Source organism: Haliotis asinina, chromosome 12 (genome assembly GCF_037392515.1).
Source record: "Haliotis asinina isolate JCU_RB_2024 chromosome 12, JCU_Hal_asi_v2, whole genome shotgun sequence".
In the NCBI taxonomy this organism is placed as follows: Eukaryota; Metazoa; Mollusca; class Gastropoda; order Lepetellida; family Haliotidae; genus Haliotis; species Haliotis asinina.
This window is the reverse complement of record NC_090291.1, coordinates 14,172,852-14,244,940: the sequence shown is the minus strand read 5'-3', so window position 1 is coordinate 14,244,940 and position 72,089 is coordinate 14,172,852. Positions and strand designations below refer to the sequence as shown.

Sequence of the window (72,089 nt, the reverse complement as noted above, 5' to 3'; positions counted from 1 at the left end):
TATTTTCATATTATATATAGTACGTCACGAGTGAAAGTAAGATATTCTCTACAAATCTGGATTAATTCACGTATATCACTTCATGGTGCAATTCCTTTTTGTGATTTGTAAATGAAGCGTTTTCCTAATGCTTATCATCACATGTGATTTCCATTGTACTCAATCAGTTGCATGAAGCCCAGTGGCCCATATACAAAATATATATGTATAGTATGTACAACATATACAACATATGACACATGTTACAGTGAATCTCTTCTCAATATGAGCGCGTGGTGAATAAATAGAGCTGTCTCATGTTGTAATATGGATGCTTTACTTGAAAGTATTGAACAAAGTTTCGTAGCATTCTTGTGTGAGATCGTAGCCATGGTGGGAAATAAATCTGCCTTAAATCATTATAAACACGACAAATAAATGAAAAGTGAAATTCATTCTCAACAGTGAACCGGTCCTGCTCGTATGAGGCAACTAAAGGGGCTGCGGCTTTATACCCATAATTGATAGAGAGACATTCTTATTGCATGTGTGGACATTACAGAAAAAGAAGGTAGTAACTATGGACAAAGAGGTCATTTGAAGAGTGCAAGGGATTTAAACGAACTGGCTTGTGGTTAAGGAACATTGGGTAAGCGAACGACAACATGACTGTCAGTCGGAACGAAACTATCTTCTAATGGCTTCAACAACAACGCTATTTTAACACTCCGCATTCTCAAAGCGCATGTTTTATTGTCACAGTCCATATGGAAAAAATGTAACAATTTAATTTCTACAAACTACCTTTCTAATTACCCATCACTAGATAAATTTATATCCCCTATGTCGTGTACGCATTAAGCACTTAAAGTAAGTAACTGTGTGATAACCGGTCTCAGTGCTCCCAAAAAACAAACCTGTACATTTGCTTCTTTCGCCATGTTACCAGTGTGATGTTCATGAGAAAAAACATACATTCATTCAACAATGATTGTCCAGAAGTATATCGGCAGTGGTCACTATAGCGTGCGTTCGACGAATGAGCTTCAGTTTGCCACGTGTAGTTTGCTGAAAGCGCAATCAACTGACCAGTGTCCTGCGCTATAACAAATTAACTCCACGACGCTGCGCTCCCTGCAGGACAGGTCTTCCGCTCTCAGTTGTTTCCATGCTTAACATATATATATTCTGCCTTATCTTTATGTCTCTATAATGATACGATTCCTCGACTATTTTGATAACGTTTCACACACGACAAAACAGATGGGTTAGAAGTTCAAGGACACAGTTTACGCTTGCACATAAGATTCACTTGAAACCTAATCGTGATACTTTTGCTTTATCTAGAAACACGTATACCTTTTATATTAAATATAGTGCAGGAATTATTCTTAACAATCGGCAGTACTGAAACATCAATATTGAAGCAATTTACATACATGGCGCTGTGTTTTAGAAAAGGTACCTTTCTGTTGTTAAAATACTAGGGAATGCTAAGATCCAACGGTCTGAAATCTGACACGTCATTTGGTCTTGAAATGACAGCATTCACGTGACAGGACCGGACAAAAAGTGTTCTTTGACAAAATAGTAATACTAATGGCGCTTGGAGATTCTAAGTAAGGCTTGAAATGCATCTTCCTCCTTGTAAGTACCAAATTTACCCCTTGATGTGGCTCTTGTCTCTTAGTCCCAGATATGTGTTTGTTTGTTTTTCCTTTTTTTTTTCCTTTCTGGTTGTCTGGGTATATACACGATTGTTTACAGTCCGTTGCCATTCAGATGGAATATTCCTGTCCCTCATGATGGATTCTAAATACATGCTTTTCATTGTATTGACCATCCTGAGCGAACTTCTTCATTTGCTCGTCTGTAATGAGACGCTAGTAACTGCAAGGCTTTGGAATCTAGTCCGATCAGAAGGCGGATATTCCTACGGGTCCTTAAAGCTCATTGTTTTCCAGTTTGAGCTTTTTTTCTCGACAAAGAAGGGAGTTACCGCGCCAGACCTCACCAGCACTGATCCCGAACACTGCTTACCTATCTCCTTTACATTAATGACTGCCACATTAATGACTGCCCTGACATGTTATGACGTCTTGAGTGAGTGAGTGAGTTTAGTGTTACGCCGCACTCACCAATATTCCAACCATATGGCGGCCGTCTGTAAATAATCGAGTCTGGACCAGACAATCCAGTGATCAACAACATGAGCATCGATCTGCGAGTCTGACCACCCGATCCCGTTTGTCGCCTCTTACGACAAGCATAGTCGCCTTTTATGGCAAGCATGGGTTGCTGAAGGCCTATTCTACCCCCGGGACCTTCACGGGTCTATGACGTCATGAACTTGATGACGTCACAATGCTATGGCATCGTTGCTCTGCAGATCTAATGCCAGTGCTGTGTTCAGAGATGTACATTTTCCAATGCAAATTAATAAAGACTGATTTTGGATGAAAAATGGAACACTCGTGTTTACTGATTTTACTGATATAAATTATATCAACACTCGTTGATAAACGTAAAAATGTCCTCGGCAAGCCTCTGATATTTGTTTCGTTGTCAACCTGTGTTGATATATTTAATATCAGTAGACACTTGGGTGAGATTCTCTACATACTAGTGGTTTTACTGTTCTTCGTCAACAGTGATTTAGTTTTGTTTTTGTGGGTTTTTTTATGCTTTTTTGTTTTAACTTCTTGACATACAATATATTTATTATTGTTCTCGCCACGATTTCTGCAATATTGCCGTTGTGACGATAAATAGCTACCCATTCACTACGTGGATGACAGTGAGCTCCTGAAAGAGATACCTATTTGAAAGAGCAGATTTTTCATAAAGATTCCCTAATGATATTGGCATGACATTTGGACCAGACAAGTGCCTTCGCCCATCTTGAAATGCAAATTCCAGACTCGCTCCAAAATGTCCTGATTCAAGACAAACTTCGAGCCAATTATAAACGTCGATTAAAAAACCTCTGGACCTCCAAGCAATTTCAAAGCCACTAATACATTCTCTTTGTCAGCCCTTTCCTATCCCTTTGAGTAGTTACATGTAATTGGGCAAAACACGAGTCTCGATTGTGTGAGCAGAAGGATAATTTCTGTTAACAGAGCCCGCCATTTTTGTTCCTTTCTATATTCTTTAGGTCGAATTCTTTTCAATTCTTTAGGTCGGGGTTTGATTCACATGGAGGATCTTCATGATAGGATTTTAGTGTGTACCTTTGCACATATTTATTCATCGGATGATGTTCTGGAGATCAATGTCAAGGCACATGATGAAAGCAGGAAATTTCATATCTATTTTAAGCATTCCAATGTTGTTGGACACAATCTAATATTGAGGTTGCTTTTCTAGATGGTGACATACAGGAATGGGAGTAAATCAGGTGGAGTTATTCACCAAGTCTACCAAAAATCGGTCATTTCTGGACAAAACTCTTGAGAAATGATTCCAGCGTGTGTACAAGCAATGTATGGAGCTGAACAATAACCCAACCGACTCCTTCACTTAGATGAAGTCAGCTGGTCTCAAATGGGAACCTGAGGGCTATCCTTATGGCTTTCAGCACCAATCACTTCCCACTCGCAATTGCCAGAAAGTGATTCTTAATCAAAATGTTACCAAAAGTCACTACGCACTGGCAATCAATCAAATGTGCTTCTTGACTATAATGTCTTCGTCAACTCTGCAAAGTATTTACTGGAACTGTGCAACACCATGTCAGTGGATGCCCTTCCATGGTACACACTGCATATCACATGGCACAAACAATATAATGGCACATATTTTTAAGTCCCTGTTATGATGATCTACCTTCGGTGGTATGGTGTATACACAGTCTATTTTTGTACTGTTGTGTCCTCATTTGAATCCAATTTTAAAGACAAATGCCGGTTTTATTTCTGCACATTGTGATATTCTACTTGGCTGTACTGTTCTTCGTTGACAGTTTCTTCATACTTTAATTACGTTTGTTGTGATTTTATAACATTCAATATCACAATATGATTCAAATTTTGCCAAAGTGAATAATTGCACGCAGACATACCGTTGCCTCACGAAAACAACGACGGCAGTAACTTTTGTCTTCCGTCCGTCACCATCCTAACGGCCTCCAAACCGACCTCTTGGACATATATGAGACACTTATCCACCCCGCGCAAAAAGTTAAAGGAAAACAATTAATACAAACATGCCACCAGATATTTATGAAACAATAGGTGCCTTACGCAAACACTTCGGCAAATAAAATGTTATGCTTGACAAAATTCGTTTCTTTGATATGTTAGATATCTCAGCACAGATCCTGTTCATAGACGTCCCATTCTGGGTTTCCATTAGTCAGTCCACTGCTGTTCCCGCTAGACGAGATCTCGCACACTCGGGGTCCTCTTCTAAAATTGAACGCAGGACAGGAACCACGTTCCAGGCAGACTCTTGCACAAGCCATAAATGACCTGGTCTCCATATCTACAGGCAATGTCAGGTCGATCTTCTTTTCATGTGTCTTGTTAAATATGACTCCTGAAAATACAACAGTATTAACTTATCAAGTTGTGCATTAAACAATATATTACATATTTATTCATTCTTCCAAAACTATAATACTTGCTTACCACTTACCATTCTTATATATTCCTATCACAATGTGTTCAGAATTTCAATGTCTTTAGCAATAATTCAATGAAACCAACTCTATCTTCCGTTGGTGGAAGCTTGAAATATATATCCCTTCAGTTAAGTCACGCGGAACCTCCGTTAGCGTCATCTGTTGAGAATGAGTTTGTGCATGTTCATTAATCAATTAAACCTTCCACTTTGCCCCTCTGGGAAGACAATTGATACGTGAACAAGTGTATCATACTTTGTACCTTCAACATTCATTCTAATGTGAAGATAGTAAGTGTTCTAGACAACTTTGCTGAAAATCACCCGTATCCATTTGACATTAGGACAGCTTGTTAGTGAACGTAACTGTACTGTGTTAGATTAAGATGAAAGCGTGAACAATGTACCAATGAAATGAGAGTGAACAACTAAAAACTGAGACAGTCCATTTTTAGAGGGATAGAAAGGTGTATTGTAAACTCTGTTAACAAATGCAAATGTTTAACGCCTTCATTACCCTGTGATTGGTGTTCGTAGTCATATACTTCGATTTCACACAAGTACATTGGGTCCTTCTTGGGTAGAATAGGCCTTCAGCAACGAATGCTTGCCATAAAAGGCCTCTATGCTTGTCGTAAGAGGCGACTAACGGGATCGAGTGGTCAGGCTTGCTGACTAGGTTGGGACATGTCATCGGTTCCCAATTGAGCAGATCGATGTTCATGTTGATCAGTGGATTGTCTGGTCCAGACTCGATTATTTACAGACCGGGGCCATATAGCTGGAATATTGGTGAGTGCGGCGTAAAACTAAACTCACTCACTCACTCACTCACTCACTCACTGACTGACTACGGCAGGAGTGATCCTGACACTCCCTACTCTGACAGTCGTCTGGAGATCCACCTACCACCATCCTGAAATAGAATATGTCTCCACGTATGTACAGACTAAACCATTCGAGATGTCCATGATTGTGAAATAGAGCACAACCATGGCTCTATCGGACCCCATGGGATCAGCGACAAGACTTGCTGTTGCCGGCTTGAGCAGTGCAAGATTTATGGAAGCTGTAATCAAACAATATGTGGTAGATTAGCATCAAGAGGTAGGGTACATACACTGCGAAAAAAACCCAAAAAAACCAACAAAACGTTTGGTCGTTTAAGCCCCAAACATACTCCCAGCCATGCTGATAGTGGATGTATCTGGTTTATCCATGGACTAAATGAGCGTACACTAAATTAGGAATGGGCATTAAGGAAAGCTTCGGATTACTTTTTTTATATTTCACAGGTAAAGGTCATTAGATCAGCACTTCAAATACTCTCGCGTCAAATGCTTTCCCAACAGCAAGGCAATGTTGTCTCATTGACTACATAATACCCGTAAGTCCCCATGGCCATTAGTATGGTGATCTTCATTTGTCCACATATAGTTTTCTATTTTCACAGATACTTGCTTGCTAGTTTTAAATCATTTCTGTGATATTCTGGAACTCTATTTGTCCTTCGTTGACAGATTTTTCCAGATAACCATTAAGTAATGTGTATTCGATAAGTTATTCTCGCACGATATGGCTGAAAAATTGCCGATGTGAAGACAAATTTTAACTCGCTCACAAAAACAAATACTTAAATGACGAACAGTGACGTACACCGCACTCAGTAAATATGGTGGCGGTATCCAATAATCGAGTCGGGACCAATCAAGTGATCAACAGCATGAGCATCGATCTGCGCAATCGGGAACCGATGACATGATTGTGTGAACCAAGTCAGCGAGCCAAATGAACCAACAAAAGACGATGTTATTCTGGGAACTAGCAGGGCTATTATTAGTGCTGTAACGATGCTTCGAACTATCAATAGATAGGACTTTCCCTGTCTCCAGTAGCAATTAATAGGTGGAAGAAAACTAAGGAAAAATATGCATCGATAGTATATGTGACTATGGCTAGTTTTAGAGCTTAGCTTGATAAATGCACAACGCATAATAGATGAAGCAGCAGATTGGTTCAGTTTGAGTTACAGTTTTCTGTCCCCTCTACGTCTTACACAAACTCTATCTGAGTTTCAGATTTCTTATCAGTTGTTAGAACAGACTGAAACTACCTCATTTCCATGGTCCCTAGTATGGTGCTCTCGCTCCAGTTGTTGGCAATACATGTCCTGTTTTTACCTTCTGTTGTCTTCGTCTCTAGTATGGTGATTTACCTTCAGTTGTTGGCAACCTATAGCACATTTTTATATTGTATTGTACAAATAATGATATGAGTTTTAACTTTCCTGGCTAGTTTTAATTCTAATTGTGATATACAAGTAGTTTTACTTTTCTTCGTCAACAGGGTTTAGTTTCTGATAATGTTGGTATGCAATGTAATTTAAAATTTCTCGTGACGATATAGCTCCAATATTGCCGATGTGATGTTAAACATTAACTCACTCACTCACTCTGTTGTCATCTGTAATGAAACTGTTTTAGATGTGATTACTAGTTTTAAATTCGATTGTGTGATAATCCAGTTATTTTACTGTCCTTCGTTGACAGGATGATACAATCTACCATCAGTTACTATACATAAAAGTAATTGTTCTCGTCACGAAGGTAGCAAAGGTACTGTAAGTCCCTAGTCAGGTGATCTGCCTTCTGTTATTGGCGATCTATAGCCTGTTTTTTATATTGTATTGTCTAAATAGTGATATTATTGTTAACTTTCCACGCTAGGTTTAATTCAAATTGTGATATTCCGGTTGTTTTACTGTCCTTGACAGGTTTTTACAATACACATATGGTCCCTTTCAGTGTTAACTGTTGTCGTCTCCATATGGCTGCAATATTGCCGAGGTGACGGTAATTATTAACTCGCTCACTCGCTGACTCTCGTCACGATGAAATACTGCCGATGTGACGATGTGTTCACATAAACTAAAAATGAGACAATTCGAGGAGATTAAAACAACAGTCGGTCGCAATAGGCTATCGCTATTGCAATAGTGTGTTGCAATACACAAACGCTATCACAATAGCATATTGCAGTGGACTATCGCTACTGCAATAGTGTGTTGCAATACACCAACGCTATCGCAATAGCATGTTGCAGTGGACTATCGCTACTACAATAGTGTGTTGCAATACACCAACGCTATCGCAATAGCATGTTGCAATGGACTATCACTATTGCAATAGCTGTTTCCCCCTAAATAGTCATCCCTAATTACAATGTCGTTCAATTAAGTAAAATTGCCGGCTGACAAGAGAGCGCATCTGCTTAAGTGAAATTAAGTTAAATTTATAATGAAATGATGAATAACACATTTCATAGGATGCCAAAATCTCAGAACCTCACAGCAACTGCACACGCACCTGTTGGAAAGGGTTGTACATTCCAATGGCTAAGATGAAGAAATGTACTTCGAGTGAAATGTGTTACATTCCCAGGATCAAGCTTTCACAAAATGCCTGCTAATGGGTCATAGCCATTGTGAAGTTAGCGACTACTTAAACTGTACAGACTGAAGCTCTCAGTTAATAAGTGTCATCATTCTATATGATGGGAAAACATATCTGGATTTTCATGAAGCATTTGCGAGTTGAGGAAAGTGTCACCTTTCCAAGACATGTGGCTATGTGGAATTAAATGTGACTACTAATTATAGTTCTATCTATCCTGACTGTGTTGTATGTCGAAGTTGTTGAGGATTAACTATAGTTCGATATATCCCGACTGTGTTGTATGTCGAAGTGGTTGGGACAAAGCAGGTTGTATGTTGATACGACTGAAACAGGTGTAGTAAATGTTGGAGGGTAACAGTTTTGAGTGAGTGAGAGCGAGTGAAGGAGTGAGTGAGTTAATATTTAACGTCACATCGGCTATTTTGCAGCCATATCGTGACGAGTAACAAAATTGTAACAAAATTAAATTTAATAAACTGAAAACGGAATAACCTGTCATCGAAAGACGGTTAAAACACTAGGCTATCACAGATATGCACACAGAACTAGCACTGAAATCTAAAGAGGAAGAAGAGGACAATACGACAATACTGAAGAGGACAATACGATATATAACACGGGCTATAGACCGTCAACAACTGAAGGTAGATCACCAAACAAGGGACCAGAGGGACTCACAGTACCTTTGCTACCTGCATGGACCCTAGTTGGTTTTACACCAACTTCAGCCCCTGGCGAGTGTAGGAAATGCCAGCCCAAATCAAAATAACCAGGATACTGGTAACAGTTTTCAGACCCATGAAAGTCGATCACCTATTGCATTTAAGTCATCTTCGTAATCTGGGATCCCATGATGTTACTACATAAACGATGAGACGTAATCCCTCTTAGAACGCAAGACATCCCTCAACATGGACACACCCGAGAAGGTCCCGTGATAGAATAAGCCTTCAGCAACCCATGCGTGCCACAAAAAAAATGACTATGTTTGTCGTAAGAGATGACAAACGGGATCGGGTGGTCAGGCTCGCTGACTTGGTTGACACATGTCATCGGTTTCCAATTGCGCAGATCGATGCTCATGTTGTTGATCACTGGATTGTCTGCTCCAGACTCGATTATTTACAGACCGTGGCCATATATGCTGAGTGCGGCGTAAAACCCAACTCGTGACTTGTACATTTATCATCAGCTCTACAATTCGGCACATTGTCTAAACTGGATTATTTATTCAGTCCAATGAGTGCCGGTTTAGACAGCTTCCACTGTACTATGAGCTGAGTATAAGTCTCCATACCTGAGAACGTGTCCATCGATATGAGAAAAAGAAAGATGAAGACCTCAGATATCGCCTGAAATACACGGGGTCTTCTCATTCTGGTACCGCAGGGCAATGCAAGACGGAGTGTCAATAAGTTGTGGCTTTTATGTAGATATAAAATAATTGATTTATTAGCTTAACAAGAAAAGTGTGTGTACAGATCAAGGGCTGGAAATGACAACTGTCCAATGTCTAATGGAGTAAAAGTGTTTGGCGTGTAACCATCACGACATACTCAAAACATGAAATTTCTATGGCCTGATCTTTAAAAAGGCTTTCTCGCACCCATTTCTTCATTAGGCTAACTCATATTAGCGAGTTGCCTTTTACTCCAGTGACACTGGAAACAGATATTTATATGGACTGATGAAATTATTCAAAGCTCAGTTCGATAATAACTAGTGGGTGAGTACGATGGTATGACGGTTTTATCAATAATTCATCAATATCACGGCTTCACACATTGCATATGTGCAGGGACTCGAACTCGGATCCTCGGCGCGAGTGGACACGTTGACCATTAGGTGACCCATCGGCCTCAATCATGCAGTAACAGCTATAGCTAGGTGTGATATTAACACTGCCTACTAAACTCCACTACATGTAACAAGATTCATGGGAAAATGACAAATTCCCCCGCCCCCACCACAGGCTCTCGTGTCATTGCGAAGATTAAAGATTTTGTATACAAAAAAATCAGATGACCCCTGCCCTGAAACTTGGTGTGTATTGTAAAAAGTGATCGATAGGCAATCACCCATGATTATGTATAGATGAAGTTTTAATCGATTGCATGCGATGGTAGCGTAGCGATCGGCAAAGTAGGCGGGTGGAGTACACAGAAGTGTCCGGCCTTGTCTAGATGTGACAGTAACAGCTAAAAGTGGTGTATTCCATTTATAGCACCCTACCTGACTAAGATTTAAGTACTTCTAGTAGCTTTTTGGCCCTGGAGGAGAAAAGAATTATATCGTTCGATATCAATCGTTTGTGTCTTGTTATCAGTGTATGGATTGAAGTCATGTATCCGTAACTGTTAATCACAACTATTTCTTAGTCCTCCACAATTCCACTGAACGATGTTGGAGGGCTCAGTTGGACATCATGATTGACGAACTGACCTCCATCTAAAAAAATTCAAACTGATCTTGATTTTGACATTGGACGACTCAGGAGAAGGCAACTCCAAATGCAGGATCTCCCTGATTCTTCTTTCTGGTTATTTCCTTTCTTTTCCTTTTTTTTGATGCATAAGTCTGACTTTGTGTTCTAATTGTGACACTTTCCAGTTCAAATGATACACTGAAGCTTGTGATGGTACAGCCTATGTCTGAGAGATTTGTTGCAGATACATTGAGATCAGCCATCTCTCACAGTGGGAGATCTCTGTATAGTTTTATTGCTGAAGACTTGTTCACTGACACAAGATAAACAAGGGCCGTTTGACTTGAGTGAGATGAGATGTAACGTCACCATGGTAATATTTCAACCATAGAGTGGTAAGTTGTACATACACAATAGTGAGTGAGTGAGTTAACATTTAGCATCACATCGGCAATATTGCAGCCACATTGTGACGAGAACATTTACACAGTAATTGCATGTTATTTAGTAATATATTGTACATTAAAGTGTTTAAAGTTAAATCGATTTTGAAAGATTTAAGAAGGGATGATGCAAAATCAGCTAGGACCACGAAGCACAATTACCGTAACTCCCCATGGTCCGTAGTGGAGTGGTCCTCATTCAGTTACTGGTGATATCCTGTCAGTATTTATATTATGTTATTCATAATAGAGTTTTAATTGTAATTTTGATTCTCTGTCTGCGATATTTCCGTGTTTTACTGTCTTCACTCGACAGATTGCCCAGCATAACTTTATGTAATATCAGTAAATGAATTGTAATGACGGTATATCTGCGACTATGATTGCAACTCCCTCACTGATCTGATGAACGAATCACAGTCTAGCATGTTCAACTTGACTGTGTTAATTTTAACAAGGGGGTCAGTATTCAAAGTCTTCAAATATGAAGGATCTTTTACTCAGAAGCTAGACGGATGATGTAAATCCAGGCAGGTAGGTAAGGTTTTGTAAGTTCCTTCGCTCCCCAGTAACGTGGTCTCGCTTCAGCTACTGGTCACCTGAAAGCCCGCGTTTATGTTGTATTTCCAAATTTGATTGTATGTGGTACATGTTATGGTTACGTAGTAGTTCATACAACGTCTGTGATAACGATGGATTTTTAATAACATGTCTTTATTATGCAAAATGTTATGATGTGGCTGTAAACTCACGATGCGAGTACAACGCTTTACTCACTCACTCATTGACTTGCAAATCATTTAAATGGGTGGGCTGTTTGCATTTACACAGTCTGAGATGTTTAACTAATTAATATTGTGACTCGTAAGGATCCATGGTTAGAACTAGTCTTCAGCAAGAGACGCTGCTCATACGTACACACTAACGGGATTGCTGAGTTATAACCCAATAAACAATCAAACAAACATTCTTACTAGATGTGTGAACGTTATAGGAAAGGCGAGTGAGTTTAGTTTTACGCTGCACTCAGCAATATTCCAGCTATGTGGCGTCGGTCTGTAAATAATCGAGTCTGGACCAGACAATCCAGTGATCAACAACATGAACATCGATCTGCTCAATTGGGAACCGATGACATGTCCCAACCAAGTCAGCAAGCCTGACCACCCGATCCCGTTAGTTGCCTCTTACGACAAGGATAGTCACCTTTTATGGCAAGCATGGGTTGCTGAAAGCATATTCTACCCCGGGACCTTCACGGGTTTACGGGAAAAGAATCAAATAATATAATAATCACAAATGGTCTACAAATCGTCCGTTGAGGAGTGCACGGAATTCGTACCAACTGACTTGTGATTTAGGGAGATTGGGTAATGATGGGACAGCTAGGTTGCCAGTCTGAACAAAACTGTCTTCAAAACGTATGCCAGTTCGTAACGTGAATTCAACATCGACCTTGTTCCAAATATTGAAATACATCCACAGTGATCAAGCCGAAGGACCTTCAACTTGCCTCGTCGTCTTTTTATTGAAAGCACAAACAACCGACCAGTGTTCCATTCAACGTTTATTGATAACGAATTAACACGATGAACCCACATTTCCCCCTACGACTTGGAGGCCAGGTTGCTTCCACTCTCCATTGTTTCGATGCTTGACAAATATTTATACTGCTTCATCTTTATTGTGTTTCTTTAATAATACATTTCGCCGAATATTATCATAACGTTTCATACATGACAAAACAGATGTGTCAGGAGTTCAGCGACACTGATCACGCTTGCAGATGGCTTTCCCCTGAAGCCTGGTCGTAAAACATTTGCTTTATCTATATGGGCACCCATGCTATATGTTATATGTATTCCACGACTTGCACTTAACACAACAGTCAGCAGTACTGAATCACCAATTCTGAATTAACGTATCCACATGAGACTATCGTTTACCTGGTATACTTTCCTTTGTAAAACTGATATGATTCAAGGGTCTGAAATCTGACTAGTATTTGAAACTTGAATTGATAGCATTATTCTGACAGGAACTATACATTGTTCTATTTAAAAATACTGTTAGCACAAGTGGGGTTTAATTAGGGTTTGAAATGCTCCTCTCTCCTTGTACGACCCATTTCACAACACCGATTGACCCTTAGACATGCCAGTAGTCTTGTAGTACCAGAACGATATTTCCTTTCTGACTGTCACGTCCATACACACATGCTTACAGATTGTTGCCATATAGTTAGACCAACAGTGCCACCAGCGTGAACAAACAAAAAACGTTCATGGTTATTGATTCTGAAAGTTGGAATGACAATCAATCGTCCCCTTATTGACAATAAGAGTTAATATTGATTTCAGCCCCAGGAGTCATTGGTGTGGTCTTTGAAACTGATTTTGGTTCCACGATAAAAACAATAATCATAAACAAGACAATTTTACTGCAATGAGACAATGACAACAATAAATGGGTGTACAATTTATTTATTTCACTGAGAGCGACGTGTAAGTCTAGGCTCAAGTAAGTGATCAACAAAACAAGCGTTGACAAGCATAAATGCATGTGTGAGGAGGTATTTGTACACTACTTAATGGAGATGTCTTGGGGAAGCCAGTTAACATTACAAGGTTTGAGAAGAATAGGACCGTTGACAGCTTAAGCCTGCACTGTTAACATAGGGTTTGTCAAGCCAGGAGTGAGCGACTGATCTATTGTTTTTGGGTTTTTTTTTTGATATTTCACATCACATCGGAAATGGTTCAGGCATAGCGTGACGAAAGCAAATGTGATACCATATTATGAGTATATTGTAAAGCCTGTCGCCAGAGATCTTCAATATAACAACTTGACTATCATAGTTAGAATTGTCCCTAGTATGGTGATCTGCCTTTTGTTGTTGGCGATCTATAGCATGTTTTTTATATTGTATCGTCTGGATAGTGATATGTCTAGATAGTTATATGTTTAGATGTGGCGTTGAATATTAATTAACTCACTCACTCACTCACCCCATAGTTAGAATTATAACTAGCATATAGGTTGAGTGAGTAAGTTAATAGTTAACGTCACATCGGCAATATTTCAGCCATATCGTGACGACAACATGTTTCACACTGAAATGAAATATGTACTACATTAAAAAAACCAGTCGTCAAAGGACAGTAACACAACAAAAATATCACAGTTACAATTAATACTAGAGTGGAAAGTTAAAACTAGTAGCACTATTTGGACCATACAACATAAAATAGGGGCTATACATCAACAACATCTGAAGGTAGATCACCACACTAGGGACCGTGGAATAAAAAGAGTACAAAGGTTAAACTGCTACAGAATCTTAAAAAATATGCCATGTTTTGACAATTTGACAACTATTGCTTCGTTACTGATTTCTAGAAACCTCAAAACATTTGTTTCCTGCAGAGTGGTTGATGGAACAATGTACTGCATGAACATGTACTCTCTGAAGTTGTTAATGCTACAGCCTTCACAGAACCTAGATCAAAGTTCACCAGTCCACATTTTTAGAATTTGCAAAACATATATAAATTTAGGACCCGTCTGATAAATCAAAATGTCGTTAACTGTTATGTCGCCCGTCTTACATTTAATGCTGTTCTTTGTAAATATATACTACCCATAAAAAGTTGAGTCTCAATTAAAGCACTCTCTGATTGTCATGGATATATACATTGTTTATATGTTGTGGGAGCAGACCGCAAACCTCATGTAGATAAACTGCGAGGATAATGCATCAGTGTTAAAAACACATGTGCAAATATCATAAATATTGTTTGGTTTTAAAAATACAGGTTCAACTTCAGGTGTACTCACAAGGGTGGTCGCATCCCACAGAATTTATTCCAGTGGGAAGAGGAATATCCCTGGGTGACCCCTTTAGTCCCTTGTTTTTTACTTGTTTGTCTATAAATCCGTCACGCTTTCTGTTCAATAAAGAGGACGGTTACCATGATCTGTAACACCTTGTGCCTCAGTTTGATGACAACACATTGACTTCTCGGCCCTCATTCAATGATCACAGCGTTGGGTCTGCAAAGAGCCCTGTCGCCCTGGGCAGGGAAAATCAAGGAGTGGATGAACTGGAGGCAGCATTTCATGAGGGGTTTTGCAATCGCCTCGGGGACATATCCTAAGGCTTCCTGGTAAAAGCAGTCACGTGAGATCCGTGCACAAGAAACTGATGTCAAACGATTTGGTAAATTGCATTCCAACATTTAAATGAAAAGGATTTACTGTGAAAGAAAAATGTAAGGAAACCTACATGGCGTAATCCTAACGACAATACTGAACTGAAATCATTCAGCAAGGATTAATTTCTAGTGTCCCGGCTGGCTGTTCATTGTGACTATGTGTTAGTGAATCAATAACATACAGTGGCGGCATGGGATGCCTGATAACGATTGTCAAAAAATGAGTAAGTGAGTGAGTGAATGAATTAAGTCTTAACATCTCATCGGCATTATTTTAGCCTTATCGTGAAGACAACATATTTGACACTGAAATGGAATATGTATATAACAGAAAAACCTGGGGTCAAATGAGAGCAAAAGAACTACAATATCACAATTACAACTAAAATCTTTATGAAAAGTTATCCTAACAGCGATATGTGGACAGTACAATATATAACCTGGCTGTGGATCGCCAACAACTGAAATGAGATCACCATAGTAGGGTTCACGGGGACGTGTCTAAAATAAACTTCTGTCGCATCGACGGTACTCGTTGCACAGATCAACAAAACGGCGTATAAGTAAACTCACTCACTCATTATATATCTATATACAACCTGACAAACCCAAACAGTCTGCTAGCCGGACCAAGATCAGGTGGACGAACTGTCGGCGACATGTCGCCTCGACTACATCTTTCGCCTCAAAAACGACATCAGCAATAATGTTTCCGTCTGCCACCATCCTACCTTAACAAAATCCCCTAAACGAACCATAGGACATACAAAGGAGACATACCTCTTACTGATTAATACCCCAAAGGAAAACTATGGATATGAACATGCCACCATGTAACTGCGGATATCGTCGCACAGGATGTAGACAAATAAAATGTTATGCTTGACAACATCCTTTGTTTGATATGTTAGATATCTAAACACAGATCCTGCTCATAGACATCCCATTCTGGGTTCCCCGTAGTCAGGCCACTGCTGTTCCCGCTAGACGAGATTTCACACACTTGGGATTCTCTTCTAAAATTGAACGCAGGACAGGAACCACGTTCCAGGCAGACTCTTGCACAGTCCTTAAAGGACCTGGTCTCCATCTCTACAGGCACTGTCAGATCGATCTTCTCGTCAGGCGTCTTGTTGAATATCACTCCTGAAAACAGCGATATTATCTTAACATGATATAACACAGTGTGAATCAGAATGTGCAAACGTAATGTAAATCTATCAGAAATCGGCTTCACACATCTTACCCATTCGGGAAGAATTTTGTACAATAATGATTCTGTCATAGTTTGTACGATTAACAACCATTTTGTATGTGAATATAGTCAAAACCCACGGTCATGTCTTGGCATGGTTAACGGAGACAACTCTGCTTCGAATCAACCGTGTTTATTTTGCATTATGACAACTTGTTACTGACCATAATTGTACTGCAACAGATTAAATGTTATTAATGTTCCAATGAAATGAGTTAAGAATGACACAGGAGCTGTAGTGGGCTAGATATGTTACAAATGTAAATGTTTAACCCCATGATTACCTTGTGATTGGTTTTCGAACTCGTAGACTTCGATTTCACATAGAAACAGTGGATCCTTCTGGAACAGGCGAACAAAACGTCCTCTCACTGGCGTCGGGCAGACGACTGTTTTCGCCAAACCCTTTTGGAACGTTCCAATATACTCAACGCAGAGTCGTGGATTTGGAGGACACTTTGGATCGGGGTATACGAGCAGTTGGAAGTCATTTGGTAAACCATCTGTGAAGAGGCTGTTTATGTGATTTTGACGATGAATTGGTTACACCGGTCTATAATAAGACACAGGGAGTTAAGGAGGAATTGCCAATCTTTCATCATGAATCAACGTTTTAGAATTATACTTGAGACAGACCCATTAAAATTACATAGAAATATTGGGTAAATGAGTATGGTTATACGACGTAAGCAATTTGGAATAGTAACCACAGGATGCACCATACATTCATTGTAAACACTGATCCCAATAACTCACGAAAGCTTAAATACATAATATTTGCCAAATGTGAGGAAAGCGGAGTATCGGAGAACCGATGCAGAGACAATCTCATTTGTAGTGATAAATACCAAAAACTGTGTTAGTGTGCCTCACTGTCTGTTTTCAAATCATTCTATTGATGCAACATTTGTACATACATGCATATCCGGCAGGAGTGATCCGGACACTCCCAACTCTGACAGTCGTCTGGAGATCCACCTGCCACCATCCTGAAACTGAATGTGTCTCAACGTAGGTACAGAAAAGACCATTCGAGATATCCATGATTGTGATATTGAGTCCATCCACGGCTTTATCAGGCCCAGTGGGATCAGCGTCATGACTTGCTGTTGCCGGGCGGAGGAGTGCAAGATTTGTGGAACCTAAATTGAAACAATATGTGGTAGATTAGTATCAACAGTGATGCAGGAGATGGAGTTAGGGTACCTGTACAAACCCCCCTTACTCAAGGAAAAAAAGAACACAGCTTCACATGTGCTTCTTTGCCAAAAGATACCATATAGAGCAATATGTGTAGCTGTTCTGCAAAACTGGTTTATGGACGTAACGAGCATACACGTAACAGGGTTAGGCACTAAGATGCGCTTGGGGTCACTTTCATACCAGTGAACACTGCATTAGGCAGGATAGTGCCTATCTCTCTAGGTATGAGGACATATTTAAAACACCCCATACGTGTTAAAGTGAGTTGAGGTCAGGTGATCTCAATGGCCACTCCAATACCTACATTCTTCAGGCCACAAAGCAATATGGAAGTGCATCTTTGCTCAGCGGAGATGTTTGTTTGAGTTACCTTCGTCAGAATCGGACCAGCGAAAATTGGGCAATGCGTAAACGGGTTTGTATGAGCTGGTCAGGTCACATATATGGTCGCAGTTGGATTCGGTGCTCTTGACCTTCATTTCATGGTCACAAAGTGACGTTCAATTTTTACCCTTGTCGGCAAGATATAAACTGTTCCCTGGATTTCTCCATATACAACACAAGGTATGGCGATACTTTGAAGATTTCAGTCTGTTATCTGCATGTTAAGCATGTCTATAATTATTCGCTGCATATTTTTAAATTCAACACCAAGCTTCATCTTGAAAGGGTGCAGGATCAATTCGATTTTGGAGACCATCTCATAGTTTTCGAGGTCAAGGCGACACATTAACAAATTCTTTATGTTTTCCTACATGTTATCTTGTCAGCGAGATATGTCAAGAACCATTCACTGGACGCTCTTGATATTTGACACCAAGCTTCATCTAGAGGAGGTGCAAGGCCAACTTGGTTTTGGTGACAGTCACACAAGTTTCAAGATCATGGCGACACTTTGAAGATTTCAGCATATTAAAACTGCATGTTGAAATTGTGTGCAATTTCATAGAGTTTCTTCATAGAGTTTAAAGACTTTCCTTGAATGTTTTTCAACAAGCTATTTCTTTATTACTATGTTTTGAATATTTCATACGGTAAGACATACGTATTAACTTCAAAGTGAGTCTTGAAATATTTGTGCGTACAGAGCAAGTTATCAAGAGAGGTTGACTGCTAATGTTTTGTTGACATCCAACTTTATTTAACTTAAAGTAAGACTTCATATAACTTTTTCCTTCACTTTCATTACGTTTGGGTGTGCGGCGGTGCATTATGTCACCTTAGAGACAACACTTGTTTTAAATCGTGAAGACAGGTATCTGATAAAATGATGAATTCATGATGACGTAATGAATAACACACAGTTTATAGGGTACCAAAATCTCTTCAGAACTTCTCAACAAGGGCACAAACACACGTGTGGGGAAAGGTTTAGTATTTCACTTCGAGTGAACAGTACCATATTCCCAAGATCATTCTTAAGCCAGTTTTGCATTATCCATACCAATTAGTCACTCCCGATGACATAGTGGCTGCTCAGGCATTGCAAAGATGCCATTGAAACGTTCAGCTGATGTATCATATCTCTATAGTATCTTTGACACGGGAATGTGTGAATGTGTGAGTTAATATTTAACGTCGCATCGGCAATATCGCAGCCATATCTTGACGAAAACAATTTATATGAGAAAAATGAAAACATTTTGAAGAACGAAACCTGTCACGACGGACAGTAAAATACTAGGGTATCACAGACATAGGTATAAAACTGGCACGGAAAAGTAAAACATTCTAGTAATTAAAGCAGACAATACAATATAAAACACGGGCATAGATCGCCAACAACTGAAGGTAGATCACCATACTAGGTACCATGGGGACTTACAGTACCTTTGCTACCTGCATGGACCCCAGTTGGATTTACACTATCCCTTCAGCCACTGGTCTGTGACGAAATGCTACCCAAAATTAAAATAACAACAATACAGGGATTAAAAACCCGGTAGACTTTAATTTACATCGAATGTTTTGGGATCTACGTACTCTCTCAGGAGGAACATAGTTTTACAATACTTCGACCCCTTTTGAGGGTACAGCCACAAACAGTTCTAGTTACTAATCTAACCTAACAATCATTAAAATACATCTATCTACAGAACATAATACTTAAAATTAAAAAATGAAATCAAATTTAAAGAAAATAATTACATAAGAACTAACTGTGTTAAAAAGTCCATGAACTGTTTTTACAGTAAATTATTTATTCCTAATGATAGGGGATTCAACACAGTCAAGCAGGATATGCATAATGTGACTCTCCAATTACAAGGGATACAAGATGCATGCGTTAGTATATCTTGTATAGCTAATACGACATCGCCGCATGATGACCTCTTCAAATCTGGACTGACAGCCAAAGTAGATGTAACCAATAAACCAATAATAAATAAATATTTTATGTTCTATTCATAACAGCTTGGGCGTCCCACTTCTTTTGCATGAGATCACGGATGTAATCTGGAATACGAAGTGGTGTCAGAGATTTGTAGATCTCTTTCTTGTCAGCAAGATCGGCTATTGTATTCCCAGAAGTGCCTACGTGGCTGGGTAACAACAAAAGACGATGTCGCATTGGCAAGTAGCAAGATCATTATACACTTCAATAATTTCAATCAAAAGTTGATGTTTGCAAGAAATATGTTTAACAGCCTGAGGGCAAGAAAGAGAGTCTGAATAGATTATACACTGTATATACTGTATAATGTATAGGGTGTCTTTAAATATATTTAAGAGCCATTAATATGGCGTCAGCTTCAACTGTGAAAATAGAACAGCTATCCGGTCGAGAATCGAGAAGATATTATTCTACAGCCAATGACAGTGGAGTGTGCAGCTTCAGCGTTGCGTTAACTTTGGTCTCAATGACAACAAAATCAATGGCAATAAGTGTTTTTGAACGGTCTGAGGCCGTCAAAAGGATCATTTTCAAGAGGACGTATGCTCTGTTTAGTTGGGGTTTCGTAAGTCATGGTTAGTCACTAGATTTCATCATCGGAGCTCTCCACCAACCACAGAGTATCACAAGGACAATGCTAAAACAAGTGGGTCTCCAACTTGCAGTACCAAGAATCCTCCAGCGGAAGAATTATGTACAATTAATCCACCAGATTGGATCATGAGACCCCGCCTTCTTGACATAAACCTCTAGGCAAAGTTCAAAACATCTTATTTCAAAATCAGAAAACGTTTTGGATATGAAATATAGCCAAGATCGTAATTAAAACAAGTCCAAATTAAATTTGTGCAATGATATATAAATATATATCCATACACAGGGCTTGGCGAAATTGGAACTGGACAATGGCAATACAAATATATCAGCACTAAGCCAAGACAACGAACAAAAATGCACATTATTTCTCAGGGCTTAGGTCCATTCAACCACCCGTTTAGGTAAAGTCAGGGTCAAGGTGGTGTGTTGAGCAAGAGAAGCACAGGCTCCTACTGCAGGCTCCTACTGCCCTCTACAACCAGGATCCCTTCCTCCACCGGCACGGGCCCGCATGGTTGGTGGACGAAATATGCCCCCGGATCCACAACGAGTGAGTGAGTTAACATTTAACGTCACATCGGCAGTATCTCAGCCATATCGTGACGAGAACATTTAATACTGAAATGAAATATATGCCTATTATAAAACTTGTCAACGAAGGACAGTAAAACATATATATATAAAACTAGCTATAGTAACTATACCTAAAACAATTTATCTATAGAGGACAATAGAAGATAAAAATGGGCTATAGATTGCTAACAACTGAAGGTAGATCACCATACTAGGGACCATGGGGACTTACAGTACCTTTGCTACCTGCATGGACCCCAGCTGGATTTACATCATCCCCTCAGGCGTCAGCAATTCGGGAAATCTAGCCATGCAAATAAAACGACACTTATGCTACGATTATAAACGTGAAAGTTTGAATTTACTTTGAATGTTTGTGGACTTACGTACCCTCTCAGGGGGGCAATAGTTTTACAGTACTTCAACCCCCTTTGAGGATACAGCCACTAACAAACACAGTTACCAATTTAGACTTCCAATATAAAATATTTATCTATTTACAATTCTGTCAATAAATCTAATTCTTTTAAAAATGCAATGATTAAATGAGAGCTTGTGTTATTAAAAATATTCTTCATAGTTCGTGAATTAAAATACTGATCCCTTGTGATGGAATACCCAACACAGTCAAGCAGGATATGCTTGACTGTGATTCTTCCATCACAAGGGATACAAAACGGAGGATCCTCACCTTTAAGCAAATATTTATGTGTATATCTTGTGTGGCCAGTACGACATCGTCGCATGATGACCTCCTCAAATCTGGACGGTTTTATTTCATGTACTTTATTGATACTTACTTGAGTGTCCCACTTCTTCTCCATCAGATGACGGATATACGTTCTAATGCACGCTTTGTAATCTGAATATGGAATACGAAGTGGTGTCACAGATTTGTTGAGCGCTGCCTTGGCAGCAAGATCAGCCATCGCATTCCCAGAAATACCTACGTGACTGGGTAACTAACAAAAGACGATGTCGTATTGGCCAGTAGCAAGAGTATTATACAGTTCAATAATTTCAATTAAAAGTGGATGTTTTCAAGAAATATTTTAATAGCCTGAAGGCAAGAAAGAGAGTCGGAATATATTTTATACTGTTTACGTTTCGGGTGTCTTTGAATATATTTGAGAGCTGTTAATATGGCGTTAGCTTCTGCTGTAAAAATAGAACTATTATCTGGTAATCTAGAAGATATTATTCTGGATCCAATGACAGTACCGCAAGCTACTGCACCACCGTCCTTGGACCCATCTGTAAATAAGGATTTGTAATTGTTATATGTATGTTTCAATTGATTACATTCTCGTTTATACTGTAATTCATTCGTTTCTGATTTTTAAATGTAGTTAATGTTAGGTCAGCCTGTGGCCTAACCAACTGCCAAGGGGGGGAAGAAAGAAGACAGAAAGGAGCTATATTGTCCAGCTCAATACCAGCAGCAGCAATAAACGGCTTTACTCTGAGCCCAAAAGGTGGAACAAGAGAAGACTTTTTGCGAAACAAATCCTCATAAAGAGGACTGAAGACACAGTTATGCGCAGGGTTAGATTCGTTAGAGTATAGTTTTGTGATATATTGTAAAGATAGTTTAATACGGAGTTGTGCAAGAGATGGATCATCGGCCTCAACGTAAAGACTGTCAATAGGTGAAGTTCTGAAGGACCCAAGACAAAGTCTTAGACCTAGGTGATGGACAGAATCAAGAAGTTTAAGATTGCTTTTGCAGGCTCCACCATAGACGATGGAGCCATAATCAAGTTTAGAACGAACGAGTGATCGATATAGATGGAGAAGGGTAGCTTGATCCCCTCCCCATTTCGAATTTGAAACCACTTTCCACAAGTCAAGTGCTTTCAGGCATTTAGTTTTAAGAGATTTAATATGTGGTAAAAAAGTTAAATGTGAATAAAATATTAGACCCAAGAATTTGGCTTGCTTCACAACTTTAATGGGCGTCCCATCCAGAGACAGTTGAGGGTCTTTATGGGGTTTGTATTTACGACAAAAATGTATGCAGTTAGTTTTCGATTTGGAAAATTTAAAGCCGTTTTCAAGACACCATTTATCTATTTTGTTTAAACACAACTGCAATTGCCGTTCAATGGTATGCATATTTTTACCACGACAAGAAATATTAAAATCATCCACAAATAACGATCCATCAATTGAATCGTTTAAAACTTTTGATAAACTGTTGATCTTGATGCTACAAAAGAGTGACAGACAAAATACTGCCTTGTGGAACACCCTGATCCTGATTGTAATGATCAGACAGGGTAGAACCCACACGGACCTGGAATTGTCTGTCATTTAAAAAGTTGGCAATAAATTGAGGCAAACGACCTCGCCAACTAAAGTCATGTAAATCTCTCAAAATACCATGTTTCAAGGTTGTGTCATATGCTTTTTCAAGATCAAAAAGGATAGACACAGCATGTTGTTTATTAATTAGTGCGTTTTTAACAAATGATTCCAGTCGCACTAAGTGATCGACAGTACTTCTGTTTTTACGGAAACCGCATTGTATATCTGTGATAAGATTATTTGTTTCCAAGTACCAAACAAGTAGATTATTTATCATGCGTTCCATGGTCTTGCAAACACAGCTAGTTAGTGAAATAGGTCGATAATTGGACGGATCCGTATGATCACGTCCAGGTTTAGGTATTGGTACTACTATGGCGTCACGCCATGAGGAGGGAAAGTTACCCGATGTCCAAATATCATCAAAAATATTTAGGAGAGTTTCCAGACAGGATTCTGGTAAATGTTTCAGGAGTTGATAATGTATATTATCAGCTCCTGTAGCAGTGTCATGAGCTTGATCAAGAGCAGTATGGAGTTCATGAATAGAGAACGTTTCATTATAATTTTCCCCGTTATCAGAATTGATATTAATAGTTTTCTTTTCTTCTTGTTTTTGATATTGCTGGAATGTTGGTACATAATTTGAAGAGAAAGAGGTTTAGCAAGGGTTTCACCTAGTTTATTAGCAATATCTGATTTATCAGTAAGCAATTGATCTCCATGTTTAATATGATGGACAGTAGATTTAGAACCTTTACCTTTGATTTTCTGGACCATATTCCATACCTTGGAGATGGGTGTCCGAGAATTTATTTTGGACACATAATTTTGCCAAGATTGGCGTTTGTTTTGTGTAAACGTACGCCGTGCTTTAGCATTTAAAATTTTAAATTTATTCAAATTATGCACCATAGGATGGCGACGGAAATATTGTTCTGCCTTTTTCCTTGCCTTCCTAGCTTGTTTGCACTCATCGTTGAACCATGGTTTTCTTATGTGTGGAACTACAGAGGAATTTGGTATACACTCATCAGCTATGGAATTCAGTTCATCAGAAAAAGATTTAATAGCATCAGGAACGTCAATAAAACGTTCGGGTGTAAGTTTTGCAGTGTTTCAAATAAAGCCCAGTTAGCCTTTTTAATATTCCGTCCTGATGATGGAGGAACATCAGATGGAGTTACATATTTTAATATAGTAGGAAAATGGTCACTTCCACACAGGTCATCGTGGACTGACCATTCGAATTCATTTAATAGTTCTGAATTTGTCAATGACAAGTCGAGAGCAGAATAGGTCCCTGTACCAGGGTGTAAATATGTATTGGAACCATCATTATAAATACATAAGTCATTGTCAGAACAAAAGTCCTCCAACAATTTACCTCTAGTGTTTGTATTTACACTACCCCAGAGTGGGTTGTGCCCATTCAAATCTCCCATTATAATACAGGGCTTCGGGAGCTGATCATATAGAGCTTGAAGATCGGTTTTGGCAAAAGCCGAAGATGGTGAAATATAAAGAGAGCATAGCGTAAACGCTACATGTAAAGTAATTCTCACTGCAACAGCCTGCATATTAGTATTAAGTGAAACAGGGCTTTGAATAACGTTTTGTTTGACTAGAATGGATGATCCTCCAGTGGCCCTATCACCCGGAGTTGAAAAACAATGATATGCATTAAAATGAGGAAGGTCAAATGTATCTGTTTGCTTTAAATATGTCTCTTGGAGACATATCGCTGAAGGTGTGAATTCATGTAAATTTGTCCTCAATCCTCTGCAGTTCCACTGTACAATATTATTGGAATAAACTATCTTTTGGGGGGATTTATTGGGGATCTACCCCGCACTCTTTTGGAGGGCGACAAGCTATGTGCCCTAGAATGGACGTTTTCAGAAACGTCCATGTCTTCAAGAGACCCATATTTATTGTACAATTGAATTTTATTTTGTGACCCCTTAGGAGCTCTGCTACTGTGTTTGATTTACTGCTTTGATTTACTTTTCACCGTTTGTTGACTATCAGATGTTGATTGAGACTTTGAATGTGACTGAGATGTTGATGATTAGTGATCAGAAGACGACTTGAGGTACTAGAGAGTGATTCCTCAGTCTGTGATGATATAGCAGGGTACAAAAGCTGTGGAGAATCGCAATTTACTCAAGTCAAGCTTAAGGTAGTTTGGCAGCCTGTGGATGATTTTGTTATTTTAGAGCGTGACTCCAATGTTGGTTTTGCTACTGCAGCATAACTTTCTGGAAGATCAGATCTTTTTACTATATTATTGGCCTCAGAAAAAGAGATATTGAAGAGATAGTGAATTTGATTTTATTTATTTCCATTTGTTCTTTCCAAACAGGACATTGTTTCGAAAATGAGGAATGGTCGCCTGAGCAGTTGGTGCATTTTTAAAAATCACTGGTACAATCTTCTGTTGTGTGTGTCTTCTCACCACAGTGGGCACACACAACGGACAATGTACAAGTATTTACACCATGGCCGTACTTCTGACATGTAAAACATCTGAGCGGGTTCGGAATGTACACGTCAACCTTGATGTTGCAGTAACCAGCCTTCAATGATTTTGGAGCTGTCGGAGATGAAAAGAAGAACAGATAAGTATTGGTTGGAACACTTTCATTGTTTTTACGGACTGAAAAGCGTTTGACGTCGAGCACACCTCGATGTTTCATTTCAGTCATGATGTCAAGTTCTGTGATGTCAGAAAACAACCGATCACGGTCTCTGATGATTCCCTTGCTCGTGTTTAACGTCTTATGAGCAGATACAGTAACCGGAATTCCAACAAACGATTCTATGCTCATCAAATTGACTGACTGCTGCCGTTTCCCACACTCAACCTGCAGTGCACCTGAACGTAACCGTTTATTGTTCTTAACTTCCCCGGCAATACCTTGAATACCTTTGGCAACTGCGAACGGGTTCAATTTTAGAGGCTTTTTATCAGCAGATTCGATCACAAGAAAGCGTGGCCAAAACTCAATTGATCTGGACGGTCGAAGGTCATTATCATCAACATCATTTTCAAGAGGACGTTTGGTTTTTTTGTGGGGATTTCATAAGCCATATTTAGGGTTGAGATTTCATCATCCGAACTCCCCACCCACCACGGAGTATCACAAGGACAATGCTAAAAACAAGCGGATCTCCAGCTTGCAGCACCAAGGATACCCGGATGATATACTCCAGCAGAAAAATTAAAAGATTAATAGTTTCACCAGATTGGCCCATGAGCCACCGCCATCTGGCATAGGACTCTAGGCAAATTTCAGAACAACATATGTCAAAATCAATGTTTTAGATAATATAGCCAAGTCCAAAGTTATAACAATTCTAAATGATATGTGTGCATTGAAAAATATAACAATACTCCATGCACAGGGCTTGGCATGACCAGCCGATTGGTCGAACCGGGACCATTCGACCACCCGTCTAGGCGAAGTCAAGGCCAAAGTGGTGTATTGAGCAACAGGAACACGATTGCAGGCCCCTATTGCCCTCAACCACCAGGATCGACTCCTCCGCCGACACAGGGCCGCAACCCACGGCAAACGGGTTGGTGGACCAAATATCCCCCCGGGTCCACTACGGGGGTGTTGGCGAGCTCTTGGCGTTATCCAGCACCCACCACGAGGAGGTGGCTCACCACGGGTGCCCCACAACGAGTGAACGAGTTAAAGTTTACCGTCACATCGTATAACACTAGCATGGAAAAGTAAAACATTCTAGTCACTAAAGCAGAAAGTGCAATATAAAACACGGGTTATTCACCGATAACTGAAGGTAGATCACCTTACTAGGAACCATGGGGACTTATAGTACCTGGACCCTAGTTGGATACATCATCCCTTCAGCCGCTTCAGCGTGTACTGAATGCTACCTAAAAACTATTATTAGTTCTCACATTTAGGTTCTTGAGAGGCATTCTATTAATAGTTTTTGGGTAGCATTCCGCACACGCTGAAGGGTTGATGTAAATCCAACTAGGTTCCATGCAGGTAGCAAAGGTACTGTAAGTCGCCATGGTCCCTAGTATGGTGATCTACCTTCAGTTGTTGGCGATCTATAGCCCGTGTTTTATATTGTATTGTCTGTTTTTTAATTACTAGAATGTTTTACTTTTCCATGCCAGTTTTATACCTATGTCTGTGATACCCTAATATTTTACTGTCGGTCGTGACAGGTTTCGTTCTTCAAAATGTTTTCATTTTTCTCATATAAATTGTTTTCACCACGATATGACTGCGATATTGCCGATGTGACATTTATAGGATATTAAACGAGCTTCCCCTTTCATATCAAGTTTATGTAATATTTTTGGTTTGTCACTCGTCACGAGCTTTAGCGAGTGACAAACCAAAATTATTTCTTGAGGGACATGAACTTGATATGAAAGGGGAGCGAGTTTTGTATCGTATTTATTACCCACGTTCTAAAAAGTGAAAATATCGTTAAAATAAAGCAATATTTTGCTTTCCTATCTAGAACCATGTAACGCGGATTAATACATCATATTGGTGATTGGAATATCAACCGCTTCACTTCAGGAACACTTACGCTGCGTAGAGGTAATGTATTTCCTATACGGCGCCTAATCACAAGAAAATAAACAAATTAAGACAGAATAAAAAAAGCAAGGTTTCAACAGCAATAATGTAATTTATCGAAACACTTGCGAAGTGTCTGGGAAGTGCTTTTGACCCCTACATAAGAAACCACGGAGGCATGGCAGTGACAATATGTTTGTGCGGGAGGACACGAATGGATGCGGCTGACAGTGACAGTGACAGTGACAGTGAAAGTGACAGAGATACAAGTGCGCCGCTCGTCTGTTGATGTTGTGTGTCTCTGTGATGCATTAAATAAGTCTCCCGTCATCCTAGACAAATCTAAACTCAGTGTCATGGTCATCACAGTATACAGTGCGCTTAACGTGACTGCTAAAAGGGAAACCTGCAAGACAACTCAAGTGGGAAATGGTCAAAGTCTAACAGATCACCAAGTCAACAACGAAAACCAAACAAAAAACAAAAGAATGAAAAACAGATGCAAGAAAATAATCAATAACACTAGAACCCCTTTCTCCTACATAAGTAAACTCGCCGCCTGTCACCTTCAGCTCTCTCGTTCAGTATATAAAGACCACGTACATGACACAAATCCAATAATTTGCGCCTAAATCGATTTATAGTACGGTCGTATGACGCTCGGGCATTGTTTTTATCAATGTATACACCATCATTACCAAAGTCATCATTTTGTTGCAATATTTGGGGTCAGCGTCATTACTTTACAAAAGAAAATTGACATTCTAGATATGTATTGCAAGAAATGGGGACTCTCTATAAATAACGACAAAACCAAGGTCGTTGTATTTAAAAAAGGTGGCTAAGTATCAAAACATGAAAAGTGGCACATCGGTAATGAGAAACCTCAAACTCGCACTAAATATAAATAGCGTGTAGAAACATGTTTTCTGAAGCTTTTGTCTTTTCCCAGCAAGCCGAAAAGGGCGCTGTATCCAATGAAAAAAATGTATCTGTACCTGTAAGCCAGTACTTCCAAACATTGCTTTGAAAATATTTGATGGAAAATTCTAACCTATCCTATATATATCGTATGGGGCATAGTGAGTGAGTGAGTGAGTGAGTGAGTGAGTGAGTGAGTGAGTGAGTGAGTGAGTGAGTGAGTGAGTGAGTGAGTGAGTGAGTGAGTGAGTGAGTGAGTGAGTGAGTGAGTGAGTGAGTGAGTGAGTGAGTGAATATTTAACGTCGTCACCGTCGTCTACCGACACAGGGCCGCAACCCACGACAAACGGGTTGGTGGACCAAATATGCCCCCGTGTCCTTTACGGCGATGACGAGCTCTTGGCGTTACCCATCACCCACCCAGAGCAGGTGGCTCGCCACGGGTGCCACAAAATCAATAGTTTTACAAGCTGCACCATATATGATGAAGCCATAATCGAATTTTGAACGGACCAGTGATCAATATAGGTGTAAGAGGGTAGGTTGGTCTCCTCCCTACTTTGAGATGGAAACAACTTTCAACAAATCTAGTGCCTTCAGGCATTTAGCTTTAAGGGATTTAATGTGCGGTAAGAAGGTTCCTATACAACTTTGATGGGAGTGCCATTTAAAGATAATTCAGGGTCCTTATGCAGTTTATATTTTCTACAAAAGTGTATATAATTTGTTTTGGAGACACCATTTATTTATTATATTTAAACACAACTGTAGTTGCCGTTCAATGGTATGTATATTTTACCGCAACAATAAATATTAAAATCATCCACAAAAAGTGATCCGTCAATGGAATCGTTTAAAACCTTGGATAAACTGTTCATCTTAATACTATATAAAGTGACAGACAAAATACTGCCTTGTGGAACACCGTGATCGTGATTATTGTGGTCCGACAGGGTTGAAACCACTCGGACTCGGTAAACGACCTGTCAACCCAAAATCATGCGAATACTTTAAAATGCCATGTTTCCAGGTGGTATCGTAGGCTTTCTCAAGATCAAAGAATATCGATACAGCATGTTGTTTATTTACTATAGCATTTGCGACAAAGCATTGTAAACGTACCAAATGATCAATGGTACTTCTATTCTTCCGACAACCACATTGAATATTTGTAATGAGGTTATTGGTTTCCAGATACCAAATTAATCTGTTATATACCATTCGCTCAATGGTTTTACAGACACAGCTGGTTAAATATGTCGGTCTGTAATTGGAAGGATCAGTATGATCCTTACCAGGTTTGGGTATAGGGATTACAATGGCATTACGTCATGGACGAGGAAAGTTTCCAGATGTCTATATTTTGTCACATATATCTAAAAGTGTGACCAAACATGGTTCAGGCAAGTGTTTCAGCAGCTGATAATGAATATTGTCATCACCCGCTGCTGTGTCATGAACTTGCTCAAGAGCAGTATATAGCTCATGTATTGAAAAGACTTCATTATAGTCTTCACCGTTATCTGATTCAAAATTAATGTTTGTTTTCTCCTGAATAGGATCAGCAATATCACTGAAACAGTCGGGTCTTAGTTTAGATGTGCATTGAATTTGAAATAAGGACCGGTCCGCTTTGGAAAAAATTCATCTTGTATAAGATGAAGAATCACTTGCAGAAGATTCAGATAATATCGTTGGAAAGTGATCACTTCCACAGAGATCGTTGTGAACTGACTAATCAAATTCATTAAGTAGATTAGAGTCTGCAAGAGACAAATCTAGAGAAGATTGGGTGCAGGTTGTAGGATGCAGATAAGTGCTTGAATCATTAAATTGCACAGGTCATTATTTGAGATAAAATCTTCCAGTATTTTACCTTTAGTGTTAGTATTTGTACCACCCAAGAGTGGATGTTACCATTAGGATCACGCATTATAATGCATGGTTTCGGAAGTTGATCACAGAGAGCTTGGAGATCGGTCAGGTGAAGTGTTGGAGAAGGCGGAATATAGAGTGAACATAATGTAAGGACAACATGAAGTGTAAGTCTCACTGCAACGGCTTGGAGATTAGTTGTAAGTGGTACATGGCTGTGGATAACATTCTGCTTCACAAAGATCCACCAGTGGCCCTATCACCCGAAGGTGAGATATTATTATACGCATCGTACTGAATTAAAAGTATCTGTCTGTTTCAGATGAGTTTACTGTAGGCAGAATGATGATGGTGCCAGATCTTGGACTAATAGATGTAACTCATATGAGTATAATAAATATCTGTCGACGAAGGACAGTAAAACAACTAAAACATCACAGAAAAGAATGTAAAACTAGTAGTCATGCCCAAAACAATTTATCTATAGAGGACAATACAATATAAAACTGGGCTACAGATTGCTAACAACTGAAGGTAGATCACCATACTAGGGACCATGGGGACTTACAGTACCTTTGCTACCTGCATGGACCCTAGCTGGATTTACATCATCCCTTCAGCCGTCAGCAATTTCGGAAATCTAGCCATACAATGAAAAAAACACTTATACTACGATTAAAAACCTGGAAATTTAGAATTTACTGTGAATGTTTGTGGACTTACGTACCCTCTTAGGAGGACAATGATTTTACAATACTTCAACCCCCTTTGAGGGTACAGCCAGCAACAATTCAAGTTACTAATTCAAACTACCAGTCATTAAAATACATCTATTTACAGAAACATATTATTCAAAATTCAACCAAAAATCTATTTCTTTTAAAAAACCTATAATTAAATGAGAATTAACGCTGCTAAAAAGATCCTTAATTGTTTTAACTGTAAAATACTTATGCCTTGTGATGGAGAATTCAACACAGTCAACCAAGGGATACAAAATGGATGATCCTCACCTTTTAACAGGTACGCATGAGTATATCTATTGTGGTCAATACGACATCGTCGTAAAATAACCTCTTCAAATCTGGACTGACAACCCAAGTGGGTATAACCAATGTAAGGTTTTATCTCATGTAATTTATTGATACCCACTTGGGTGTCCCACGTCTTCAGATCACGGATATAAGATCTAATGGTGGCTTTGTAATCACTATAAGGAATAAGAAGTGGTGTCACAGATTTGTTGAGTGCTGCTTTAGCAGCAAGGTCAGCCAATGTGTTACCAGAAATGCGTACATGGCTCGGTAACCAACAAAAGACGATGTCGTATTGGCCAGTAGCAAGAGCATTATACAATTCAATGATTTCTATTAAAAGTGGATGTTTGCGAGAAATACTTTTAATAGCCTGAAGGCAAGAAAGAGAATCGGGATAGATTATATATTGTTTATGTTTAAGGTGTCTTTGAATATATTTGAAAGCTGTTAATATGGCGTTAGCTTCTGCTGTAAAAATAGAACTATTATCTGGTAATCTAGAAGATATTGTTCTGGATCCAGTGCGAGTGGCACAAGCCACAGCGCCACCGTCCTTGGACCCATCTGTAAATAAGGGTTTGTAATTGCTATATTTATGTTTTAATTGATAATATTCTTGTTTATATTGTAAGTCATTTGTTTCTGATTTTTAAATGATGTTAATGTTAGGTCAACTTGTGGCCTAAGCAATTGCCAAGGAGGAGAAGAAAGAAGACGGGAAGGCGATATACTTTCCAGCTCAATACCGGCAGAAGAAATAAATGGTTTAATTCTGTGCCCAAGAGGTGGAACAAGAGAAGACTTTTTGTTATACAAATCCTCATAAAGGGGATTGAACACACAGTTATAGGCAGGGTTAGATTCATTAGAATATAATTTAGTAATGTATTGTAAAGACAATTTTATACGACGTTGAGTAAGAGATGGTTCATCGGCCTCAACGTAGAGACTATCAATAGGTGAAGTTCTGAAAGACCCAAGACAAAGTCTTAAGCCTTGATGGTGGACAGAATCAAGAAGTTTAAGGTTGCTGTTGCAGGCTCCACCATATACGATGGAGCCATAATCGAGTTTCGAACGTACGAGTGATCGATACAGGTGTAAGAGGGTTGCTTGATCCCCTCCCCACTTTGAGTTGGAAACAACTTTCAACAAGTCAAGAGCCTTCAGGCATTTAGTTTTAAGGGACTTGATATGAGGCAGAAATGTTAAATGGGAGTCAAAGATTAGGCCCAAGAACTTGGCCTCCTTTACAACTTTGATGGGAGTACCATCTAGAGATAGTTCAGGGTCCTTATGTGGTTTATATTTTCTGCAAAAATGTATACAATTAGTTTTGGATTTAGAAAATTTAAAGCCGTTTTCAAGACACCATTTATTTATTTTGTTTAAACAAAGCTGCAGTTGCCGTTCAATAGTATGCATATTTTTATCACGACAAGAAATATTAAAATCATCCACAAATAACGAACCATCAATTGAATCGTTTAAAACTTTTGATAAACTATTTATCTTTATGCTAAGAAGTGTGACAGACAAAACACTGCCTTGTGGAACACCCTGATCCTGATTGTAATGATCAGACAGGGTAGAACCCACTCGAACTTGAAACTGTCTGTTATTTACAAAGTTGGCAATAAATTGAGGCAAACGACCTCGCAAGCCGAAGTCATGTAAGTATTTTAAAATACCACATTTTGCAGCTTGTGCCATATGCTTTTTCAAGATCAAAAAAGATAGACACAGCATGTTGTTTATTAATCAGTGCATTTTTAACAAATGATTCTAAACGCACTAAGTGATCGACAATACTTCTGTTTTTTCGGAAACAACACTGTATATCAGTTATAAGGTTATTTGTTTCCAAGTACCAAACAAGCCGATTATTTATCATGCGTTCCATGGTCTTGCAAACACAGCTAGTTAACGAAATCGGCCGATAACTGGATGGATCGGTATGATCACGTCCAGGTTTAGGTATTGGTACTGCTATGGCGTCACGCCATGATGGAGGAAAGTTACTTATTTAGAAGAGTTTCTAGGCAGGATTCTGGTAAATGCTTCAGGAGTTGATAATGTATATTATCAGCTCCTGTAGCAGTATCATGAGCTTGATCAAGAGCAGTATGGAGTTCATGAATAGAAAAAAGTTTCATTATAATCTTCTCCATTATCTGAGTTGAAATTAATAGTTTTCTTTTCTTGTTGTTTTTGATACTGCTGGAATTTAGGTAAATAATTAGAAGAGGAAGAATGTTTAGCAAGGGTTTCACCGATATCTGATTTATCGCTAAGTACTTAATCTCCATGTTTAATATGATGGACAGTAGATTTAGTACCTTTACCTTTAATTTTCTGGACCATATTCCATACCTTGGACATAGGTGTCCGAGAATTTATTTTAGATACATAATTTTGCCAAGACTGGCGTTTGTTCTGTTTAAAAGTACGCCGTGCTTTAGCATTTAAAATTTTAAATTTATTCAAATTATGCACCATAGGATGGCGACGGAAATAATGTTCTGCTTTGTTCCTTGCCTTCCTAGCTTGCTTGCTTGCTTGCAGTCATCGTTGAACCATGGTTTTCTTATGTGTGGAACTGCAGAGGACTTTGGTATACACTCATCAGCTATGGAGTTCAATTCATCAGAAAAACATTTAATAGCATCAGGAACGTCAATAAAACGTTCAGGTTTAAGCTTTTCTGCACACATTGTTTCCTATAAAGCCCAGTTAGCCTTTCTAAAATGTCGTCTTGATGATGGAGGAACATCAGATGGAGTTACACCTTTTAATATAGTAGGAAAATGGTCACTTCCACAGAGGTCATCGTGGACTGACCATTCGAATTCATTAAGTAGTTCTGAATTTGTGAGTGACAAGTCGAGAGCAGAATAGGTCCCTGTACCAGGGTGTAAATATGTATTGGAGCCATCATTATAAATACATAAATCGTTGTCAGAACAAAAGTCCTCCAACAATTTACCTTTAGTGTTTGTAGTTACACTACCCCAGAGTGGGTTGTGCCCATTTAAATCTCCCATTATAATACAGGGCTTCGGGAGTTGGTCATATAGAGCTTGAAGATCGTTTGTAGCAAACGTCGAAGACGGCGAAATATAAAGAGAGCATAGTGGAAACGCTACATGTAAAGTAATTCTCACAGCAACAGCCTGCATATTAGTATTAAGTGAAACAGGGCTTTGAATAACGTTTTGTCTGACTAGAATGGATGATCCTCCAGTGGCCCTATCACCCGGAGGGGAAAAACAATGATATGCATTAAAATGACGAAAGTCAAATGTATCTGTTTGTTTTAAATATGTCTCTTGGAGACATATCGCTGAAGGTGTAAAATATTGGACTAATAGCTGTAGTTCATGTAAATTAGTCCTCAGTCCTCTGCAGTTCCACTGTACAATATTATTGGAATAAACTATCTTTTGGGGGGATTTATTGGGGATCTACCCCGCACTCTTTTGGAGGGCGACAAGCTATGTGCCCTAGAATGGACGTTTTCAGAAACGTCCATGTCTTCAAGTGACCCATATTTATTAAAGAACTGAATTTTGTTTTGTGACCCTTTCGGGGCTCTGCCACTTAGTTTTTTCAAAGGATCTGGCCTTTTAGGTTTAGTTTTAACGGTTTCCGAAGATTTTGGAGTTGATTGAGAAGATGACTCATGATCAGAGGATGCTACAGATTGGATTTGAAACGAATGTGACTCTGGCGTTTGAGTAGATATTGTAGGTGAAGAAATCAGAGGAGCTTCTGATGTAATCCACGTCAAGTCAGTTTGACAGCTTGCGGTTGATTCTGTTATACTTGCTTCCGACGGTGTTTTAGTTATAGAAGCATAGCTTTCACTAGGTTCAGAACTTTGGACCAGGTTTTTGGCATCTGCAAAACTAATGTTTCGGGTGAATTTTAGTTTGTTGATCTCCATGTGATACTTCCAGACAGGACATTCTTTAGAAAAGGATGAATGGGCACCAGTGCAGTTTGTACATGTCTTAACGTTACTGTCACAATCTTCTGTTGTATGTGTCTTTTCACCAGAGTGAGCACAAACAACAGACAATGTGCAGTTATTTACCCCACGGACGAACTTTTGGCATTTGAAACATCGAAGAGGGTTTGGAATGCACATTTCAACGTTGATGTTACAGTATCCTGCTTTCAGTGATATTGGAACATTTGGAGAAGAGAAAGAAAACAAATATGTGTTTGTGTTGACAGTAGCATCATTTCTACGGGTTGTAAAACGTTTGACAAAAAGGACACCTTGCTCCTTCATCTCTGAGGCTATGTCAAGTTCTGACATGTCAGCAAACAAACGTCCACGGTCCCTGACAATTCCTGTGCTCGTGTTAAGTGTTTTGTGAGCCGAGATCGTAACTGGAATGCCGACAAAAGATTTAGTGCCCATAAGATTGGTGGCTTGCTGCCTTTTTGCACACTCAACCAGAAGGGCACCGGAACGTAATCGCCTAATGTTTTTAACATAACCAGCGATGATGTGTATACTGTAAATCATGAAATTAATGCGAGCACTTTATTAATGCGAAAAATGCGTCTGTACATGTGTCGCATTATTAAAATGACGCATTTCAGTCTTGGGGTGTACTTTTGAAAAAACGTCAGAAAACAGAAATCTTTTCTTGTCCTTATTGTCTTCAATACAATCAATACAGAATAAAACAACACTTTAGACATCTTGTATAACATTCATTGACAATCGAGCACTCGTTACATTGACACTACTTAATACCCATTGAAATTATTCATCGGCAAATTTTGTCACTAAGCAGAAGCGTTGACACTACACACTACACCAGTCAATGCAGGTCACTTCCTCATCACAGGTATCGCAATTAAGTTATCACTGGTTACAATAATCACTGTCAATTGTTCAAAGTCATTGAAGCACATCAGCCAGACCGGACATTCTCCAGTCACACAAGATCGTTTCACGATCTTTGCTCACCTTTGCAATCCCGACCTCTATCCATTTGGCATGTAGAGGCGTCATCACAGCCGTTATGACATTGCACAATTACCAAGGTTTTTTTATATGTTAACGTGTCACCTCAATTTAATTTGAGCAAATCCGTTCAACAGAAGTCTTTCAAGACGGATTACATTTATAATTGTTGGCATAAGACAAGTAGTGGCAAGCAATCACATGATCAAACATGGCAGCGTCATCAAAACATCATCAGCTCCATTCCATTCAATGCTTAACAAGTTCCATTCAGGTCACTAGTGTGTGGTAATTAGAAATGAAAAGAAAATGAACATCAAAGAATCAGGGTGTAGCATTTTCTGATCAACACCACTTCCTGAGCTCGCATTAATTTCATGACGCATTTTAGACAAGACCTTTGCATTCGCATTAAGTTCATGACGCATTAATTTCACGATTTACAGTACCTTTAGCTACAGCAAAAGGATTCAACTTTAAAGGGGTCTTGTCAATAGATTCAACAACAAGAAAACGTGGCCAATAATCAATTGAGTTGGGCAGTTTGTGGTCAGTTTCAACGGGATCAATATCAAATTGACGCTTGGTCTTTTTTTTTAGGGGTTATGTAAGCCGGGTTTATTTGTGCAGCAAAATAGCCAGTATGGTTGAACCGGGCCCATCCAACCACCCGTCTTGGTGAAGTCAGAGCCAAAGTGGTGTGTTGGGCAATAGGAACACGGTTCCTGGCCCTCAACTACCAGGATCCCTTCCTCCACCGACACAGGGGAGCAACCCACGGCAAACGGGTTGGTGGACCAAATATGCCCCCGGATCCACACGAGGGGTTAGAAAGCACTTAGCGTTACCCAGCACCCTTCACCAGCAGGTGACACGCCACCCTGTTGACGAAGAACAGTAAAGTATATCACAGATGACTATTTGAGACTAGTAATTACATCTAAAGCAGTTTAACCACACAGGACAATACAGTATAAAATGTGCTACAGATTGCCAACAACTGAAGGAAGATCACCACACTAGGGACCATGGGGACTTACATTACATTTTCTCTATTATCTTAAATGCAGTTCTGTTGCATCTGTAAACCACTTTATACAGACCATGGCTGAATGCATATTGCCGTACACAGCGCCAGCAATGTTACAACTTTCGCGGCGTGGACAAGAAACTATGAGTTCCATATAGATCGCAGAAAAATCAAAAACTGGTAACATAGACGTCAGACTTAGAGATACCTGTTGGTATATGTTTCATACGACAGGCCTCGGTGACCCTTGAATAATGATGGTAGGAGTATGTCTCCTTACCTGTGGACGACTTCATCCATATGAGAAGCAAAGGTATGATACCGCCAGATATAGCCCGACATACACGGATTTTTCTCATTCTGGTACCACACCGCAGGGATTGCTGGAGTGACACAGTGGTTTGGTTTACATGTAGATATAGAGAAAAAAAATTGATTTATCAGGTTAACAAAACTGTGGATGCACAGATCAAAGGCTGTGAATGGCAACTGGCCAATATCTAATGGAGTAAATATGTTTAGCGTGTAACCCTTGCGACAGACTCAAAACATGCAGCTTGCATGGATTATTCCTGACAAAGGCTTTGAATCAGGCTTTTATGACATCAGCCTGGAAAATCATATTAATGATTTGCTTTGTACTCCAGTGACACTCGAAACGGATAATTTAATTGATTGATATAATTTACTGACAGACCAATAGAGTGATAAATAGTTGTGATATTGATTCGGACTGCTAACAAGAACTTCCACTATAAGCCAAAAACGTGCATTTGCAGTAAACAAATCAATGATGAACATAGAATTGTAAGATGTGAATCTATGGATAACAAGCCCAGTGGTCTCTTGAACTATCACCGATATATTTTGAAGGGTTTATGCTTTGCTTTAACCACTAGGCTTCGCATGTAACAGGCACCATTGAGAGGACATATTATCTATTTCGTGAGAACAAAGACAAGTCACCAAGTTTAGACTTAACTGTTATTCACTAGAGAAAGGTGATTTGATAAATGAAGTAGGTTATTCTTGATATTACGGTCTTATTACTACAAGAGACGACTAGCAGGAACGGGTTGTCAGGCTGGCTGAGTGGGTAGACACGTCATCGTATCCCATTTGCTCAGATCGATGTTCATAATGTTGATCACTAGATTGTCTTGTCTAAACTAGGCAATTTACAGACCACCACCATACAACTGGAATATTGCTGGCTAAACTAAACACATCCACCCACAAAGTGAGCGAGTGAGTTTAGTTTTACGCGCTCTCAGCAATATTCCAGTTATATGGCGGCGGTCTGTAAATAATCGAGTCTGGACCAAAAAGTCCTGTGATCAACAACATGAGCATCGATCTGCACAATTAGGAACCAATGATATGTGTCAGCAAGCCTGACCACCCGATCCCGTTAGTCGCCTCATACGACAAGCATAGTCGCTTCTTATGGCAAGCATGGGTTGCCTGAAGACCTATTCTACCCCGGGACCTTCACGAGTCTATCGTGTCTTAAGTTCGTCAGGACAGGTATCCCTTCTCCAAGATGTATCGACCGTGGTGAACGTCAAGTATATGCGTCTTTTCAGAACTACGATCATCAGCCCCAACTTGACCCGCCACTATTTGAATTGTATATAATTTAAAAAGAAAAGAATAACTCAACCGCGAAATTCAGATATTTTCGCGGATCGATGGTTAAAGAGTACCGGGTCGATATCCAACATGGGGCCCTCTGTAGTTAATCTGTTTTACATTTAAGTACTAGTTGGAATTATCTATAGTCTAGTCGTTTTACTGTCCCTCGAAGACGGATTTGTACCATTCACTAGTATGTATAATATTAATTTATAGGTTCTCGTCACAATATGACTGCAATATTGCCGATGTGACGTTAAATATCAGCTCACTCCCTCCACCATGGGATACAGTGTCCGTAGACTCTTAATTATTTCCGTCACCGTGACTTAGTGAGTGAGTTTAAGTTTACGCCGCAGTCAGCTATATTCCAGCTATATGGCGGCGGTCTGGAAATAATCGAGTCTGAACCAGACAATCCAGTGATTTGGTCTAGTTATCAACAACATGAGCATCGATCAGCGCAGCTGGGAACCGATGACATGTGTCAACCCAGTCAGCGAACCTGACCACCCGATCCCGTCGCCTATAAATATGTCATAAAAATTAAAGTCTTGCCTCCTCCATGATAACATACAGCTGAAAGGACGATGTAAATCCAGCTTGGGACATGCACGTAGCAAATTAACCGCGAGTCCCCATGTTCTCCAGTATGTTGATCTACCTTTGTTTGTTGATGATAGAAGGCACTTTTATGTACAGACCCCAAATGAAAAATCCAATCCGACTTTAGAAAAATACTCAGAACAAACGAAAACTCGAATCGAAATTTTGTCGCAATTGCATTTGGACACAATGTGGCGGACTGTCCTTAATGAAGGGTCGCGATTTCCAGGGTCAAATAATGAGGGCAATCACTTTCACGGAAAATCACACATTAAGGTCGACGCTATTTTGTGGAAGAAATGCAAGAAAATCAATATGCACTTTGTAGTGTTTGACTGGGCGTTGTCCCGCTGGTGAAACTGCAGTTAAAGAATAAATTGGGTTTTTTTAATATCTTTTTAACCATTATATAAGACTACCTGCGTGTCTGTCACAAGTGGAACACCACAGTCATTCTTAACTGAGCGGTTAAACGTTGACACCAAGTATTCTGCTACATTCTCGCCCCGCCAAAGAAACCACAGATAGATAACGTAACTCCAGAGCACTGCAGCGAGGTGACATTAAATGAGGAAGGACTTTCAGATAGTTGTGCATAACAAGTGTATGAAGAGCGTCAATTTGCTGATTTCTCGACATATACAAAGACAAGCCGAATCGTTGCTCCAATGTGTCGTGTGATGGTATCAACGTGCACAGATTGTTTGTGAGCGCTGTGGAAGCTTGCAGTATTAAATCGGGTAGTTCGACACCTAAGTCGTTTCCAAGATTTAGATTTGTTTTCATCGAGTAAATAAAAAATCAAATCAACTTGCTTGTTGTAATTAATAACTGATGACCAAAACGATCTATCTTACATAACACAACTTGTAACATAACGATTTCTTCCACGGAAGTGAGATTGTGGTGGAGTGAGTGAGTGAGTTAGTTTAGTTTTACGCTGCACTCAGCAATATTCTAGCTATATGGCGGCGGTCTGTAAATAATCGAGTCTGGACCAGACAATCTATTGATCAACAACATGAGCATCGATCTGCGCAATTGGGAACCGATGACATGTGTCAACCAAGTCAATGAGCCTGACCACTCGATTCCGTTAGCCGCCTCTTACGACAAACATAGTCACCTTTTATGGCAAGCATGGGTTGCTGAATAGGATTAGTGTTTTGACAACATTTAGTTCAGATGAGTCATAGTCTGCGTCAATAAAATGCTCAGTTATTGAGATTAGTTAAAGTGAGATACATGTACACTGATATAGTATTAATCGATTTTAGAACGATTTGAGGAATTGATGAATTGGTGACATTAGTGGCATTTGTATCAATGTGAGACACATTGATGTGGTATTGTTTGAAATGTTTTGGAGGATTTCAGCAAATGCTCAAACATCTCAAATTGTGTCGCAAAGTAGACATACGCTACGACCCTTAAAAAAAGGCTTAACCTGCAGTGGCTAACCTTGGTCGAATGTCTCACAGTGGGTTCAGGCTCAAAACGCTGACCTTTCGATCCAACTCTACATTTGAGTGACAAATAAAGGTCGGCGTCATGAAACTAATTTCACTTTGCCAGTTGATGAAGGTTTACAAGGTCAGTGAAGGATCAATGAGTAGTTAGAAGAGGATAATCCGTATAATCCGGATGAGAGCGCACCTAACGAGCAGATGACAATCGCTTAGATCTTTATCAATTAACTTTCACACTTGAAACACTAATCAACAAAGGCATGTGGCAGATTTTAACATTTGCTTCCGGCACCCGTAAACGGATACCTCGGCGGGTGCTGGGTAACGCTAAGAACCGTTCACCCCGTTGTGGACCCGGGGGCATATTTGGTCCACCAACCCGTTTGCCGTGGGTTGCAGCCCTGTGTCGGTGGAGGAAGGGATCCTGGTGGTTGAGGACAATAGGGGCCTGCAACCGTGTTCCTGTTGCTTAATACACCACTTCGGCCCTGACTTCACCTAGACGGGTGGTTGGATGGGTCCGGTTCAACCAATCGACTGGTCATGCCAAGCCCTGTGCATGGATTTTATGCCAATGCACAAATTTGATTTTTGCTCATATATATATATATATATATATATATATATATATGTGTGTGTGTGTGTGTGTGTGTGTGTGTGTGTGTGTGTGTGTGTGTGTGTGTGTGTGTGTGTGTGTGTGTGTGTGTGTGTGTGTGTGTGTGTGTGTGTGTATATATATATATATAATGCGCTGAATTCCACACATAAAGCATGCTCAAAGCGCTACATTGAATGAATCCAAGCAAATATTTACAAAGCAAGGCAGAGGTTATGCTGGAACGATGGTGAAAAACAATCTGAGGAATTTTAAGCTATACATTGTAATATTTTCTGAAATGATAAGTTTTCAGTGAACTTTTGAATGCGTCAATGGAGGGAGACATTTTGAGTTCAATCGGGAGTTGATTCCATGACTGTGGAGCACCATAGCCGAATGAGCGAAATCCAAATGCCTGTAATTTCTGTCTGGGAACAATGAGAAGGTGTTGGTCTGTTGATCTTAACATTCTAGAAGGATTGTACTTGGTGACTAGCTCAACAAGGTAGTCTGGAGCTGTATGATGGTAGCACTGGTAGGCAAGACTCAGGACCTTGAATTCAACTCTGGCTCTAATTGGTAGCCAGTGCAGGGTTTCCAGGACAGGTGTTATATGGATCCTTGTGGGAACTTTGCAGACAAGTCGTGCTGCAGAGTTTTGTACTTTTTGTAGTTTTGACAGAAGTTTTTCAGAAAGTCCATAAAATATGCTATTGCAGTAGTCAATCTTTGAAAGAACAAGCGATCGCACAAGGGCTTGAGCTGCTGGTGTAGTAAGGGAGCTTCTAATGCTGCTAATGTTTCGTTAATGGAAGTAACAGGATTTGCAAACTGTGTTTATATGAGCTTTCATAGAGAGATCAGAGTCCAGATGAAGCCCAAGATTTTTAACCGTTTTTGAAAATGGAATGACAATGTTGCAAACTGTGAGTGAGTTGGTCATCACATGACGAAGATTCTTCTTAGTGCCGACAAGCAACGCCTCGGTCTTCGCCTCATTCAGTTTGAGCAAATTTGTCGTCATCCATGTCTTTACATCACCAGTACACTCTGACAGTCGCTCACACATTTGTTCTGCAGTGTTGGGATAGCATGAATCAGACAGCTGAGTGTCATCTGCGTAGAAGTGGTGGCTCACATCATGTGTGCTGATTACATCTCCAAGATCTCTGGTGTAAAGTGTAAACAACACTGGTCCTAGAACGGATCCTTGAGGTACTCCACAGGATAATGGGGTTTTCTTAGATGAATGATTGTTTATGATAACTGACTGCTGTCGATCACTGAGGTAAGAAACAAACCAGGACAGTGCCACTCCAGTAACTCCAAATGAAATTTCAAGTTGTTTCAAAAGTGTATGGTGGTCAAGAGTGTCGAAAGCGGCTGACAGGTCAAGTAGTACAAGTAGGGCGATTTTTCCACTGTCAACCGAGCAGAGCAAATCATTCATAACACGAATGAGTGCCGTTTCCGTACTATGACGTGGTCTATAAGCAGACTGGAACTTTTCCATAAGTCCATGCGCTGTAAGATGAGAGTTGAGTCACTTTCACAGCCCTTTCCACAAGTTTGGATAGAAAGGGTAAGTTGGAGACGGGACGATAATTTTTCAAGTCGTTGGGATCAGATCCTGCTTTCTTGATCAATGGTCTGATGACTGCTTCCTTCAGGGATGTAGGAACCGCACCTGAAGTTAAACTCAAATTTACCAGTTTAGTTATTGGAACAATGAGCACATCAAGAAATTCCAACAACAGTTTGGTGGGCATAGGATCCAAGACACATGTCGTTGGCTTACAATCCTTAATCAGTTTCAAGACTTCCACTTCTGTGAATGGCTGAAAACAGTCCATGACAGGGCCATCAAAATGGCGTGTAGATAGGTGTTGATTGTCCTTCATCTCACTTCTAACACAATCTTGTATGTAAGATATTTTTTCGGCAAAATACCGATTGAAACTATTTGCAAGATCAGGTAGGCTCTCTGATTTGGGTAAACAAACATCCTTTTTCATACCGAAAAGAGATGATAGAAACTTGTGCATAGCTCCAGATCTACTTTCTAATCCAGCGATCGTTCTCGAGCAGTACTCGGTTTTTGATTTCCTGATGAGTTGTGTAACTCGGTTTCTGCAGGATCTGTAAATCTGTCGGTGAACTTCTAATTTTGATTGTCTCCACTCCGCTTTGCAATACGTCTTTCCCTCTTGGCTGCATGTATTATGTTGGAATACCATGGGAAGGATGATTTGACCTTCACAGTTTTGAAGGTTGGTGGTGCATGTTCATTCAGTACGTCTGAGAGAGTTTTGTGATACATGTCGCAGAGTTCATCCAAATCAGAGGGTGGATTGTTCAATAAACCTGAGCTCAAAAGATCTGCTCTGAAAGCCAATCTATCTATTGCTTTAAGGTTTCTACATTTAACTGTCGTACGCTCACATTCAGGAACCGACATGTTAATGTTGAAAGTTATAAGGAAGTGATCTGAAAGCTGAAGATCATCCATACAAATATTTGCTATCAGATTGTTGTCCTCTCGTGACAGTAACCAGTCCAGCGTATGGCCGGATCTGTGTGTAGCTTCCTTAATATGCTGACTTAAACCATGCACATCAAGTAATTTCTTGAATTGTTTGACATCAGATTTTTCTCCACAATCAAAATGTATGTTGAAATCACCCACAATGATAATGGATTTTTGTAGATTGTCTCTAATCATGGAAGAAAATTCTTCCATGAACATATCAAATGTGAGCTTGTTTGCTTTCGAAGGTGGAGGTCTATATATACAAAACATCCTGACAACACTTTGGTTATGAGAAATAAGTACATCCATCAGCTCGAATGACCTCCACTCAAACCTGGGGTGTTCAATCACATGGATGTTCAATACATTTCTGTAAATAATTGCGACTCCACCCCCTTTTCACATCTAAAACGTTTAATGATTTCGATATATGATGTTGTGAGCTTTACCTGGACTCTTTTGTCCAGAAGGCGGTGGCTCTGGGTCAATCTGGTGGGACATATCTTTTCAAGATATTTTCTGCTTGAGTATACCCTCCTAGTATCCTTGGTGCCGTCTGCAGGAGATCCACAGGCATGAGGCATCTTCCTTGTTGACACTCCATGGTGGGTGGAGGGTGAATCATTTATTTTTCTACCATGGCACCCCCACTTAAGAAACGATCACATCACATGATTCGTTATCCTCAGATAATGAGTCGCATACAACCTCCAAGAACACTGATAACTGGCCTCGTTTCATTGTGATGTGTGTCCCCCTGAAGCTGACCCTCTCAAGTTAAATCCCTTTGTTGTGTCAGAAGGCACTGAAGGAGGTGAAAGACATTAAACAGTTGAGATCTGGTTCCCTGCTAATGGAATGCAGGAAAGAAATACCATCCAAAATTCTGCTCAAAACAAAGTCTCTAGCAAATGTTCCTGTAGAGGTGTCCTCTCACAGGACATTAAATACCAGCAAAGCCATCGTCCGTGATACTGAACGTTGCCTTTCAGACATCAGTGAACTTGACATAGTTACTGAACTACAACCACACGGTGTTTCTCATGTTAAAAGCTTTACAGTCAAGAAGAATACTTCACATTTTGTCTCTCGATGCCTCCAAAATCTCTGAAAGCAGGATACTGCAACTTAAGGGTTGATTCTTTTATCCCCAACCCCTTAAGGTGTTATAATTGCCAAACGTATTGGCACGGGTCAAAGTCGTGCCACAATCCAGCTACATGTCAAAGATGCGCTGGACGGTGCAAAGATAGTAGTACCCTTTGTGATAACACACCTGTATGTGTAAACTGCTCTGGTTGCCATCCTTCTTCATTCAAGGAATGTCCTTCTTGGAAGTTACAATCAAAAATTTCACGGGTGAAGCATGAGCAAAACGTTTCGTTCTTTGAAGCAAAACAGATCGTTCTGGCGCAAGAACAGTCCGGCCCGAGTTATGCTACCGGTGTTTCTGCTTCTGTTCAGGCCTCTAAACCAAAACACGTTTTATGCAGTTCAGTCGGTTGTCAAACGGATTACACGTGGGCTAGAAAATCAACTCCAACATTGCTGTCTGCTGAAATACAGGCGAAGGCTTCAAAAGAAGCTTTCAGCGTACAAACCATTGTTCAGGCTAAGGTATCCCCTGAGAAAGATTCATCTGCTTCTAAGAAACAGTCAGACTCAAATGTGAAGTCAAATATGAACACTACATCCAGATCGAGCAATGAAATCAGTAAGATAAATCAACGTAACAGGCCTCCGAAAGGGGTCTAATGATCAGGTCCAACTATATAATAAGTTTGGATAACTTGAGGCCATGGATGTGTCCGACCACATCCAAGATCGGACTCATAGTTTGTCACCCACAAGGAAAGTGAGGGATATACATAGGTCTTCTGTTATATTTCAATGGAATTGTAAAGGAATCCGGAATAATTTAAATGATCTACACTTATTAAACCAAGATTTTAGACCACCAGCGTTCTGCATCCAAGAAACTTATCTGAAACAGACAAACAATTTTGACCTCCGTCACTTCAATGTATACCACTCTTTTTCTGCTCCGGGTGATAGAACTTCTTGTGGTTCATCAATCGCGGTGAGGAACAATATTATCCACAGCACAGTTCCACTAAAAACAAATCTTCAAGTTGTTGCAGTTCGACTTTTTTACAAGTTGCTTTTACTTTATGCTCTTTATATATTCCGCCTTCGTCGACTGTCCAACTAACTGATCTGCAGGCTCTTTATGATCAACTACCTAAACCCTGTATAATTATGGGCGATTTAAAAAGCCACAACCCGCTATATGGTGGCAATAATACAAACACCACAAATTACTAGAGGAATTTTTTTCGCACTTCTTCAAACTACCCTTCTTCACTTATATAGATCACTGGTGCGATCTAAACTTGATTACGGCTCCATCGTATATGGTGGAGCTTGTCAAAGCAACCTAAAACTACTTGATTCTGTACACCACCAAGGCCTAAGACTTTGTTTTCGTTCTTTTAGAAGCTCTTCTATAGACAGTCTCTAAGTCGAAGCTGATGAGCCTTCTCTCAACCAACGCCGTATGAAATCATCTTTAAAATACATTACAAAATTAGCTTCTAATGAGTCTAATCCTGCATTTAATTGTGTCTTTAATCCTCTTTATGGGGATTTGTATAACAAAAAGTATTCCCTTGTTCCACCTCTTGGGCTCAGAATTAAGCCATTTCTTGCTGCTTCTAGCATTGAGCTGGAAAATATAGCTGATTCCCGACTTCTTTCCTGGCAGTTGGTTAGGCCACAAGTGGACCTAACATTAAATACATTTAAAAAAAAACAGAAATTAATGAATTACAGTATAAACAAGAATATAATCAATTAAAACAAAAATATAGCAATTATAAATCCGTATTTACAGATGGGTCCAAGGACGGTGGCGCAGTGGCTTGTGCCACTGTCATTGGATCCGGAAGAATATCTTCTGGATTACCAGACAACAGTTCAATTTCTACAACTGAAGCTAACGTGAGTGAGTTTAGTTTTACGCCGCACTCATTAATGTTCCAGCCATATGACAGCAGTCTGTAAATAGTCGAGTCTGGACCAGACAGTCCAGTGATCAACAACATGAGCATCGATCTGCGCAATTGGGAACCGATGACGTGTCAACCAAGTCAGCTAGTCTGACCACCCGATCCCGTTAGTCGCCTCTTACGACAAGCACAGTCGCCTGAAGCTAACGCCATACTAACGGCTCTTAAATATATTCAAAGACACCCTAAACATAAACAGTGTATAATCTATTCCGACTCTCTTTCTTGTCTTCAGGTTATTGAATTGTATAATAATCTTGCTACTGGCCAATCCGACATCGTCTTCTGTTGGTTACCCAGCCACGTAGGCATTTCCGGTAACGCAATGGCCGATCTAGCTGCTAAGACAACACTCAACAAACCTGTGACACCACTTCTTATTCCCTACATTGATTATAAAGCTACCATTATATCTGATCTGATCTGATGCAGAAGAAATGGGACACCCAAGTGGGTATAAATAAAATTACATCCAATAAAACCTTATTTTGCGTATACACCCTTGGGTTGTCAGTCCAGATTTGAAACGGTCATTTTGCAGCGATGTCGTACTGGCCATACGAGATAGGTGAGGATCCTCCGTTCCTCCATATCCTACTTGACTCTATTGTGTGTTCCTTCACAATCGATCAGTATTTTAATTCACGAACTATGAAGGATCTTTTTACTAATACCAGCTCTCATTTAATTATGGCATTTTTAAAAGAATTAGATTTGTTTTCAGAATTGTAAATAATTAAATATTTCATTATTGGAAATCTAGATTAATAACTGAGATTGTCAGTGTCTGTGCCCTCGAGGGGGGTTGAAGTACTGTAAAATTATTGTCCTCCTGAGAGGGTACGTAAGTGTCAAATATTCTTTGTTAATTTAGTACGACCAAACTTTTAATCGTAGTATATTTGTTGTTTTAAATAATGGCTAAATTCAGTATAATCGCCAATGGAGGAGCGGATGGTGTAAATCCATCTGGGGTCCATGCAGATAGCAAAGGTGCTGTAAGTCCCCAATGTCCCTAGTATGGTGAAAAACTTTCAGTTTTTGGCGATCTACAGCCCGTATTGTATATTGTATTGTCCAAATAGTGGTATTTGTTTTAACTCTCCAAACTAGTTTTAATTGTCACTGTGATACTCTAGTTGTTTGTCTAGTTGTCCTTTGTCGACAGGTTTCTATGGTGTATACATATTTCATTTCAGTAACAACATGTTCTCGTCACGATATGGCTGAAATATTGCCGATGAGACGTTAAATATTAACTCACTCACATTTGTTTCCAATGATTCACATACGTAAATGCATGCCATTTTAATAAATACATCGTAAATCACATTTGTGTTACATGGAGATTGATAGGTAGGAAGCTGCATCGACAAACTGTCTCATGGACAGTGTTCCTTGTTCGAACTGATGATGGATGTCATCTAATCATCGCTCTAATCCCTATATTTTATCTTCTTGGACGGACGCTCCTGACCAGCAGCGTAATGGACCGGTTTGCTTTCCGTGTTGATCTGTTCTCGTGACAGGAACGACACAATCTGAAAGATGTTTGGGTAGGTCTTGCCGACGTATATCTTCAGGAGTGGACGCCACCCTTCTAAGTGGTTGTTGGTTCTTAGCCCATCTGAGTTGTGGTGGTTCCAGATCTCCCAAGTTGGTCATGTAGTCTCCGAGTCTGCAGCAGTCGTCATCTGGCAATGCTGTAAAGATATCCAGCCACAGATCCTCTACCTGAAAAAGAAAAGGTATATTGATTAATGTCTATGAATATACCGGACAAAATGAAGCATTTATTACACAAAATAATGGAGTGGAGCTAAATAACTTACCTCCTGTGCAGGCACCAAAGGCAAGACGGCACCTCTTGATCTCGTCACTGTCCTGTTAGACCTTCTGGAGATGGTACCGGTGCTGCTGTGTTCTCCTCCATACACACTGGGTGAATTGGAAGAAGCACCCCTTCTACGTGCTTCAGAGGCGTTACTGGCGGCTACTTCATAGTCCATCTGAAACAACGTGTTGGAAAAATCATGATACAAATATTGACAACAATGGACAGAAAATGTGCATGAATGGGTTTATAATAAGCATGTAATTTGCAATATTATGTCCGAAAACATAAAATGCATTCAGTTGGATTTACCCGGATCTTCTCTGGGTCCATATGATGACCTCTGGTCACGGCTGCATCGACATGTAGTCTAAACATCCTGGTGTAAGTGTCCTTTTTCTTATCGAGAAACATATAGTGTGTGGCTGGTGAAATATGGTCGGTGCCACGTAGAATTGCCGTCTCTGAAGATGAAGTCAGATTCGCACAGATAAGTCAAGTTATCGACATTGGAATACCCGAGGATTCTCTTGTCATGGATTCATCATCAGATAAGACCTGGTCTTGTCGTCGGAGGGGAAGTGGTGGCATCACCGCTCGCCTTGCTCTGTAGGGCGAGCTCTGGGCATTTGGAAATGTGGGCATGGCAGCAACCATGGTTTTGGTCTGAATTGTTCCAACTCCCATGTCCACAAGGGCTTCTTCGTGGAGGGACTGCATAGGCTAGTTGAAGCTGCCTTCACCTTCAGCTTTTCTAAAGTCTCTTTCGCCAATAAAAAAAAAAAAACAAAGAAAAAAGGAACCATTAATCAAACTTTTCTTGAGCATCTAACTGAAACACTGCTGTGAGATTCGGCAAAAACGGTGGCAATCACTGAATGATATTTCTGCACATATATAAGAATTGACGACACCTCACACAGCCATGTTTTACAAAGTGTGACTCAACCGGGGCCGTCGTTGTTTTAAACAGTCAGTTTGAGAATCAATTAGGTTACGGTTTGTTTTCATCATGTTAGCAGATCAAAACCACCTCCCTGTCGTAATCAAATGTATTTCTGAGCTATGACCAAAAGAATTTTGGATGAGCTTGCAACAGAATGATTTATAACTTATATGACAACTAGCGTTTTTGACAGAATCGGCTAAGAAAACAAGTTGAATTTCGGAAAACAGACAAAGCAGGCGACAAGATTAAATGACAGTAGATTGGCCTTCATTTCATTTTAAAGAGAATTTGTCAGGATTGCAGATTTAAATAAACCTGTAAACAAGATAATCTAGCCCCCGGAAATGTACAGGAATACATCATTGCCCCGCATTGGTCACATCACGGCACGGAGGCGCTTTTTGGTTGAATATATACTCACATGAGTAGTAGTTTTCGTGACTTCACGAATGGGTATGCATCCCAGGTGTCAAGAGGTCTCTTCTCTGTGGAACTGTGGCCGTAAACGTGAAGGATTTGGAACGCTTGGAGCATCTCCAGTACAAAACTTCACATTTTTGTTGCTGAAACTGGAGACACAAAACTTATAGTTATGTATGAGGCAGGCCCCATATGGTATTTTCCTGAAGTAGGAAATTAATAGAAAGAAATGAAAAAAGTGGTTGTGATTTCAGAAATACTGACATTTAATAGTACAAGGATACCGATATTACAAAATATATGTATATGTAATATACATTTTCATACCTACTAGGTGTACGAATAGCCGTGGTTATCAACGAAAACAACTTTTATTCAGCTGCGTGGCCGGGGAAGAGGTGTAAAGAAGGCACGGAAGGAGACTGAATGTTTGGAGTTGCAGGTGCTGGGGACCGACACAATGGTGGGAAAAAGGGTGGAGGGTGTATCCGGAGCGTTGGTCTTCTTGACGATGGCAATGGAGCCTATTCATCCAGAATGGTATTCTCTAGTGTCATCGTCTGGTGACATCCATGGTAGGCCCAGTAATTCAGTACTTCCAAACCCTTTTACAGACGGCGGTAAAAGGCTTGAGATATGTCTGAAATAGAAGAAACGTAATGAGTCTGAAACTTGCTTTCCTGTTTCCTTTTGATCTTTTATTGCAGAGGTTGAAATGTATTACCCCGTATAGTATTTGTCATAAAAGTATGTAATAAATCCAAATAGTTACCTATATAGCAAGTCCTGTGTTGCCACCTGTCACAAAAGTCACACTGCAGGCACTGTTGTCTTTCGCGGCATCTCATTGACCAGTAAATGCAAGAGTCGGACACGTTTGCTGGGGACAGTTTATGAATGTCCTTCAGACAATGTATTTTTTTAAGATTATACGAAAGGGGAAGATAACAATATACACTTATGTTATGTGTTAGTTGACTGTGTAAAATGAGGAGCAATATTCGTACTACCCCGAAGACACTGTCTTCTTCCTCGTCCTCCATAGTATTCTCACCATGTTTGCGTGTTTAAGTCAGATATACTGCCACTTTAATTCTCAAATTATCAATCAGTTCCCGGAGTTGTATTTTCCTAGTTATTCTGATGACACTATCGTCATGTCTTCATGATAATCCCATCAAAAGCCCCTATGCCCGTGATTTTATGTTCCTTTGCTTACTTTCTCGTTTCCGCCGCTATCCTAGAATGGTGCTTAGTGAGGTGTTTAACCACTTTCATAACCACAGTCTTTGTATTCCCATCCGATCTCTGTAACCTCCGACCACGGACCAATTCTACGAGAAACAATTTGTGCTAGGACTGGGCGCCGCCTTTTGTTTTCTGTAAAGAACAGAGTCGCAAGGTCTGTGACCACAAGATATTGTCTCTCTTTTCCAGTCCTAAGCCAATCTTCTCAGCTAGCTTCAGCACAGTGGTCCCGTTTGGAGTTACGGAGATGCCAAACATTATTACGTTATCGTTCTCAGTTACAATTCTTTGCAATTCGCACGTGGTTCGCATATGGGGTGAGGAAGATCACAGTCATGCCAGGCCTGACCTTTAGGATTCAGTCTCTTGTTAAGTGATCTACCTTCTGTTGTTGGCGATCTATAGCCGATTTGTGTATTGTATTGTCTTGTTTAATTACACTGTTTCAGTTTCACATGCTAGTCTTAAGTTCATATCTGTGACAACCTAGTACTTTTACTGTCCTTCGATGGCAGGATTTTACGTTCTCAATTTATTAATTTTAATATTGATATAAATTAAACTGTTCTCGTCACGATATGGCTGCAATATGGTCGATGTGACGCTAAATATTAACTCACTCCATTCAGGATTCAAGAGTTACAGCCCTCATGACAATTTTTATTCCCAAGCCATGACACTGCTTGTGCCACTTGTATTTATTCAATGTACATTTATCTCAGCAACATATGTCTGGAACAAATTCTGATTTTGCTGTCTCAGCTGTTTACTGTCTTGAGCAATCACAGTGAATTATATACTACTATTGCTTCAGTATTTCCACTGTCGATTTACCCGTGAAGGTCCTGGGTAGAACAGGTCTTCAGCAACCCATGCTTATCGTAAGAGGCGACTAACAGGATAGGGTGGACAGGCTCGCTGACACATGTCATCGGTTCCCATTTGTGCAGATCGACGCGTATCCTGCTGATCATTGGATTGTCTGGTCCAGACTCTACCAGAATTTCATAAACGAGGGTGGTTCAGATATTCCTTAACAGAGAAATATCATAGACTTTTATTTTCGGTGTTGCATATAATGTTGATTGGTTTTGTCCCTACAAAAGACGTAGGGGGTTTTCCATTGGTGCCTTACACACGGTTCTCCTAAACTTTCCCCGGGAAGAACGTTACAAGACTGAAAATCTGTTGCTTTTAGACATTATTCTATCAATGCAGAAAGTGCCAAGTTCATTCAATTCCTGTTTTGAGCCAAATGTTTGCGAACTGAAAGCAAGATTGCGAGGCATTCTAATGACTGTGCATGGTGCTAATGTACCAGTGAAGTTAGCACTAATGTGTGGAGTTGCAGATATTCCTGCCGCCAGAAAACTATGTGGATTGGGTCACTCTGCAACTGAAGTTTGCTCTAGCTGTACAAAGCTGCTGGTAAGACACTGTAGTGTTCTTGGTGAAATCAAATGGCCGAGACGAAACAGTTTGTGAGGCTTTAACTGCCAAAAATATGATTGAAGGCCTTATGAGTATAAGCACACAGAACTGTTGAAACTTAGTTACTTTAATCAGTCAACATTTCATGCTCTTCATCCAGTGCTCGACTTATTTTGGGGGACTGCAAAGAAATTGTTTGCTCAGTGGGTGGATAGTGAACTAATTTTAAAGATTGGCATGTCTTCAATCACTGACAAGTTTAACCAGTTGAATGAAGATTCAGATTTGAACCTAGTAATGTCTCATCGAACTACAGCCACATGGCAGCGAAGGAATGGGAAAACTGGGTACCTGTGTATTCGATTTATTCTCTGAAAAACGCAACATTTAAGAGTATGGCAAAGAATTGTACTGATATGTAAGCATATCGTCAACCAGATATTGATGTTGAAAGTGCCTATAACTATTTTTACACCATCCCTTCAGTCAAATTTTAAAAGAACAGATATACTACGTTTAAAATCGGATAAACAAAAATTAAACTGTAAACGTTTTGGCACTAACGTACCCCCTCAAGAGGACAATAATTTTACGATATTTTACCCCCCTTTGAGGATACAGCCACTAACAATACCAGTTGCTGATATATAGGAAGTATTCATGGGTTTGGGTTATTAATTCGTGCACGGATTGCTGGGTTTTGTAATACAAATACGTGGATCTGAAGGGAGTTGTCACAAATAAGTTTCAATATGAAGATCATCCTTAAACATATTGTAACACAGGCATTTCTTTGATTGTGATTTAACTAAAGCCTGTACTCTCTAAGACAGATCTACGTGTGCTATTAGTGACATAGTTAGCATTTGCCTGAGAACACTGAACATGAATTTATACATGGCGTTTGATATAATAATAATTTACATCAAAATGTTTAAGTTATAAATTCACGATATAATCTGGGGTTGTTTTTACCTTCAATATGCATGTACTGGTTTCGTAGCCCCACACCTCAACATCACACAATGAAATAGGCTTAACAAGTTGATCCAAATGTTTCAGTTGGCAGTCAGTATATCTCACAAGCGAATCTCTCTAAATATAACACACATTGCGCGTGACGATCAGAGAGCCGTTAAATGGCTTGTGAATGTGAATAGTAATGACCACTTGAACTATTCTACAGAAATGAAGTACCAATTTCACTGCTTCTTTTGGAGCAAAAATATGTCTTAGTTTCAGAAGTATTTACTGTTAGTTTCAGTCATGTGCATTAAACTCACTGAGTTTCAAATCAGAAGGAGATTCATATAAAAAGTACTGCATCATCAGCAAAAAGAATTGTGAATAGCTGTATCCATTATGACATCAGCACTTATTGTCTCAGTATTGTGACGTTATGGGCACAGTTAACTGTTTACGATTGGATCGGAACATGCCACGGAACATGAACAGAAACGTCGTGTCAAAGAATAAAACAATATGAAATTATTAACGTTCATCAAACAGCATTTCCTTAAATAAGCGTGAACTATGTTAGTCCCGATGTGGTTGACATACTTCTGACGTGACTCGGAATATTATATCACTCCCTCGCGCTAGTATGGTGACCAGCCTTCAGTTACGGGTGATCTATAGCCCATGTTTTATCCCAGATTAAATATATAGCCCATATTAAATCACTAACTCGCGCTAGTATAATGACCAACCTTCAGTTACTGGCGATCTATAGGCCCATCTATGTTCATCTGAGATGAACGTACTGTGCTGTCCTTCCTTGACGTATGTTTTTTATTGTATTTACGTGAGTGCAGTTTTAATATGGAACTTCAATAGTCACGATAAGTTTGCCATCCTGCCGAAATGACTAACACACTCACGAAATCAATAACAGAGCACCTTACCAACATCATAAGTACCCTCCGCCAATATTAATTACGTCACTGGCTGAAGGTATTTCGTGACAATCGCTTGTAGTGACAATATCATCTACCGGCGGTCTTGGCATAGAATTGTGTATCTATAGAAACCGTAAGAAGCGTGACAACCCCTCTGTGGGATAAGGTGGTATTGACACGTGTAGAGAGCAGCCCATCTGTTTTCAATCGTCCGACCGCTTTCCGGAGCAACAGTATTCTAGAAAAAAAGATACGTACAAATGTTTAAACATCAGAAGAAATTTATTACACAACCTACTGGAGTGGAGCTAAATATTTGTTTAAATAACTTACCTCCTGTGCAGGCACCAAAGGCAAGACGGCACCTCTTGATCTCGTCACTGTCCTGTTAGACCTTCTGGAGATGGTACCGGTGCTGCTGTGTTCTCCTCCATACACACTGGGTGAATTGGAAGAAGCACCCCTTCTACGTGCTTCAGAGGCGTTACTGGCGGCTACTTCATAGTCCATCTGAAACAACGTGTTGGAAAAATCATGATACAAATATTGACAACAATGGACAGAAAATGTGCATGAATGGGTTTATAATAAGCATGTAATTTGCAATATTATGTCCGAAAACATAAAATGCATTCAGTTGGATTTACCCGGATCTTCTCTGGGTCCATATGATGACCTCTGGTCACGGCTGCATCGACATGTAGTCTAAACATCCTGGTGTAAGTGTCCTTTTTCTTATCGAGAAACATATAGTGTGTGGCTGGTGAAATATGGTCGGTGCCACGTAGAATTGCCGTCTCTGAAGATGAAGTCAGATTCGCACAGATAAGTCAAGTTATCGACATTGGAATACCCGAGGATTCTCTTGTCATGGATTCATCATCAGATAAGACCTGGTCTTGTCGTCGGAGGGGAAGTGGTGGCATCACCGCTCGCCTTGCTCTGTAGGGCGAGCTCTGGGCATTTGGAAATGTGGGCATGGCAGCAACCATGGTTTTGGTCTGAATTGTTCCAACTCCCATGTCCACAAGGGCTTCTTCGTGGAGGGACTGCATAGGCTAGTTGAAGCTGCCTTCACCTTCAGCTTTTCTAAAGTCTCTTTCGCCAATAAAAAAAAAACAAAGAAAAAAGGAACCATTAATCAAACTTTTCTTGAGCATCTAACTGAAACACTGCTGTGAGATTTGGCAAAAACGGTGGCAATCACTGAATGATATTTCTGCACATATATAAGAATTGACGACACCTCACACAGCCATGTTTTACAAAGTGTGACTCAACCGGGGCCGTCGTTGTTTTAAACAGTCAGTTTGAGAATCAATTAGGTTACGGTTTGTTTTCATCATGTTAGCAGATCAAAACCACCTCCCTGTCGTAATCAAATGTATTTCTGAGCTATGACCAAAAGAATTTTGGATGAGCTTGCAACAGAATGATTTATAACTTATATGACAACTAGCGTTTTTGACAGAATCGGCTAAGAAAACAAGTTGAATTTCGGAAAACAGACAAAGCAGGCGACAAGATTAAATGACAGTAGATTGGCCTTCATTTCATTTTAAAGAGAATTTGTCAGGATTGCAGATTTAAATAAACCTGTAAACAAGATAATCTAGCCCCCGGAAATGTACAGGAATACATCATTGCCCCGCATTGGTCACATCACGGCACGGAGGCGCTTTTTGGTTGAATATATACTCACATGAGTAGTAGTTTTCGTGACTTCACGAATGGGTATGCATCCCAGGTGTCAAGAGGTCTCTTCTCTGTGGAACTGTGGCCGTAAACGTGAAGGATTTGGAACGCTTGGAGCATCTCCAGTACAAAACTTCACATTTTTGTTGCTGAAACTGGAGACACAAAACTTATAGTTATGTATGAGGCAGGCCCCATATGGTATTTTCCTGAAGTAGGAAATTAATAGAAAGAAATGAAAAAAGTGGTTGTGATTTCAGAAATACTGACATTTAATAGTACAAGGATACCGATATTACAAAATATATGTATATGTAATATACATTTTCATACCTACTAGGTGTACGAATAGCCGTGGTTATCAACGAAAACAACTTTTATTCAGCTGCGTGGCCGGGGAAGAGGTGTAAAGAAGGCACGGAAGGAGACTGAATGTTTGGAGTTGCAGGTGCTGGGGACCGACACAATGGTGGGAAAAAGGGTGGAGGGTGTATCCGGAGCGTTGGTCTTCTTGACGATGGCAATGGAGCCTATTCATCCAGAATGGCATTCTCTAGTGTCATCGTCTGGTGACATCCATGGTAGGCCCAGTAATTCAGTACTTCCAAACCCTTTTACAGACGGCGGTAAAAGGCTTGAGATATGTCTGAAATAGAAGAAACGTAATGAGTCTGAAACTTGCTTTCCTGTTTCCTTTTGATCTTTTATTGCAGAGGTTGAAATGTATTACCCCGTATAGTATTTGTCATAAAAGTATGTAATAAATCCAAATAGTTACCTATATAGCAAGTCCTGTGTTGCCACCTGTCACAAAAGTCACACTGCAGGCACTGTTGTCTTTCGCGGCATCTCATTGACCAGTAAATGCAAGAGTCGGACACGTTTGCTGGGGACAGTTTATGAATGTCCTTCAGACAATGTATTTTTTTAAGATTATACGAAAGGTGAAGATAACAATATACACTTATGTTATGTGTTAGTTGACTGTGTAAAATGAGGAGCAATATTCGTACTACCCCGAAGACACTGTCTTCTTCCTCGTCCTCCATAGTATTCTCACCATGTTTGCGTGTTTAAGTCAGATATACTGCCACTTTAATTCTCAAATTATCAATCAGTTCCCGGAGTTGTATTTTCCTAGTTATTCTGATGACACTATCGTCATGTCTTCATGATAATCCCATCAAAAGCCCCTATGCCCGTGATTTTATGTTCCTTTGCTTACTTTCTCGTTTCCGCCGCTATCCTAGAATGGTGCTTAGTGAGGTGTTTAACCACTTTCATAACCACAGTCTTTGTATTCCCATCCGATCTCTGTAACCTCCGACCACGGACCAATTCTACGAGAAACAATTTGTGCTAGGACTGGGCGCCGCCTTTTGTTTTCTGTAAAGAACAGAGTCGCAAGGTCTGTGACCACAAGATATTGTCTCTCTTTTCCAGTCCTAAGCCAATCTTCTCAGCTAGCTTCAGCACAGTGGTTCCGTTTGGAGTTACGGAGATGCCAAACATTATTACGTTATCGTTCTCAGTTACAATTCTTTGCAATTCGCACGTGGTTCGCATATGGGGTGAGGAAGATCACAGTCATGCCAGGCCTGACCTTTAGGATTCAGTCTCTTGTTAAGTGATCTACCTTCTGTTGTTGGCGATCTATAGCCGATTTGTGTATTGTATTGTCTTGTTTAATTACACTGTTTCAGTTTCACATGCTAGTCTTAAGTTCATATCTGTGACAACCTAGTACTTTTACTGTCCTTCGATGGCAGGATTTTACGTTCTCAATTTATTAATTTTAATATTGATATAAATTAAACTGTTCTCGTCACGATATGGCTGCAATATGGTCGATGTGACGCTAAATATTAACTCACTCCATTCAGGATTCAAGAGTTACAGCCCTCATGACAATTTTTATTCCCAAGCCATGACACTGCTTGTGCCACTTGTATTTATTCAATGTACATTTATCTCAGCAACATATGTCTGGAACAAATTCTGATTTTGCTGTCTCAGCTGTTTACTGTCTTGAGCAATCACAGTGAATTATATACTACTATTGCTTCAGTATTTCCACTGTCGATTTACCCGTGAAGGTCCTGGGTAGAACAGGTCTTCAGCAACCCATGCTTATCGTAAGAGGCGACTAACAGGATAGGGTGGACAGGCTCGCTGACACATGTCATCGGTTCCCATTTGTGCAGATCGACGCGTATCCTGCTGATCATTGGATTGTCTGGTCCAGACTCTACCAGAATTTCATAAACGAGGGTGGTTCAGATATTCCTTAACAGAGAAATATCATAGACTTTTATTTTCGGTGTTGCATATAATGTTGATTGGTTTTGTCCCTACAAAAGACGTAGGGGGTTTTCCATTGGTGCCTTACACACGGTTCTCCTAAACTTTCCCCGGGAAGAACGTTACAAGACTGAAAATCTGTTGCTTTTAGACATTATTCTATCAATGCAGAAAGTGCCAAGTTCATTCAATTCCTGTTTTGAGCCAAATGTTTGCGAACTGAAAGCAAGATTGCGAGGCATTCTAATGACTGTGCATGGTGCTAATGTACCAGTGAAGTTAGCACTAATGTGTGGAGTTGCAGATATTCCTGCCGCCAGAAAACTATGTGGATTGGGTCACTCTGCAACTGAAGTTTGCTCTAGCTGTACAAAGCTGCTGGTAAGACACTGTAGTGTTCTTGGTGAAATCAAATGGCCGAGACGAAACAGTTTGTGAGGCTTTAACTGCCAAAAATATGATTGAAGGCCTTATGAGTATAAGCACACAGAACTGTTGAAACTTAGTTACTTTAATCAGTCAACATTTCATGCTCTTCATCCAGTGCTCGACTTATTTTGGGGGACTGCAAAGAAATTGTTTGCTCAGTGGGTGGATAGTGAACTAATTTTAAAGATTGGCATGTCTTCAATCACTGACAAGTTTAACCAGTTGAATGAAGATTCAGATTTGAACCTAGTAATGTCTCATCGAACTACAGCCACATGGCAGCGAAGGAATGGGAAAACTGGGTACCTGTGTATTCGATTTATTCTCTGAAAAACGCAACATTTAAGAGTATGGCAAAGAATTGTACTGATATGTAAGCATATCGTCAACCAGATATTGATGTTGAAAGTGCCTATAACTATTTTTACACCATCCCTTCAGTCAAATTTTAAAAGAACAGATATACTACGTTTAAAATCGGATAAACAAAAATTAAACTGTAAACGTTTTGGCACTAACGTACCCCCTCAAGAGGACAATAATTTTACGATATTTTACCCCCCTTTGAGGATACAGCCACTAACAATACCAGTTGCTGATATATAGGAAGTATTCATGGGTTTGGGTTATTAATTCGTGCACGGATTGCTGGGTTTTGTAATACAAATACGTGGATCTGAAGGGAGTTGTCACAAATAAGTTTCAATATGAAGATCATCCTTAAACATATTGTAACACAGGCATTTCTTTGATTGTGATTTAACTAAAGCCTGTACTCTCTAAGACAGATCTACGTGTGCTATTAGTGACATAGTTAGCATTTGCCTGAGAACACTGAACATGAATTTATACATGGCGTTTGATATAATAATAATTTACATCAAAATGTTTAAGTTATAAATTCACGATATAATCTGGGGTTGTTTTTACCTTCAATATGCATTTTAAAACAATTCTGATGAATATGTTATTATGGAATGCATGTACTGGTTTCGTAGCCCCACACCTCAACATCACACAATGAAATAGGCTTAACAAGTTGATCCAAATGTTTCAGTTGGCAGTCAGTATATCTCACAAGCGAATCTCTCTAAATATAACACACATTGCGCGTGACGATCAGAGAGCCGTTAAATGGCTTGTGAATGTGAATAGTAATGACCACTTGAACTATTCTACAGAAATGAAGTACCAATTTCACTGCTTCTTTTGGAGCAAAAATATGTCTTAGTTTCAGAAGTATTTACTGTTAGTTTCAGTCATGTGCATTAAACTCACTGAGTTTCAAATCAGAAGGAGATTCATATAAAAAGTACTGCATCATCAGCAAAAAGAATTGTGAATAGCTGTATCCATTATGACATCAGCACTTATTGTCTCAGTATTGTGACGTTATGGGCACAGTTAACTGTTTACGATTGGATCGGAACATGCCACGGAACATGAACAGAAACGTCGTGTCAAAGAATAAAACAATATGAAATTATTAACGTTCATCAAACAGCATTTCCTTAAATAAGCGTGAACTATGTTAGTCCCGATGTGGTTGACATACTTCTGACGTGACTCGGAATATTATATCACTCCCTCGCGCTAGTATGGTGACCAGCCTTCAGTTACGGGTGATCTATAGCCCATGTTTTATCCCAGATTAAATATATAGCCCATATTAAATCACTAACTCGCGCTAGTATAATGACCAACCTTCAGTTACTGGCGATCTATAGGCCCATCTATGTTCATCTGAGATGAACGTACTGTGCTGTCCTTCCTTGACGTATGTTTTTTATTGTATTTACGTGAGTGCAGTTTTAATATGGAACTTCAATAGTCACGATAAGTTTGCCATCCTGCCGAAATGACTAACACACTCACGAAATCAATAACAGAGCACCTTACCAACATCATAAGTACCCTCCGCCAATATTAATTACGTCACTGGCTGAAGGTATTTCGTGACAATCGCTTGTAGTGACAATATCATCTACCGGCGGTCTTGGCATAGAATTGTGTATCTATAGAAACCGTAAGAAGCGTGACAACCCCTCTGTGGGATAAGGTGGTATTGACACGTGTAGAGAGCAGCCCATCTGTTTTCAATCGTCCGACCGCTTTCCGGAGCAACAGCATTCTAGAAAAAAAGATACGTACAAATGTTTAAACATCAGAAGAAATTTATGAATGACTTTTAAAGAGGATAATTTATAAGAGCTCTACCTGTGAGTGGAGCTACGTGGCATGTATTACGAAAAAACAAGGAAAGAAGGGTTACTAAAATGGTCAGGAGAAAGATTGAGCAGGTTAATGGCAAGAAATTACACGAACCGTCAAGATGCGGGATAGAATTGGCTTCAGCAATCCTTGTTTGTCGTACAATAAAAATAACATTTGCATTATACTAGACGCTGCCATACCTACTTCTTTCAATGTCCTGTGAATAAGACTCATCATTGGTAAGTTGAAACTCACGTCACTTGCACAATAAAATACTCGCCTTTTCGGGTTGCGAGGATTCCCATTATCCTTGCCATGTGATTGTGCATAATATCGACCGGTCTTGTAAGAATTTCTTTCCACTCGCAGACCAAATGTTGCCATTCTAGGAAAGAAATACCACCATCACCATTTGTATTATTGTTTAAGATTGCGTCAGGCAAATATTGAAAATGTCTACAAGTGTCCAGAGCCAATTCTGTGAACTACACACCCTCAAAACAAGATAAAAGATATAAGGATCTTGATCTGGCAACACGTTTTCCATCGACCACCGCAGTATCATGAGGTGTGTTCCACTTTGGTTCCAAGTCTAAGCTCTTCGCCATTCGTCAGATGTAACACGGTAGTTGATCACCTCTTCTTTACAGTGTTCTACTATAGCACGACAAACATCCATTTTCAAGTTCAATATTAGCAGTAACTGTATCATCATTTGTGCTTGAGGATGAGCAGTAGTTGAAAAGATTGTGGGTTCATGTTTCCAGCTGTAGCTCTGAGTGGACAGATGAACAGTGGAGGCGATAGGGGACCTTTATACCAAAATGTTCAAGAAAAGTGGCTGATTTTATCGTGCCATCAAATATTAATTAGCAGAAACTCGGATTAAGCGTAAATTGAAAGGAAATGGATGTCATAGGTGTATGTGCAATGTCATCGGATCGGCAATAGTTGCAAGTTTGTCGTCACTATGGTAGTGTAGAACGTGATGAGAACGTGATCAGTGTGTCACCTTAGCGTTTTGAATCGGGGGAAAGGCCGGGAAATGTTCACAGTCAGCTGTTTAGATCATACATAGAGTAACTGTGCGTAGTTGTATAAAACATACTTTAATTGTGTGTTTAGTTGTATAAAACGTACTGTAATTGTATGTTCAGTAACGAGCAAGCGTAATTGCGTACGTGTGGGTATCATGGAATCAGATGGGCATAGATCTGGATGGACGCTGATGGGTCGCCATCCAGTGAAATTGGGGTGTAAGGTAACTAAGTGGCTTTCACGGAAAATACATGGCGAACATGCTTTCTCTTAAACAAACACTCTGTAGTAATCAATGACACTAGAGACAAATGGGTAGTTAACACATACGGATAGACTGCTGCACTTGGTTTCTTCTGATTGAATGAGTGAGTTAACATTAAACGTCACATCGGCAATATTTCAGCCGTGACGAATGACTGAGTTACCATTTTTACATTGCATCGGCAATATTTCAGTCATCCCATGGCCAAGCACGCCCTGTTTGAGCGTGTTGAATTCTCCATCAAAAGGGATAAATATTTCAATGTTAAAACATATAAGGATATCGTAAGGGGGCATTAAAGGCTTTAGGTGTATCAGCAAGGGTACTGACAAATGTTCTGGAACATTGTGAGGGGGATGCGGAGCAGGTATGGGTAGTGTCAAAATCACACAAATAAAAACATTTGGACAACGTTCAAAAGAACCTTGTAAGGCAGTCTATCAACAGCCTCTGAACACAAATACATGTCGCTCATATTTTTATAAAGCATTTGAATCAAGAACACAACCTCAGAGTATCAAAGTACACACTGTGGCGACTCTTACGCTCTTTCGGGTATCGTTATAAGAAACATTCGGAGGAGAATAGGCCAGTACTTTGGGAACGCCCTGATATCCTTCTCTTGAGAAATACTTTTATTTTGGAAATAAAGAAGAAGCGCGAGGAAGGATTCGAGCAAGCGTACTTGGACAAGACATGGGTCAGTGCCAGCAGTCAATGGGTACCCGATGGGGGTGATAAGGGATCACTTAAAAAGCTGCCTCTAGGGGATTGGGAGAGATAATTCTCCATGCTGGTTGCTCCAGCAAAGCCTTTCTCCCAGGCTGCGACTTGGTATTCAGGGCAGAGTCCACAGATAACAGAGATTACCATTCCAAGATGAATGGTGCGATTTTCCTCGAGTGGGTTAAACAAGTTGGTACCAGCTGTACTAGAGAAGTCTTTTATCGTAAGGGACAATGCCCCATACAACAGCATGCAGGACCGTTACAGTAAAGCCCCGACATCATGGCTCCACATAGTTAGATCGCACGGGAAAGAATCACAGTCAAGCATGTCCAACTTGACTGTGTTGAATAGTCTATCACAAGAGATACATATATCAAACTATGAAGGATCTTTTTAATAATATAAGTTCTCGTTTAATCACTGCATTTTTAAAGGAATTATATTTGTTAAATAATTTGTAAATAGATAAATATTTTATTATTGGGAGTTTAAATTCGTAACTGTGCTTGTTAGTCACTGTACCCTCAAATGTGGTTAAGGTACTGTAAAATTATTGTCCTCCTGAGAGGGCACGTAAGTCCACAAATTTTCAAAGTAAATTAGAACTTTCCACATTTTTAATCGTAGAATATGTGTCTTTTTAATGTATGGCTAGATTTTCTAAATTATTAACGGCTGAAGGGATGATGATGATCCAGTTCGGGTCCATGCAGGAAACAAATGTACTGTAAGTCCCCATGGTCCCTAGTATGGTGATCTACCTTTAGTTGTTGGTGATATATAGCCCGTATTTTATATTGTCTTGTCCAAATAGAGCCCGTGAAGGTCCCGGGGTAGAATAGGCCTTCAGCAACCCATGCTTGCCATAAAAGGTGACTATGTTTGTCGTATGAGGCGACTAACGGGATCGGGTGGTCAGACTAGCTGACTTGGTTGACACATGTCATCGGTTCCCAATTGCGCAGATCGATGCTCACTTGATCACTGGATTGTCTAGTCTAGACTCGATTATTTACAGACCGTCACCATATAGCTTGAATATTGCTAAGTGCGACGTAAAACTAAACTCACTCACTCACTCACTTGTTCAAATAGTGATATTGTAACTTTCCACACTAGTTTTAAATTGTAACTGTGATATTCTAGTTGTTTTACTGTCCTTTGATGACATGTTTTTTCTTGTTTAGAAACCTCAGCTCTATGAGATCATAAAAAACACAAGGTGAACCTTTCTACAAAGTGGACAGTTACATAACACCCTATCACTGTGACCTTAGCCCCAATAAAATGATATGGGGATATTGTCAAAGGAGATGTTGCCACATCAAACACAACGTTTAGATTACCTGACCTCATCTTGGTCGACCTCTCCTCCGCCTTCGATGCAACTGAACACCAACGCCTTCTGACTAGACTGAAGGGACAATTAGGAGTTCACGGAGTGCCGTTTATCTGGTTACAACCTTACTTTGTACTCCTAGAAAACTGCGCAAAGCTCTTCGGTCCACTGTAGTGTACCCCAGGGATCTGTGCTTCGGACCCTTTCTTTTCATTGCATACACGACACATATGGCGGATGTGATTGATGAGCACGATTTCCAACTTCTGGGTAGTTCATATCTTAAAGACCTTCAAGCAAGTCTTCATCACATCACTGACTGCACTAAAGATGTTAAATCCTGGATGACTAACAAGTTGCTGAAACCAGTTGATGACAAGACTGAAGTGGTGCCTGTTTGCTACAGACACTTGCTGAAACAGGTCAACCTCAGCACATGCTTGGTAGCTGACTCTGCGATACAACTAGTAATGTCTGTTGAAGATCTCGGAGTGATGCTGAACTCACACCTGACCTTGGATGCTCATGACTATCAACTGTGCAGAGTCTGCTTCTACCATGTGAGGGCCATTGGAAGAATACGCACCTCATCAGTCGTGACGCAGCCATAGTCTTGTTCAGCGTCTGGTTATCTCAAAACTCGACTACTACAATAGTCCTCTTTTAGGCATCTTTCAGAACCTCCTCTCAAAGCTGACGTTTTCAAAACTCAGACGCCAGAATCAGAAGCATTAAACTGAAACTATTGTGTTTTGTTTACCAGTGCCTCTATACCTACAGAGACTCCTTAAGCCTTACATCCCAGAAATACAGCTCCGCTTTCAAAATCAGGACTTGCGCTCTGTACCTCGCTATAAACGTGAACGATTTGGAAGGAAATCATTTGCTTGTGCTTCGCCTGTACTATGCATCTCGCTTGCTTTGGCTATAAAATCAGCAGCTGACTTTAGCCGTTGAAACGCTTGCTCAAGACCAACCTGTTTCCTTCTCATTATAACTAATTATATTTTCCTCTCCGTATATATGCTTATAATTGCAGCATGTTAGCGCTTTGAGCAGGTGCCGTGTGCATGGAAAAGGCGCGTTACAAATGTACATTTATTATTATATATGACATGGTCCCTTGCATGGCGATCTACCACCAGTCGTTGGCGATCCATAGCCTGTATTTTAAATTTTATTCTTTAATTGAAATGTTTTCATATTTATATTCACATCTGTGATGCTGTAATATTTTAATGTCCCTCGACGACAGGTTTTACGTTTTTAAATTTATTGATTTTAGTATTGATATGCACTGTCCCGATGTGATGCTAAATATTAAGTCACGCACTGTGTGTATGAACTGACTCGAAATTACAAGTTTGTTTATGTACAAACTGCCGTGGTCTAGCCTACAATGAACGAGCACTACCTCTTTCCGAAATCGTCATCCTCTCCACCCCAACCGAAGTATAAGTTAGAAAATCCGTTGATCCGCTTGTACTGACTGGTCATTATTGCTATGTTTCCTCCAACGTAAGATCCATATGGCAGCCTGACGAAACACAAAGTTTCATTATTACACACAGACATATCTCATGGAACAAATTTGAACAGCATCCTGCATGTCTATGCACCCTTTTGTTTAACAACTCAGACTATGTACCTTAAGTCGATGCCCTGTTGTAAAATAACGGGTATCTTATCTTTAATTATCTTTCATCAGCATATCAAAGAATTTGGTACAGACTTTCACCGACATGTACGAAAAAATATCCTTTTGCAGTCTGAGGTGATCCTGAGTGGCTATAATGTTGATAATTGCATCGCCATATGTTTGATTTTAAGGTTGTTCAAACACCTTTCCCAAGTGACCTTTTAAAAATGACGCTTTTCACTCAGCAAGCCTCAGGATAAGAAATCAGTAACAGCTTAAAACATCAGAGAGAAGAAATAAGAGATCGACAATAGTCATCTGTTTTTGCAAACTGACTTATTTTTGTGGCGTTTCGCAAATATGAACTCAAGAGGGATTACTAAGACTGAAACAGTACTATCAGTGAGTGAGTGAGTTTAGTTTTACGCCACACTCAGCAATATTCCAGCTATATGGCGGCGGTCTGTAAATAATCGAGTCTGGACCAGACAATCCAGTGACCAACAACATGAGCATCGATCTGCGCAATTGGGAACCGATGACATGTGTCAACCAAGTCAGCTAGTCTGACCACCCGATCCCGTTAGTCGCCTCTTACGACAAGCATAGTCACCTTTTATGGCAAGCATGGGTTGCTGAAGGCCTATTCTACCCCGGGACCTTCACGGGTGAAAATCAGTACTATCAAAGAATCATGGGTGCATTGTTGTAACATATACCTTGCATAACTTATAGTTGGACACCTACTTATATCCATATTTCGAATTGGCAGTGGATAGATGGAGTGGTTTTTTCCGACAGCGGTAGTAGTTGTCACTAATCTCTGGGATGAGGTCGACATCATGGATGACAAGGCAGGTGAAGTTGTCCAGCTTCAACGCGGCTTCCACCCCAGCATTGATCATTAGACCTCGGTTGAAAACTCCGCCTGGTGCCTGAAACAGGTAAACAATGCGTTTCAACGACACAACGCAGGAACATCCCACACAGGTTATTGTGAGTTGAGTTAGTGCTACCTACATAGAATACTCCTTCGCTGACATGTGGGCATATTTAGATAGGGTTCAATAACGTAAGCCTTCTCACGTCTCAGGAATGTAAATCAAAGGTTTACTCATACTGCATGTTTTGTAGTCGTAAAATACGTGCTGTTTTAATACTTGGTTAAATTGTATTGCAATCTCCAGCGCTGAAGGGGATGGTGTAAATCAAGCTGGAGTCCAGCAAAGGCATTGTAAGTCCCCATGGTCCTTGGTATGGTGATCTTGTTGCTAGCGATCTGTGGCTCATATTCCATGTTGTAATGTCATAAATAGTATATACTAGTCGCATGCTAGCGTTGAATCTTGTACGGTAACGTTCTAGTTCATTTACTATCCTTCGCGGACAGATTGTCAGATAGTGGCATTATACCCAAGGGTGCGTAAGTCCAAAACATCCAAACTAAATTGAAACTCTCAACACTTTAATCGTAGAATATGTCTCTTTTATATGTCTGACTAGAATTGTGGACACTGCTAACAGCTGAAGGGGTGATGTAAATCCACGACGAAACATTGTATCTCACTAATTTCAAGATATAGCATTATAAAGTATTTAAATAATTATGATACTTCTAAGTCAGGTTCAGGTTGAAATTTGTCTAAGTGATTATACATATTAACTCACACATAGGAACTTGTTTTATTCACAATATTGCTGAAATATTGCTGAAATATTGCCGATATAGCATTAGATATTCACTCACAATCACAGGTGTGTTGGTGTAATGGGAGTGAGTGAGATAATATGTAACGCCACATCGGCAATATTTCAACCACATAGTGACGGGAACATGTAACGTTGAAATGGAACACATGCATATGTATATTATAAGAAAACATGTCGACGAAAGACAGTAAAACAACTAGAATGTTACAATTAGAATTAAAACTAGCGTGAAAAGTAAAACCTAATATCACCATTTGGACAATATGATATATAATTAGGCCATAGATAGCCAACAACAGAAGGTAGCTCCCCAGAATAAGGACCATGGGGACTTACAGTATCACTTAATGGCCGGTTACCTAGGCATCAGAACAGAAAGCTAGATATTTTTTTTTTTTTTTTTGGGGGGGTTGCTTTCTGTGTACTTCCATCCAGTTATTAAAACGGACCATATGTTTTAATGTTCCGTGTTGTCATGGAATGTTCCGTGTTGTCATGGATGGATTGGACGTGTATGTTAGCAACTGACTGTTAGTAGCTGTATCCTCAAAGAGGGTTAAAGTATCGTGAAATGATTACCCTCCTGGGTACGAGTGAGTGAGTGAGTTAATATTTAACGTCACATCGGCAATATTTCAGGCATATCTGATAGGGTACAAACGTTCCTACACTTCAAAAGTACATTCAAACTTACCAGATTTCTTAACGAAGCATTTTTGTGTGTTTTCAAATTATGGCTTAAAATCGCTAGTGGCCAAGGGGCTTGTGTAAATCCACCTAGGGTCAATGAATGGCAGCTGAGGAACTGATAATCCTCATAGTCCCTTGACTCATGTTTTTTGAGTAACCTTAGTGAAAGCTTAAGATGCTTCTACCCGAGGCCAATTGATGCCCAAATATTTTAAATGCATCATTGCCTGATACTTAACGAGATGTTAGTATCTACAGAACGTTATTGGTGGAGGAGGCACCCGTGAAGAGCCAACTGGGTGGGTACTGGGTAACGCTAAGCCCTCTTCTCTCGTGTGGACCCGGGACAGAATGTGTCCAAAGTACCTCATTGCTGGTCGTAAGAGGCGAGCAAGTTTGGCGACCTTTTTGGCCGTGAGGGTCTCCCCTGTGTCGGTGGAGGAGGGGATGCTGGTGGTTCATTGCACTGGAACAAGGACAAGGTGATCCTGTTGCCCGGCAATTCCAGCTACATGATACTAAAATAGCGCCAAAAACCACACCACAGGCATATGCCCTAAGCACGTAAGCTAAGCATGAAATGGAAAATATTATCCACGAAAACTCCAGGTACGCAGGTCCAAAAACGTTCAAGTCAATGTGAACTTATCAGACTTTTTAAACGTAGTATTCTTGTTGTTTTAATTTTGGCTAACTTTTCCTACAATCGCCAGCAGCTGAAGGGTTGGTGCAAATCCGACTGGGGTCCTTGTAGGTAGCAAAGGTACTGTAAGTCCCCATGGTCCCTAGTATGGTGATCTGCCTTCGGTTGTTGACGGTCCATAGCCTGTTTTTATAATGTATTGTCTAAATAGTGATATTGTTTTGAAAATGTCATTCTAGTTTTACTTCAAATTGCGATATTCTAGTTGTTTTACTGTCCTTCGTTGACAGATATTTACAATATGGATATATTTCGTTTAAATGTTCTCGTCAGGATATGGCTGAGATATCGCCGATGTTGACGATTATTTACAGAATGCCGCCTTATAGATGGGAATTTGCTGAGTGCGGTGTAAAACTAAACTCATGCACTTTCTGGTCCCAACACTGCATCATTCTATAAACTTCGTCTTCAGGTGATCTGGCACACCCCGTACAATGAAGATGTTGACATTCTCGTAAAGTGTCGGCAAAAGCTCGATAGTATGGAGACACTGAATTCTTAGCACAGCGTGGTTTCCCATATCCAAACAGGTGCCTTTCATACGTTTTCTAATAAGACATTACAACACATTATGGTATTGTATCAGCTGATATTTCGCCCTGTTGCATGGGGCCGCGTTGCTATACGATGAGAAGATGCTAGGAGAGTAGACTTGCATAGTGGTCACTTATGCTACGGTCCAGGTTTTTCGACAGACGTAGCAAGCAGGAAAACGTTTTCGAAAAGATGAAACGTTCAAATGAAACAGTTGTCACAAGAGTGTATTTTCTGTAAATTGTGTTATTAATTAAATGATAATTATTATTATTGGGTCACAATGTCTCGAGTGTTGAGAGATAGTTGCTATGTGTCACACTTCGTAAATAAATGTTCAGTGTTATTAGTATTTTAGCGGTATGCCTTTATGATAGTGTTCTAGAGGCATCCGTGAACAGCCACCTCCTGGTGGTGGGTGCTGGGTAACGCTAAGAGCTGTTCAAACCCCCGTGTCGACCATAGCACCCCATTGCTGATAGCAAGGGCCGACCGAATTGGGGTACCTGTTTGTTGTGGGTTGCGTACCGTGTCGGTGGAGGACGGTAGTCTAGTGTTTGAGGGCAGTAGGAGCCTGAGCCTTGTTCCTGTTGCTCAGCACACCTCTTTGGCCCTTACTTCACCCAGACGGGTGGTAGAATCGGCCAGCTCCTATCAATCGGCCGGTCACGCCAAGCCCTGTGTATAGACTTGTACGTCACTGCACATATTTATTTTGTAAATGTTTTACTTTTGGACTTGGGACATTTGTTCTTATCAAATGTCAATAATTTTTCAATATGACGTTTTGCTCTTTGCCTAGAGTCTTATGCCCAGAAGGCAGTGGCTCATGGGCCAATCTGGTGGATTTGTTATTTATAACTCTTCTGCTGGAGTATATCATCCGAGTACCCTTGCTGCTGGAAGTTGGAGAGCCATTTGTTTTTAGCATTGTCCGTGTGATACTCCGCTGTTGGTGGGGCGCTCTTATGATGAACCTTAAAACACTAACCGTGGCTTATGATACCCCTATTACCAAGACGAAACGTCCTCTTGACACGGATCCTGATGTTGATGAACAAAGACCGTCCACATCTATTGACTATTGGCCACGTTTAATAGTACTTGAGGCTGTTGACAAGACTCCTTTGACGGTGGACCCTTTTGCTGTTTCCAAAGGCATACAAGGCATACAAGGCATACAAGGCATAGCAGGAGATGGTAAAACGTTAGACGTTCGCGTAC

At 40.0% G+C, this 72,089-nt stretch overlaps 2 protein-coding genes across 2 annotated transcripts in view; both read right to left on the bottom strand.

Annotated features, from left to right (window-relative positions):
* Positions 1 to 13,392: 13,392 nt before the first annotated feature.
* LOC137258408 (uncharacterized) lies at positions 13,393 to 38,274 on the bottom strand. The gene is made up of 4 exons (XM_067796081.1): positions 38,171 to 38,274; positions 17,312 to 17,536; positions 16,679 to 16,897; positions 13,393 to 16,285 (listed from the first exon to the last, which is right to left on the bottom strand). The coding sequence occupies exons 1-4, from the start codon at positions 38,247 to 38,249 to the stop codon at positions 16,047 to 16,049; spliced, it is 762 nt and encodes a 253-aa protein (XP_067652182.1). The 5' UTR covers positions 38,250 to 38,274; the 3' UTR covers positions 13,393 to 16,046.
* Positions 38,275 to 61,981: 23,707 nt separating this feature from the next.
* The window catches only part of LOC137257382 (beta-1,4-galactosyltransferase 3-like), a 13,439-nt gene continuing 3,331 nt past the window's right edge, over positions 61,982 to 72,089 (bottom strand). The window contains exons 3-6 of the mRNA XM_067794715.1: positions 67,973 to 68,160; positions 67,001 to 67,123; positions 62,496 to 62,600; positions 61,982 to 62,132 (exon numbers count right to left, since the gene is read on the bottom strand). Coding sequence (XP_067650816.1) covers positions 61,982 to 62,132; positions 62,496 to 62,600; positions 67,001 to 67,123; positions 67,973 to 68,160 — 567 coding nt within the window. The remainder of the gene's footprint in view (positions 62,133 to 62,495; positions 62,601 to 67,000; positions 67,124 to 67,972; positions 68,161 to 72,089) is intronic.

Coding starts and splice junctions, on each gene's coding strand:
- LOC137258408 (XM_067796081.1), bottom strand. CDS start 38,249: ATGAGAAAAATCCGTGTATGTCGGGCTATATCTGGCGGTATCATACCT. Junction 17,537..38,170: donor ATGGATGAAGTCGTCCACAG/GTAAGGAGACAT, acceptor GTTTCAATTTAG/GTTCCACAAATCTTGCACTC. Junction 16,898..17,311: donor CACTCCTGCCGGATATGCAT/GTATGTACAAAT, acceptor GCCTCTTCACAG/ATGGTTTACCAAATGACTTC.